Source organism: Pseudorasbora parva, chromosome 8 (genome assembly GCF_024679245.1).
Source record: "Pseudorasbora parva isolate DD20220531a chromosome 8, ASM2467924v1, whole genome shotgun sequence".
NCBI classification, from domain to species: domain Eukaryota; kingdom Metazoa; phylum Chordata; class Actinopteri; order Cypriniformes; family Gobionidae; genus Pseudorasbora; species Pseudorasbora parva.
The window spans coordinates 25,776,264-25,848,352 of record NC_090179.1 but is presented as its reverse complement, the minus strand read 5'-3'; the positions used below and the strand labels follow the sequence as shown (position 1 = coordinate 25,848,352).

General features: G+C 37.1%; 2 protein-coding genes and 1 long non-coding RNA gene across 6 annotated transcripts; 1 reads left to right on the top strand and 2 right to left on the bottom strand.

Annotated features, from left to right (window-relative positions):
* Positions 1 to 1,711: 1,711 nt before the first annotated feature.
* On the bottom strand, positions 1,712 to 24,555 carry gpr4 (G protein-coupled receptor 4). 2 transcript variants are annotated; one of them, XM_067451722.1, is made up of 2 exons: positions 24,422 to 24,555; positions 1,712 to 4,758 (listed from the first exon to the last, which is right to left on the bottom strand). In XM_067451722.1, the coding sequence occupies exon 2, from the start codon at positions 4,335 to 4,337 to the stop codon at positions 3,243 to 3,245; it is 1,095 nt and encodes a 364-aa protein (XP_067307823.1). In that variant the 5' UTR covers positions 4,338 to 4,758; positions 24,422 to 24,555; the 3' UTR covers positions 1,712 to 3,242. The 2 variants fall into 2 exon arrangements, with proteins under 2 accessions (XP_067307823.1, XP_067307822.1); XM_067451721.1 differs by lacking the exon at positions 24,422 to 24,555 and adding an exon at positions 20,936 to 21,194.
* An 8,449-nt stretch (positions 24,556 to 33,004) lies between these two features.
* On the bottom strand, positions 33,005 to 54,554 carry eml2 (EMAP like 2). 3 transcript variants are annotated; one of them, XM_067450529.1, is made up of 23 exons: positions 54,433 to 54,554; positions 53,253 to 53,497; positions 49,347 to 49,532; positions 48,917 to 49,043; positions 47,758 to 47,862; positions 42,970 to 42,998; positions 42,114 to 42,243; positions 41,635 to 41,784; positions 40,832 to 40,901; positions 40,248 to 40,358; positions 40,004 to 40,099; positions 39,118 to 39,252; positions 38,834 to 38,933; positions 38,482 to 38,636; positions 38,056 to 38,181; positions 37,487 to 37,618; positions 37,056 to 37,123; positions 36,736 to 36,824; positions 36,509 to 36,606; positions 34,172 to 34,259; positions 33,985 to 34,080; positions 33,729 to 33,859; positions 33,005 to 33,640 (listed from the first exon to the last, which is right to left on the bottom strand). In XM_067450529.1, the coding sequence occupies exons 2-23, from the start codon at positions 53,320 to 53,322 to the stop codon at positions 33,515 to 33,517; spliced, it is 2,418 nt and encodes an 805-aa protein (XP_067306630.1). In that variant the 5' UTR covers positions 53,323 to 53,497; positions 54,433 to 54,554; the 3' UTR covers positions 33,005 to 33,514. The 3 variants fall into 3 exon arrangements, with proteins under 3 accessions (XP_067306630.1, XP_067306631.1, XP_067306632.1); XM_067450530.1 differs by lacking the exons at positions 53,253 to 53,497; positions 54,433 to 54,554 and adding an exon at positions 50,988 to 51,147; XM_067450531.1 differs by lacking the exons at positions 47,758 to 47,862; positions 48,917 to 49,043; positions 49,347 to 49,532; positions 53,253 to 53,497; positions 54,433 to 54,554 and adding an exon at positions 45,044 to 45,181.
* Positions 54,555 to 54,640: 86 nt separating this feature from the next.
* Positions 54,641 to 63,745, top strand: LOC137084336 (uncharacterized). The gene is made up of 3 exons (XR_010906742.1): positions 54,641 to 54,774; positions 59,199 to 59,258; positions 63,563 to 63,745. It is a non-coding gene; the product is annotated as an uncharacterized lncRNA (long non-coding RNA).
* Positions 63,746 to 72,089: the final 8,344 nt, after the last annotated feature.

The window sequence follows — 72,089 nt, the reverse complement described above, 5'->3', positions numbered from 1 at the left end:
AAACACGACATTGTGTGTGTGTGTGTGTGTGTGTGTGTGTGTGTGTGTGTGTGTGTATGTGCGACCTGGTAATCCCTACGATATGGGGACAAAATGTCCCCACAAAGATAGCAATATCCGAAATCCTTGTCCTTGTGGGGACATTTTTTGGTCCCCATATGGAAAACATCTTATAAATCACACAGAAGGAGTTTTTTTGAGAAAGTAAAAATGCAGAATGTTTCCTGTGATGGGTAGGTTTAGGGGCAGGGGCAGTGTAAGGGGATAGGATGTACAGTTTGTACAGTATGAAATCCATTACGCCTATGGAAAGTCCCCATAAAACATTAAAACACGACATGTGCGTGTGTGTGTGTGTGTGCAAAACTACATGACCACATGTGTGAACTCTTAACATCAACTTTAGGTTATAAAGCTTCAGTGCCCTTGATCACACACACTGTCATCACAACTAACAATTCTGGCAAGGTTTTCTCAAAGTTATGAACATTTCCCGTAACACTTCCCATAACACATTGAATGTTCTGGGGCCTCATTAATAATCATTGCGTACACTCAAAACAGGCCCTGGAAGAGGCGCACGCCACTCCCTACGAATCCTTCCTAATTTTCCTAATGTTTTGTACCATTAAACATATCACGAGAATGAATATGCATATGCAAATTGTATGCAGATGAGGATATGCACAGTAGGCATTGTAAGCTCCATACATGGTTATTTTGAGGAGGAGTTGGAGTGGAGATACATGTACACAGAATCTTCCAATGAGTTTTTATAAAGGATATTTTGCGCAGTGTATGGTGTTTGCATGTGTTACGGAAGGCAGCTAGTAGTTGCTGTGTGAGTAATCCTCACTCCTCTGATCTCAAGAGACGGTCTAGCGACTAATACTAGGTTCTGCCTTGTTAGAGCGTCCACCTCTCATGATGGCAGACCAGCGTTCGAGTCCCGCTTGGAGTGGGCGGTTTGAAAAGGAGGGGTTACATTGGTGCCGTGACCCGGGTGAGAGTGTGGTTTAGGGGGATGAGTGTAACGAAGGCCAGCTAGTAGTTGCTGTGTAAGTAAACCTCACTCCTCTGCTCCCAAGAGGAGCTATAAAGACTAATGCTAGAGGTTGCAGTCTTTAGTCTCCACATCCGACGCTCAACTCCATTACACATATTCCCCGTTTGCAGTGCGCATGGGGTGTTTTTTTTTTCTGTACCCATGTTAAGGGATTACAGTTTTCACACTGCACGCGGATGTCCGCGGACTGGTATGCAGCAGTGCGCCGATCGTTTCAGTACCGAATCTATTTTTTGCTGTGCTACAATTCTGCATTAAAGTGACAGAACATAGGTTACATATGGTTTTATAAATCTGAAAACATTAGTGTGTACACACTTTTAGGATGAAATCTATGGAAAGTTTTTATAAATGAGGCCTCTGGTCTGAATCTATAAACGTCAGCACAACAAAATTATTCATGGGACTTTTTTCTGAAACATTTTTAGTTTGTTTAATGTTTTTTCCCCAGAACATTCAGAGAACATTAAAAAGTAATTACCCCTTAATGTTTGCAAATTTCTAAAATGAAATGGTCCCTTTAATTCGTGTAACCAAGAAAACAACGTTTTTAAAACGTTAAAAAAACCTGGACGTTTTGAATGTTCAGATAACCGAAACCACTTAATGGGAACATTAGCAAAATGTTCTTAGAACATATTTTTGTTAGCTGGGATATAAAACTTTCATTTTTTTATTTACATATCACTCGTATTTTTACAACATCTGTTGCCAAAGAAAGAATTTAACAGAACTATCAAAAGCAAAGAGCTGAGCAATACAGAAGAATGACTGACATGTGTTTTATTTTGGCATAACAGCAAATCCATTACATTGCACTTTCTCACTGCTGACATTCAGGACTTACAGTTTGGTAGGCTGAAACAGGGCACCTGGAGACCTAATGAAGAAAAAAATGTAAACAACAGCAAAGCCCATTGTTTGGAAACTGTTTCCATTTTGGGTATCTGTGGGCCACTGTACACAAAGTACGTCGAACAAGAGATGGCTGAGAGAAACACACTCCTCCAGACTGGGTTTTGTTAAAGAATCTTGTTAAGACTTTATGCAGCATATAAGATATCTCTCCTAAACTTGGCCAGTATTTGAGTTGTCTGTGATTATTTGACTTCTTTAAAATGACCAATAATGTCAAAATAGGAATAGTAGAGTATAGTCCCTGCAAAAACTAAAAGAACAGACAAAAATGGCAGACATGTACATATAAAACATTCGAGAGGAGATGGGATTCTGACATCAACACTTCGCTGACATCAAGTAATCCTCATCAGAGACAGTTTTTCTGGGTAAAGCTTGAGGTACGCATAGGAGTTGGTATAGTTATCTTCAGAAAATTCACCTTCATGTACAGCGGCCCCAAAAAGTATTTACACTTAAAAGGGATAGTTCGCCCAAAAAGGACATTTCTTTGACCATTTAATCACCCACATGTTGTTTCACTTTTCTTTAATGAAACACAAAAGAAGATTTAAGCAATGTGTCAACTGTTTTTGTCCATGAATTTTGTTTTTGTATGGTTTGTATAGAAAGTAAATGGGGTCCAAAACAGCACCATTGGACCATATCGACTTTCATTTTATAGGCAAAAAACAAAACACAGACATTGTACAAAGTACCTTCTTTTATGCTCCATAGAACCTGTTGGTTAAGCCAAAAGTATACTTCGGTTTTTTTAACGTTTACACTAGGGTATGTGTACATTTAATCATCAGCATAGTATGTGCATATACACGTATAATGAGTACTATGTACGTGCAGCTCGAACATTACTTTTTTTGCAGTAATTAGTTTGTCCACAAAGTGACGAAACTGCCCCGGCCCCTTTGTTTCACAGTTGAAAAAGAAACAGACGAGAAAGAACAACAATGTACGACCATGTTGACAAGAGCTTGTGTGAGGGGTTTAAGAGATACATGCAATAAACACATTTTTAAAAGACATTTTTATCAGTCATAACGTCTGGAGAGAAATAGCACATACACTGGACAAAGATGAAACTTTCTAGTGCACATGTGTAGTGTGTTTGTCCATCATCAATTGCGGTACATTTTGAAAGACGTTCAGCTGTACACATACACTGTATTCATGTCAAAACTGAAGTATTCTTTGGGCTTTAAAATTGCACTTGGTTTAATATTTTGCTATTGACATTTACATTTACAATTGACATTTAACTTCACTTTTTAACACTGAGAATGGTCATTTGAAGGCACTCGTCTTTGAGTACTTCAATGTCAGTTTTATAGGCATTGGTTTTGACTTCACTGTAGAAATCGGGCTTCTTCATGGCCAGGGGAGTCTCTACGGTGATGGATGCCCCCATAAGTGCCTCTGGGCTTTGGCCCCGCTGGAAGAGACCCAAGAGGGTGGCCAGGGCCCGGCCCACGTCATGACGGGCCCCTTCATTGACAAAGCAGTAGAGAATTGGGTCCGCCACGCAATTGAGGCTTGTGAGTGCCAGAGTCACGTGATAAGCACCAAACAAGTTCTCCTCTGCGCCACAGTCGCAGGGGTTGCTGAGGAAGAGCACACTGCGCCATAACAAGAGGACGTGGTATGGAGCAAAGCAGAGGAGGACAATGAGGATCAAACTGAGGGCCAGCCTCTTGATTTTGGCCTTCTCCTGTCGCTCAGTGGAGACGTTACCGCGCACAGCTGTCAGGATGCCTCTGTAAGCGGCCAGCATCACACCCCAAGGCGCCAAGAAGCCGAGGAAAATGCGGTAAAGGTTCATCCCGGCCACCCAGTCCTGCATGGGATACTTCTCGAAGCAGAAGGTGTGGTTGAAGCGGTCCTTAAAAAGTTCATCGTGGAAGAGAGGAGCAGAGTTAGCCACTACTTCGGTTATCCATACAACGGCGCTGACCAGTAAGGCTGTTTTCACCCTGCGGACTTTAGCGAATTTCAAGGGATGAGCCACCGCCAAGTAACGATCCACAGATATGCAGCAGAGGAAGGCGATGCTGACGTAGATGTTGGTGTAGAAGATGAATCCGAAGAGCTTGCAGGAAACTTGACCGTGGATCCAGTTGTCATGGTGAACGAAATAGTCGATCCAAAGTGGCAAAGTGGCTATATACAAGAGGTCAGCAACCGAGAGGTTCATCAAGTAGATCCCCAACTCGTTCTTCTGCTTGACCTGCAAGTATGCGGCCCACAGGGCCATGCAGTTGGTGGGGAAGCCAAGGACGATGACGATAATATACAGCGCCGGTTGGAAGAACTGGTCTATGTTCGAGTCAACATTGCACGAGGTTGAGATGTTACACATGGTCTCTTTGCTTCCACAGAGACTTGTATAATCACTGAAATTGACTGAGGTTCCTACGGTCCAAACTCAAGCCATGTTTAAAAAAGAGACTAGAAAGTCAAAAGGTTTCCGTTTTGCTTTCATGTATTCTATTGTGACAGTAACACTGTAGCCCACTCCGCTCTAGCATGGTGGGCTTGACGTGTCACATGTCTCTACCACATTTCATGGCTAGTGTTTTAACCTCTTGAAGGGCTCAGAGGTCAAAGACATAGCCACATGTTATGTGGTTATGAGAGAACATGCCATTAATCCTTGTGAAATGATCACCTTGGAGAGGTCTCTGGTAGTGTCACGTTTTTTTAGCAGTATGAAATGGTCAACTCCATCTCTGAAGGTCGCACAGTGACTAATCTTCTTTGGTCTGTTTAACAACATCCATCTGGAAAAGAGGAAAAAAGAGCAATTATGTGAGGTTTAAAAGTCACATGCTCCATTATTTACGAGCCAGTGATTTTTTTTTTTTTTTTTTTTGTGTGTGCAATCTTTGTTATTGTTGAGAAATGTGTTTTCCAGGGCAGTGCTGTGTATTTGTTGGATTAGATATGCTTTGTGATACAATGAGTGTATGTTTTCCTATTCCTGTATCTAACCTAGGTCATTCTCGCATTAGCATCTGTTTGTTTGGAGTTCAATTGATTTAACATTTACTACAAAGCTCCATCATGGTTTCTAAGGTTTTTATCTGCTGGTACGGAATCTCTTGATGGAAGTTTCTTTCTGAACTGGCATTTGTGCAGGTCTTGGTATGCAGGAGGTATTTCTCTCATTAGATCAAGCAGATTATATGTACCTGCTAGCATGAGGAAATATTATATAAAGTAACCAGAGCAGAACACTATGGCTTGTCAGGTGACCTCCTGTATGATTTGCACACATGCAAACCACTCTTACAAAACCTTTCAGTATTCCTGACACTTTCTACTTTCACTTCTATCATTTTTCAGGTGTAAAGGTCCTGTGTACTAATCATGGATCACAAGCCGCACTTTGTTAAATGGTGTTGTTGTTAAACCATAGTGATGTGGCACAATACAGTGCCTGGAGTGAAACCAAGCTTGCTGTTTGCATCTGATTGTTTAAAGATTCACATAGACACTGTGGCTGTGCATAAGTGGGGCAGCAGTGGCACAGTGTTTCATGTAGGTTGGCTATAAACCGGAAGGTTGGTGGCTTAATCCCTGGTTCCACCTGACCAAGTAATGAGGTGTCCATGAGCAAGACACCTAACTGATGGTGCCGTACATAACTGACACTGCTGTTGGTGTATGAATGAGTGAATCAATGGGTGAATGTGAGGCAATATGTAAAGTGCTTTGGAGGCCATGGGTCTGTTGAAAGCGCTATTTAAATGCAGTCCATTTACCATTTTTTATCATAAGAGATAAATGTGAGATGCTAGTTTGCACACTAACTGGGTATCAATGCATGTGCATCTCTTAGCATCCATCTAACAAAAAAGACCGCACAATTATTTCACAAACACACTGTGAACCAAATATTCCCAGAAAATGCTTCTTGTGTAATTTTTAACTCAATTTTTTATAAAAAGTAAATGTAACTAATTTTATAACTTCAAAGCAAGTCAGTGTTCAGACACAAAGGAAATAGCTGAACAATGTGAAGAAATGACTCAATCTGATTCAGGCTCTAGGGATAACATTCCTAAACCATAAAATAGATCAGTTTATTGTGAACTAAAATCATTTCTCTCTGAAACATCTTATCCAACTGGTTTTCCATTTCAGAATAACTACGATTTTACATTTTCCTTGGAAAGGATATATTTTTAATGCACAAACTGAGCCGTGATGACAAGTTGAACTCACAAATTGAACTAATTGCGTTATTTAGTTACTGTTTATGAAAAAGTAATGCGTTATGTTACTTTTGTGTTACTTTTTCTCACTTGGCTGGGCTTGGGCTTTTTTTACAAAAACAAAACAACATAAAACAAAAAAATGTTTTATGTTGTTTTAAAACAACATAAAACAAAAACTAATAACAGGAGAAGAAAGTTCAACACTCAATAATTATAAAAAACAAAAATGAAACAAAAAAGGTTTGTTTAACTAGTCATTTTGCTTATTGGTATGGTTGAATTGGATCATTGAAGGTCAGCAGCAAAGACATTGGCTCATAAAGTGACATTAAATACATAAAGTATATTTGTGTAATTTAAAGTGTAATTATTGCAGGTTTGTGTAATATTCAAAGTTTGCATTTCACTGTTTTTTGTTTCCGGAAGACCTGAATCTGTTTTTGTGTAAGTGAGATGAGTAAATGCATGCTCACATTTAGTCTGGATGCTCATTATTTAGAACTACAATAAGCATCATGTTTACACAGCGCACACAACGCCTCTGCACCTCACTCCTGATTTCTGTCAACATGGGGACAGGAGAGCTGTCAGGCAATAATGGGGAAAATAAACTTGCTTTTACTTATTAAAAAAATTAATAAAGACATTTTGTTGTAAATTTAAAAGTAGTGCGTTACGTAGTTATACTGAATACGTAACTCGTAATGCATCACCCCAATACTGCTCATGCTTTATAAATATAACATTTCATACTTATAAAATGGATGTTTCAATGTGATTTAAACCTGTTAAAGAGAACCATCTTCTTTTGTGTTAGAAGAAAGTCAAACAGGTTTTGAACAACACGAAGGTGAGGAAATTATGACAGTTAATTAACCCTTTTGGAAGGTAACTTTGCACAATTTCAGTGATATATAAAACAGAAAAAGATAGTTTTTCAGTTGTTCCAGATATGTTAATTAAACAATATTTGCAAACACATAGGATTTCAGCATTTCCCTGCCTTTTCTTGACTGAGAATAGCTGCCTTGGATCATTACAAATAGCAGTGAACTGGTGTACCTTAAAAGGAATTCATTTTTATAGAATCATAATGTTGTTGTGATAAGATTAGCATATTTGTCAATAATGCACTATTTTAGGAAATGAACACAACTTATCTTTACTCTAAACCCAGTGTAAAAAAATAGCCCGAACTTTACATTTTCTGACTCTGAAAGGTTTGAGATTAAATTCAAATCTTGCAATGAAACACCTAATCGTGTCTGTCACCGACAATTACAGCGTCCAGTTAAAAACAGCGAAACAAACAGATCGTGTACCAGAGAGCTTCCCTTGTGTGCCACCAGTCTTGAGATATTGCTTATGAGCCTGGAGCTTTTCAATCAGTAGGAAATATGAGATAACAGCAGAGGTCTGCTGCCCTGATATCTGCCAGAAACGGTGACCGATACGCCAACAGGGGCTTAAAAATTACTGACCTAATCCGATCTGTCATTCTGCTCCAATATCATTATCTCATGGTGGCAGATAACAATGTATCCTTTAATAGAGAAAAAACAGAACGCACTACAGGTTAAGAAAGATTTAAACATGATGGAATGTAAACCACTGGAAAGTTGTCAACCCGACTTCATTTTCATTCAGGTAGGGTGATAAAAAAAACAGGGGGGGACAGAACTGGCAAAGGAAGATCTCTCAGATTAAAATATGCAGTTTGTGTGCATTTACAACCCTTGATAATATCAACGTTTGCATTACACAAAAGGAGAAGATCTTTTAACACAGTGTTAACAAATATATCTGGCCTTTGTCCATGATCGCTGTGGCAACATAAAGCACAGAATAAAGGCCTGTTTCTCTATTTTCCCTCTATAGGCAGGTGGAAATAATGAACAAAGCACAGAGATGTCAGACCCAATCTCCCATAGTCCTGGAAATGAGGCCATGAATAACCAGAGACACCTGCACAACAGTAGTGGTCAGTGATACTATCACGCACGTCTCAGTATTGACGCTTTAGAGTAAAAAATGAGTCTCTATAGTCTCTAATGAGATGAGAAATTGCGTCATGGAGTCATTGAAAATCCATTTCAAAAGAGGACCGCTCAATAGAACTGGAATATCTGGAAAAAACCTCTATGACACAAATACAATATTACAATACAAATAACAGTTGTAGAGCTGCTTAATTAACTGAATACAATTTAGATTACGACTTCCACAATTAAGTAATCGGGAAAAGTATTGATTATAGCATTCTATTTCAGTTTACTACCATTGCATAATGGCCAATCAGAGCTGTTTAAATGAGCTTTGAATTTTTTTTTCACCTAGGCGATTTTTTTAATTTTTATTATATATAACCAAAAAAAAAAGTTATATTTTTGAGCAAATGTAAAGACCCTTTCACATCAAAAATAGATAAGCCTCACGTAACACTTACGTCCCCAATAAAAACAAAAAAAGTATTTTTTGCATATGGTTTAACTGAATCATTACAGGTCAGCAGCAATAAATCCGTCAATAAAGTAAGACTGAATGCATACAAATATTTTATTTATTGGGGGGGAGGGGGCATTCCACCCTGTTGACGTCAAGCGGACCCATACTCGAAAAAAAACTCTCCGAAACTTGTGAGAAACCGGAAATAGCATTTTTGACACAGAAATACTCAATCAAACGTCCAATTATTTTTTGAAACTTTGTCCATGTTTAGGATGGGAATCCAAGTCTTTAAAGCTCCCATTCTTCGCGTGTTTTCGAAGCTTTGATTATGTTTACAGTGTGCAATATAACGAGTTCATGTTTCGCGTGTAAAAAAACAGTATTTTTCAAACAATTTACTTATCTGTACAGCGCTGTTTCCTCTGTCCTAAAAACGGCCTGATGATTTCCTTGTTCTATGAAGTCCCGCCTTCAGAAACGCGTAACGAGTTCTGATTGGGCCAGCGTTTTCTGTGTTGTGATTGGACAGCAGCTTAGCGCACTTTGCCCGGAAAGGTCCCGCCTCTTACCATAACGGGGAGATGCAAGCGCTGCCAACAAACGGTTCTAGTGACGTCATTACATCCCTGCACTTCCTGCTGTAGTCCAAACCGGCCGTTGGCTGTAGGCTTTGAAAGGGAACTTCTGTTAAATAAAATATCTCGCTTGGCATTGAACTTTGAGCTTTATAATTTTACAGGTATTATTTATGCTCTAACAGCAACATTACACACTAACTAAAGTTTGAAAGATGGAATCGCGAAGAACGGGACCTTTAACAGTGTAAAAAGCTCAGTATGCATGAAACAGTATCCCCCCCCCCCCCCCAACAAATTTAATAATTGGAGGTTTGCATAGTATTCTGATTTTGCATTTCACAGAATTGATTAATCTTGAGGAATACTGGATTGTGTTTTTTTGTTTGCAAATGAGATTTAGTAAATACACGTTAGAACTACAATAACCATCATGTTAACACACACCGACTCCACACTAACGATTTCTCTCAACATGGGGACAAGAGAGCTGTCAGTCAATAAATGGGAAAACAAAGTCACTTGCGTTACTTATTTGAAAAAGTAATTCAGATATTTTATTGTAAATTTTAAAAGTAATGCATTACTTTACTAGTTACTTGAAAAAGTAATCTGATTACGTAACTCAAGTTTCTTGTGATGAGTTACCTCCAACACTGCCTATCAGTAATGACAATTGTTCCTAATGTGTTTTTTATACTTCTTTTTGATTTGTGGTGGCACAAAAAACTGAAATGCAGGGCTCAAACATTCATGTGAAACTCTGATAATGACATGGAAGTGCTCTAATACGATTGCGATGTTGGCTTTCTCTAATTTACTCAAAATTTGAGTCACACCATTACCTGAAACCTGTTGCACTATGTGTGTAAAACCACCGGAGTGATTAAGTTTCCATTGTAACAATGGCCATGGCTCACAGCTAAAGCTCACAAACAATTTATGGGTCATTTCTTATACTCATTGTTTAAAGTTCTCAAATTATTGGCTCTCCTTAGGTTACTCATTAGTTTAATGTTTTTTGGCTGTAAGGGTGGGTCTGTGTATAGGGAGGCACAAAGACAAAAATCTTTGTGAAGACATTAGATTAATGCAGACGTTAGATTAAAAAAAGATGTTAGATTAATGCACAAATTCTCCATCTGTTTGACAGAAGTAATCCAGCAGATACATGACACTTCTTTAAAAGAAATGAAAGCTGCATGGATTCAAATATAATGCATGATTAATGTACAAAATAGGGCTGAAACTCTTAAAAAAATGTTTTCTTCTTTTCAGCAAATGATCAGCAAAAGGAGGTGTTTGTGGTATTTTGACGCAATCAACCCAATTTCGAATCATTATTTTTTCCAAACTCATCCTTCTCCATTTTACATTCGCATATCAGATCTGAATAGTGTTTATTTGAAATAAAAATGAATAAATTGTTCAAAAAGTGCAGTATAGCCTAACGGGTATTTAATGAATAAAGTGTATTGTGTAGTAAGGGGTAAGTGTGTCAATAGCCCTCTGCTTTGTTGTCCCAATAAGACAGTTCCTATTTAAGGATTTTATTAAATATAAACATTTATACTCAATATGTTGTTATTCTTGCGTACTGTTTTAATGTACTACAATACAATAAGTGCAAGTAGTATGTGCCAAGTATAAATTGCATCTAATAACTATTTACACTTACAACAAAACTATTATTTACAAAATATTGCTATTTTCAATAGTGTAAATGGCATATCGCTAAGAAAATACTATTTTCACTTAGTGCAAATAGCCGTTGCCTTAATTCAAAATCAAAACTTTGAGATGTGTCTAAAATGTGATTTGTGCAACTGTGGCACACTGAGTGTACGATAGGTTTACCAACTCTTAGCATCAGTAACTATACACTTGCATCATATTTTCACCAGAGATAGAGGACAGTTTCCAAAAATGAAACTTCTGACAGCATTCACCCCCCCCCCCTCATGTCGTTCCCAAACTGCTTGCATTTCTTGTTTTTCCTCATTTCAAAACTATAATTCTAATGTAAATACAATTGACAAATCCAAGGCTTTTGGGTCTTCCAAGGCAAAAATTAAGCAACAATGTCAAAGATACAAAACATACAGAACTTATTTAATGGCAAATGTTTCTGATCTATTTGGAAATACTGGCAAAGGGTACAGCATATTGCATAAGAAGCATTTAGGGTGAGCAGTCAATAGCTATTGCTATTTCAAAAAAAAAAAAATCTATTACAGAAGCTAGGCAGGAAAACATGGTTTTCCAGCATACTTACAAATAAGTGATAATTAATTCTTGCAAAATGTTATCACGTTCTGAGAAAGGTTCAATGTTAACGACACAAATGTCAATTTGGTTATCCGCTCCTATACAGTTTTCGATTTGTTGTATGAAACAACACACACACTTTTTTTGTGTGTGACAGATATGTACAATATGGTACGTGCAGGGAAAATTAATAGTAAAAGGAAGGCTTTGGACACTTGACCCTTGAATGACCCGATCTCCCAAGGCACTGGCTCTGTCATGAAATGACAAATGTTGTTATTGTCCAGTTTGAAGAACAAATTGAAGGTTTCTGTAAAGTAAAATGCGGAAACACCTTCTAAAACAAACCGCTGCATACATAATGATGTAACGATTGCATAACTAAGAGCGACAAACTAGTTTCAGATGCTGCCAGATGGATCGTATCATAGCTATGAACAGTTTTATGTTTTGTGACAGTCGTCCCTGTGGTTCGCCCTGTGAGGTCATGCTAAATAATGAGTGTAAACACCACGACCTTAACAAGGCCCGTCTTGCCTCGAATCTCCCCCTTCCTGGTCTGATGGGAAAGACCCCAACGTTATCACAGCACCCTCACAATAACAAATACAGTTAGTATTTGAAGAGGGGAGCCGGCAGGTTTCCAATCAGGAGGTGTTGAGAGACGGGTCTTTCCGCTATTTCTTAATGAAAGAACTGGAGAAAGATGGGGAGAGAGAGGAAGAGAAAGACAGAGCGAGAGAGAGAGAGAGAGGCATCCATAAAAAAGGCTGAATCCAAAATAGAAGCGACTGATTATTCATTTATTCACTCATTAGTGTGAGATCAGATCAAGGATACAACAGCCAGGGCTGGCACAACTCCTGGACATGCAACAGACACCGGGGTCAAATGAGGTTTATTAAAATGTCCACGGGAAGGACAAAAGGACAGCTAGATCTAAAGCTAGATAAAACCTTGCTAGATATGAGGCACACATCAAAGGTGCCGACAGATGTGCCTAAGTTTATAGATGGACAATGACTCAAATCTAAATATATATTTCTCATAATTTGCAAAATTCCTGTTCTGTAAGTTTTGTGCAACAGCGGTACAAGGAAACACCAAAATTACCTGTATTCCACGAAAGTGGAAAGATCTGCAACAGGCTGACTGATTCAAAAATTTTCCTGAAATCGCCCAGCAGCAATAGTGCTCAGTCAATAGCAGCTCTCAGAAACAATTTCTTTCCAGGAAAAGTCGTCCTATTAAATCTTAAAAGTCCTCTCCAGTTCTCACTCATAACTTACAGGTTGTTTTACCACAGTTATTATTACATGCCACATTATGAGGGTAAAACACACGTGGAAGCAGCTGCAAATTAACCATCATGAATATTGCATTTTCAAAGGAAAATAAATCATTCTGTTCTTTTTTATTTAATTTTGAGTAAGTAGAAACAAATAAGGCCTTATTTGTTGTCATTAGACTGTATATGACATACATCATCTCATATTGGTATTGGCATTGCCAACCATTAAAAAAAATATTTTGGTCAACTATAAAAATATGCATACAAATCAGAAAATAAACACATTTGTCCTGCCCTTTAAGACTACTGCATTCACTGCTGTCATATCAGGTTTATGCCTAGCCCTGGAGAATACAGCAAAAGGGGAGGTCAAGTCCTGTGGTCAACTGCTTTTCCTAGATTGTTGACTGGTGAGATTTGACACCTTTGCCTGCTGGTATCCAACCAATTTCTTCATCCTTTTTAATGTTGATACATTTCAAAGAAATACAAATCTCTACTTGGTAATAAATGCACACACACACACACACTATGCAACTTTTACGCATTTAGTAAACATTATGTCAGTGAAACACCTAGTAGCAAATTATTTATCATAATTTACATACTATACTTATCCTTATACATATATATCATACTTTGTGACGAATTACCATTTTTGTGTGAGATTAATTTAAATTATTTATTTCAGACAATTATTAATTGTTCAAATATGCGTAATTATATTTCACTCTATTTAAAGATGCTATGTTAAAGGCATTTCATTTAGTTCTTTGACATTTGTCACAAAGCAGCTTATATTAAATTAGAATATATTTTTGTAATATATGATAGACATCATACTCAAACCTGACAACTAATCTTTCCCCACAGAATCTTTCAAAATGAAACATTGCATTTTGAACTTATGTAACCCTATGCAGATCTGGTGACGCACCTGCTATGTATTTTCTTAGAAATTAACCATGAAACTACAAAGGCAATAACGTTTGTACATGTTGCAAATTGAAAAAAAAGAACAGGGACAGTCTATACTCTGCCATTACACTTTAAACTAATTTAACACACACATGTCTGGTTCGCTATCTTCGTGTAGACTATCAATAGGCGTAATGGTTTTTAAACTGTACAAACTGTACATTATACCTCCCTACACTGCTCCTGCCCCTAAACCTACCCATCACAGGAAACATTCTGCATTTTTACTTTCTCAAAAAAAACTCATCCTGTATGATTTATAAGCCTTCTGAAAAGTGGGGACTGCTGGCTGGTCCCCACAATGTAATATGAACAAGGACACACACACAAACACACACACACACACAAGAATAATATAAACTATTGCAAAACAAGTCAATGTGTTTTCTTGATGTTATCCAGACATATTCTCCCTCCAGCAGTCTTTCCTGTCCTCAAGTGATGGTTAAATGGAAAAAACAGAATCATTCGAAGATACATGTAATTACAGACTTACAGCATTCTGGTCTTGCGTTCTGCATTAGCCAAAAGTACAAAAGAGCTGATGAAGGTGTCATCACCAGTGATGAATATTATGGTCGTTTTCTTTGAAACCTGGCTCCTTTAAGTGTGACATGGTGACTTCAGTATGATGATAGTGGTGCAAGAAACCCAACTAAACTTTTTTACTGCCAGGACGCACCTGGCTGTTCAAACAGCAGAGGCTTTTAACACGAGAACATTGGGCAACTGAAAGGGAACTAATTCAATTGGGTCTAAAACTGCTCAGCATGATGAATAAGCAGGTAGCTAGGCAGGACACAAACTCATGGTGTCTACCTGAGGGCATAACCAGGTCATTCACCGCACCATGCCGGTGCCCACTGATGCTGCCATCTGACAGTTGGAAAATGCTTTCCAATTCAGCAATGGTGTTTGTTGATCACAGATGGACAACAAGACAGAAAAATCAAGCTGAGCAAATTAAATAGCTCAATGAGCACATTAATAGTTCAGTGAGCACAAGGCAAAGCAGCAAACACTAAACTGCTTATTATTAATATTAACAAAATGCTTAAATATTATACATGATGGCATGACAGTGGCATAATCACTTATTGACCTTGTCAGTGTAGTTACATCAAAAAAATGTTTTACATGCAACACACTCCACCCACTTTATACTCCACCCACATTATGTTAGTAATGCATAATGCACCAAAAAAAGTAGTCCCACATAAAAAAGGATGATTTAGACAACTTTACAGTAAAAACAATAATAACCGGGGCTTTTCTAAATGAATCATTCAAGTGCTTTAACAAAATCAGCGACACTTTTCAACTTTTAAACCCTCTGGAATGTCGGCTTGCTATGCATCCATTGTAAACGCGTTACTGTAACAGTTATTGAAGGAATGGTTTGCCTCCAACAATGAAACAAAAGTGGAATGCACTCAATGACTAGGAACTGTCAAGCTCTGAAAGAGCAGCAAAAAAAGTGGTTTATAGTACTCATGTGCTATTTATGTCTTCTGAAGAGTTTCAATTCAGGTCAGCTTCCTTTCCTCTGTGGCTCTCAAATGTCACTCCTGCTTGCACGCATTATGTACATATAATAAATACATAATACATAAATAGTTCTCATGTGTTTCATCACTGCAGCAATTTTCAAAATGTGCAAATGTATGTCCTTTTTGCTCTTTTGTTGTACACTACAAATCAAATGTTTGGGTTCAGTACTTCATGTTTTGGAGATTTTTTGGAGATAAGTCTTATGCTCACCAAGACTGCATTTATTTGATGGAAAAATATAGCCTAAGCCAGACCCACATTAAGATGTTTGGTCTGGAAACTCACCATTGACAGGGCTCAATCCGAGGGGCGGGATAAACGGTTGTCTTTCAAACTCCCTCTGCACGGCGTGCACGCAATTGGATAGCACTACAACCGCCGTATCCGGTCAGCAAAACTCCGAACACATCTTCCCTTTTTAAGAATGACTTCAGTGCCGTTCTTTGTTCTTTTCTCAGAGAAAAGCTTAACTCCAAGTCTTCCAGAGTCGCGGTCAAAGCTGATTCGAAAGACCGCCGTTCTCAAAACCGACGCAAAGCTGGATTTTCAGAATCATTACTTCATGTAGTCTTTAGTGTCACATGATCCTTCAGAAATAATTTTAATATGCTGATTTGGTGCTCAATAAACATAGCTTATTATTACTATAAATGTTGAAAATAGATGTGCTGCTTAGTATTTTTGTGGGAAAGTATTTTTTGATGAATATAAAGTAATTTTTGTAACATTATAACTCTTTTATAAATGCCTTTATTGTCACTTTTTGTAAATTGAACGGCCCTTTTTTAATTTTTTAAGTTTCTTTAAAGAAAAAATCTGACTTATCCAAAACTATTGAACAGTATAGTGGAATCTGGATATTGTTAATATCTCTTTATGTGGATGAACAATCCCGTTTTACTTATTTAAACCCCCTATAACTTGTAACGTGTAAGTTATACATTACATAAGCAAAGAAAAAAAACCTCAACTGACTTCCTGATATGTCCATTGCTGTGCAGACACGCACACACATAAGCAAATGCAAACATTTAGAGATACACAACATGGAACTTCTTAACCTTTGAATTGCACACAAATGAACCTCTGTGTTTGAGGTCATAATGAAAATGAACATCAACTATGGACTTCATTAGAATACAGTTTTGTGAAAATTTGAGTTTTTTTCCATCCGTATAAATGTAACTAATTAATGGATTCAATTCAGATTTTCGTCAAATCGAGCCATATACTCACTACAAATTAAGTGATACTTAACAAAATCTTCCTTTGTAACCACCAATCACTGGTCCTTTTATTTGTATAAAGTTGTATAATGATTCTAAGAGGGGCAATATGCTTTTTACAAGGAGCGGTCCATTATATCAGTACACAGCTTCCACATAGCAGGCTGACCATGGCAGGTGAGCTGAGTAAGAACCGCCTGTCTCCCTTGGTATTGATTCAGGGCAGGTATTTAATCCTTTCCTAACTGTGTTTTATGCTCCAGTGGAGAGGCGGCCGTGTGTCTCTAGAGAGACCAGGGCAGGCATCCTGCAAGGCGAATTAATGACTTCAATAAAAGTGCCACATTTTCCACTCAAGTCCCCAGTCAAGAGTTTTATTGGTGGGGTTTAATTTGGCTTCAACTGGTCGGCTGCTTTAGGCACGGTCACAAATGCTAATCACCTTTACCCCGAATCGCAATTAGAAGAGGTATCAACATGACGATATGTTTTCTTAAGACAGAAACCATGCAGAAGGGGGAGAGAAAGAGCGAGAAAGAGTTCAAAACTAAGTTCGCTTCAAGCTCATTCGGCCGGCATCATGCTGTTTTTTGATAAAGCTCAAAGGAAACACCTCCACATCTCATCTGGTGCATCTGGTCGACTTCTGCCATTGTTTTATCTGCGATTGTGTTGACAGGCTGTAACTTGGCAGCAATGTAGCACAGACGAGGAAATTGCTGGCACCTGCTTAGCAAAAAAAACCAGAGCGATGTTTAAAAGGAAACTAGATGCAGTGTCATGCTGAGAAAAACTTCAAAGCAGAGAACGACTAGTTTCATTGAAGTGGCCAAATAGTTTAGTAGGGTCAGGATAGGGTAAAGATTTGAAAATCACTACGAACTTCAAGAAAAATCTGCTTCAGGACTCACAACATTCTCTCAAAAATGAAGCCCATAACTGATAGAATGTTTACTGTCATTACGTCCTCAAGCAAAAAGGTCATTTTTACATTTCTGGTAATGTTTGTGATTGCTTGTGTGTGGTGTGGATGTGTGTGTGTGTGTGTGTGTGTATGTGTGTGTGTGTGTGTGTGTGTGTGTGTGTGTGTGTGTGTGTGTGTGTGTACTTTGTCCTCACAATAAAAATAATGTTAGGTTTTCACAGCCAAAATTATGGTTTTCACAGCTGAAACGCCATAGAAGAACCATTTTGCATTCAAGTGTACAGCTTTTAAAAATAAAAAAATGATTATGGTGCAGTCACATTTACAGTTGTTTGGCAAAATGTTGCGTTTGTCATTTCAATAGGAATCCACACGATTCATTTTCACATGAGGGCAAGTTCTCCTCACGGATTTTATTTGCGTTTAAGTTGCTCATTCAAATTTGCGGTGTCGACCAACCGAAAGCTTCTTGGTATGAAAGTAACCCTGCGTGAGCTGTTCTTCATGCATCGCTACACTGTTGACAATGGACCTTTTTGGCAGAGAAATTTCACATTTTGCTAATGCGAGTTTGCCTTTAGTGTGAAGAACATTTTCATAACCTAAAGAACCTTTTTCCAGAACCTTTTATGCAATGGAAAGGTTAAAATAGATGTTTAAAGGTCTTCATTGAACCATAAAACTTTTTTAAGGAGGTTGTATTATGTTAATAGTAGTAGACAGGTTGTAGGTTGAGTCCTCCCAAATGACACACTTCATTTATTATCTTCTAGGTCCTTCAAAAGTCCTTGCTAATATCAATGCTGATAATGAACATTAACTTGACAATAATTAACTGGAACTTTGCCTGTTTGAGGAAAAACTGTCCAAACAAGTTCTTGAGCCCTAACATCCAGACCACAGCATCCTTGTTTCGAAATTGTGAACAACACATATAGTTTTAGAAGCTTATCTTATCAATCACCTGCTGCAGTTTTCAACATTAATTTTTTTCTGCAATCGACGAAAGCCTGATAAAAGCTCTAGTTGTAAGTGCCAAAAGAAAAGTATAAACTGTTTTGTTCTGAGCCATCTAAACTGTCAACGGTGACCTAACCTCCATATTTTATTCTCACACATCAATGCTGCCACAGGTGACTACATCAATAGCTTCACTAAAAGCTTCTACTTTTGTCCAGAGGACCTCAAGGGGCTGAAGATTATAGCCAATACAGAAAGTGCTAAGTTACACCATCTAATGTGCAGAGAGACAAACAACAATGTGCTTCGTCGGAGACCTGGTGGACTGTTAGCGTTTTCACTTTTTACATAACCCACTTGACAGGGTGGGAATGTTTGCACAGGATTCTACTGATCCAGCCATTCAAAAATTCAGCCGTGTTATTCATGATCCAGACCGAGCCTCCGGTTCTGAGAAGTGAGATGGGCATGCAAGATAAGCATATGTCTGATGCCGTAATATGATATAGCTTGACATATGGCATGTTTCTGCTGAAGTCAGTGTCAGGTTGCTAAACAGATCAAACCGCTCAATAGAACTCACTGATACGCTTAGCGTGCGCGATTACATCAGTTCAAGAGGCATTTTCCCATGAAACTGCCTTGCATTTATTGTAGGTGAGGGTAAAAAGACTAATCACAAAAAAGCATATGCATATAGTTTTAGCAGTCAACCTCAACCTTTGCTGTGAGCTGCTGGCGCAATAAAATCTGCCACTGCTGTAGATGTTTCAAACTACAAATTACTCCACGTATTTAATTATACACTTAAATGCTATGAGTTCATTAGTAAGTTTGAAAACAGCCACTTGTGGGGCCACCATGCCACTGGGTTATAGCTTTCCTCACACAATCTGGTGCTCAAACCAGACATTACCCTTACAATACACCCTTATTAGCTCAGGCGGGTGGCACTGGTGCAGACACCTCATTGGTTCACGGGAAGATTACTCTTCTCTTCTAGTCATGCTTTTAATGTTAGTTCTTATCTCGCATCCCGAGAGGGCAATTACTGTTTGCTTAAAAGGACTGATTAAATGTTGCGTTTGTTTCCTAACAAAACCGAGAGGGAGACACCATATAGGCCAAAGCATTCCAGAAAACCACACTGGCCTTTGCCACTACAAGATCAGCCACATGCTAGAGAGGACGAGATGCTGCGAAAAACAAAGTCAGCCACAAATTACAGCAAAGAGGAGAGGAGAATACACACACTGCCGGGCTCACATGCAGAGCCACTGTATTGAATTCATATTGTATTACATATTACAGCAGCTGAGTTGAAATGAAATATGAAACGCAACTGCATGCCGTGGAGTCTTTTTCATTATATTTTGATCATTTGCTGCCAAAAATGGATATGCAATGAGTGTTTAACTGATGCTTTCCTATCACAAATGTGAATTAAAATATATTGCATTGCACACAATACAACTGAGCTGTAAACACTGCCACAGGCCTTTTATAGCTTGTTAAATTGCTTGTTAAATCGTGAGAAATGTAGTGTGTCGTTGCACACACTATAACCCACGTGTGTTCAACAGAGGAATTCAGTGGAAAGAACACCCAAGCATCAAACTAAATGCATTAATACATAAGCTATTATAACTACAGGATGACTGTTGTTATTTACAATTACATGTATGGCTCATGGAAAAGCGGATACATGCGTGTTATTTTAGGCACTTTCCTTAAAAAAATAAACAAATCCATTAAATGAAGATGCCTTTGTGGTCCGTACAAATCTATTCTGTTTTAGCACATGTTGATTAGGTACGTCCTTAAATAACAGAATATGTCATCAATCAACAGAACAAAATGTACAAAAGCTGTCACTGGGACAAAAAGGTACACTGTTGTGCCTAAATTAGTACCTCAAATGTACATATTTGTACCAAAAGTGTAAATATTAGAATCTTTTTAAAGGATCCATACCACTGACAGCTTTTGTGCCCTTTTTTTCTAAGAGAACAGTAAAAATATGTTTATATTTCTAGAAATATCAGCATTAAATTATCTTTTTTAATACTGTAAATACTCTGTCGGTTCATAACCTTCTCTTACAAAGCTTTTATGACTAAATAAACTATAAATCTGTCAACAAGGATGCCATCAACCGTGTTACTACGTTTCATAACTATTTCCCCATTATATTTTGAATTAGCCTTTACAAAATGGAAACACCACCTCGTAGAATGACCCCAATAACTTTTATTATGCTTTATTATGCATTATCAGCCCAATGTCTAATTATAAAGCACACGCCTAAATGACTTAATTTTAGCTCTTTAGGCATTTAGGCAATAAGGGAAAAGTACAATTGTGTTGTACAATTGTTCAGCGGTATTGGAACACAAGTAACTAAAGAAAACATGCAGCATGAATAGGTTCTAGTCTATAAGACTTTATCAACATAAGACTTTGTCATTAGACTTAGCCTACATAACCCAAGAAAAATGTAAAGGATGACACTTACATGAGAGCGTGTCCGTAGGTCACTGACTCATACTGGCAGTGACAGAGGTGATGTTTTCTGTATCTCCAAACAGCACGCGCAGCGAAAAACCAAACACAACTCGCGTTTCCCTAATTGCATTGAACATCCGGACAAACATCGAGTAGCATTTACATTAAAGCATCATCATCATCTTTGGTGGTTCACGTAACACCCGGGGAAAAGGCAGAGACATTCGCGAAGTTGCAAACTGAAAGTGAGCCGCGCGCGGAGGTTGAAGCGAAACCTCCGCGAAAGAGGTTGTGTGTGTGTGTGCGTTATCCAATCCTGACCGTCCCATTGAAACGCTGGCTGGCCATTTGAGATGGGATGCCACTAACACAAAAGACACCCTGATATCATGAAACTATTACTTTTACGTTTATCATTTGATTTATCGATCCATTTCTGTTCATTAATTTCTGGCAAAATATAGAATTGGCAGTTTTGTACTAGCGCAGCAAGGTATATTTACAAATAGCTCAAAAAATAATTTTATCATGTAAAATGTGTCTAAACATTTATATTTATTTACTTAAAAAAAAACTGAATATGAAGTTTGACTTCTGAACAATGAGGTCAACTGTTCTGCTTTAGCCTACCCTTACGAAAAATGCTTTTTACGTACTTTAAATTCTCTCCATTTTTAAAATATGTTAATCTACCTACTTGCATAATTTTTTTATCAACACTTGAATGTGGGTAAGTTTCATAATAAAAACTACAACATTTTAAACAAAAAGCTGAGAAAATAAATATATTTTCTGAATCCGTCCATGATCAAAACTGATCCATCAACACCACGGCATTGTTTCCTCTTCATGGGTTTCACATTTTATTCTGTAAGTAACATTGGTTCATTTATGCTGTTTAAGGTTTGATGATCGTGCTTGATAGCCTATATTTGTATAAGCAATCGCCTATCACTTGTTTCTGCTGCTTCTTTACCTATGGTTTGGTCCGTATATTCTGTAGAAGATGCACAGGCGAAGCACTGCTATTTGGGCGCAGAGATATCACGGCTGTGATATCTCTAGCGGCAACCCTGCCAAACTAAAATCCAGAAACAAAAATGCATTTGCCCACATATCTATATGTAGGAAAGAAATTGAATAAGCCCTATTTATAACAACAGTGGAGTGTTCCTTTAAGTGCAATTTTGAGTATATTTCTGAGAAGTACATACATTGTAGACTGAAAGTATACTTTCCACACTTCTTAATAAAAAACTTATTTTTCGAATAACAGCTTGCTACATAGATCTTATCAGGCCAACGCGACTTGCACAAGCGTGCTTTAGTAGCAGTTTGCTTTGGTTATATGTTAAGAAGTACATAAAACGTAAATGTACTTTTACACAAAATTACAGTAGATGGAAAGTGTTCATTAGTATGTGCTTCATCAATGAGAAAAGTAGGCATACAGTGCATCTGAAAAGTATTCACAGATCTTAACTTTTCCACTTTTTTGTTTTTTGGTAACAGCCTTATTCCAAATGGATTCAATTTATATTTTTTCCCCCTCAATTCTACAAACAATACCCCATAATGACAACATGAAAGAAGTTTGTTTGCACATCTTTGCAAATGTATTAAAAAAAATAATAATAATAATAATAATTACATGTACATAAGTACTCACAGCCTTTGCCAGGACACTCAAAATTGAGCTTGGGTGCATCCTGTTACCACGGATCATCATTAAGATGTTTCTACAGCTTGATTGGAGTCTATTTGTGGTAAATTCAATTGATTGGACATGATTTGGAAAGGCACACACCTGTCTATATAAGGTCCCACAGTTAACAGTGCATGTCAGAACACAAACCCATGGAGTCCAAGGAGCCACCTCAGAGACAGGACTCTATCGAGGCACAGATCTGGGGAAGCGTACAGAAAAATATATGCAGTATTGAAGGTCCCAATGACCACAGTGGCCTCCATCATCCATAAATGGAAGATGTTTGGAACCACCAGGACTTTTCCTTGACCTGGCTGCCCTGCCAAACTAAACCATCGTGGGGAGAAGGGCCTTAGTCAGAAAGGTGATCAAGAACCTGATGGTCACTCTGACAGAGCTCCAGCATGTCTCTGTGGAGAGAGAAGAAGCTTACAGAAGAACAACCATCTCTGCAGCACTCCACCAATCAGGACAGTATAGTAGAGTGGCCAGACAGCACATGATTGCCCGTCTGGAGTTTGCCATAAAGGCACCTGAAGGACTCTCAGACCATAAGAAACAAAATTATCTGGTGAAACAAAGATTGAACTCTTTGGCCTGAAAGGCAAGCGTCATGTCTGGAAGAAACCAGGCCCCACTCATCACCTGGCCAATACCATCCCTACAATAAAGTATGGTGGTGACAGCATCATGCTGTGGAGATGTTTTTCAGCGGCAAGAACTGGGAGACAAGATTGAGGAAAGATGAATGCAGCAATGTACAGAGACATCCTTGATGAAAACCTGCTCCAGAGTGCTTTGGACAGGACAACGGGACAACCTTCCAACAGGACAATGACCCTAAGCACACAGCCAAGATAACAAAGGAGTGGTTACGGGACAACTATGTGAATGTCCTTGACCTTGAATGACCCAGAGCCCAGACTTGAACGCAATTGAACATCTCTGAAGAGATCTGCATTGACGGTCCCCATTCAACCTGATGGAGCTTGAGAGGCCCTGCAAAGAAGAGTGGGAGAAACAGCCCCAAAATAGGTGTGCCAAGCTTGTAGCATCACACTCAAAAAGACGAGGCTATATCTCGTGCCAAATGAGCTTCAACAAAGTATTGAGCAAAGGCAGTGAATACTTATGTACGTGTGATTTTTTTTGCTGTTTTTATTTATAATATATTTGCAAAGATTTCAAACAAATTTCTATCATGTTGTCATTATGTGGTATTGTTTGTAGAATTTATTTAATCAATTATGGAATAAGGCTGTAACATAACAATGTAGAAAAAAAGTGAAGCGCTGTGAAAACTTTCCGGATGCACTGTACATATTGTAACGAGCAAAATATCTGTCTTACATACCGAAAACATCCAACTAACAATAAGACCCTAAATAAATAAATAAAATAAGTCCATTTACATGCAGACCTCAACTATTAATACTTGAAGCACAATAGGACTAACAATCAAATTACCATATCATATTTGCAACATTGCAAAACAACGAAACAAAAAAAATTGTAAATAAAGCCAGCATTTAAAATAATTACCAAAATATTGTAAGAAATTTTTTTTTTTTTACATATAAATTCAATCAAGTAAATCTTTGGTTGCTTTTTATCATTCTGTTTTGTTTCTTTGATTGATTTTTGTCTTGAAATAAGAATATTCTTTTTACCATGCGAAAACATTATGGAATATCCTTAGTAAATGGTTGCAACACAATATTGCTGTAGTAAATAATTTAACTTTAAGTGCTTATATAGCAGCAGAAACTCACTTGAAACCGAACTTACCTCTTAATAGGACTGAATAAACTGTATACTGTACATCACAATGGTTTCTCCAGGGTCAAACAAGCCTATTAGAGTCCATTAACACTCATGCCAAGGCCTCCAATAACTGCACTATCTTGAAAACATGATTAGAGGTAGCGCCAGGTTTAAAAAAAGAAATAATTCATGTGGCTGAGTATAAAAGCAGTTTGATTGTTTGATGAACAAACAAAGAATACACCACTCTCTGGGCGTTCCAGTCAGTCTTGAAAACACTCTTAAAAAAGCACTTATTTGAGAAAACCCACTTTGCTTTGATGACAGTTACTTAGATTGACCATAGCAGAGTTGTTTTTTAACACAAAACCTTTGGGTTACACTCATTAAAGTTAGTAATAATTTGTAAATGATTTAAAGATAAATAATAATGTTTTTACAATTATAAAAGAGCATTAATGAGCACCCTTAGCATTTAAGAATGTTTCAGCTTGACAGTCACTACAGATGGGCTCCATAATCCACAGTCACATAAGGTCACAATAACTCTGTAATGAGGCAGTGCTACATCAAGCCAACCTGCAGCTGTGACAAATGGCGTGTCAAATGCATTGCACAAACAATTCTGATAAACAAAGGCAGTGAAATCTCCAAGGAGATAAGAGCAACAGAATTAGTATTTGACAGCTTGAGAGGAGGAGATGGCTGACCTGGTTTTAATTCAAACATCTGGACTTGCAGTGGACCTTATACGCAATACTTGTAGTGTTCAATATGACTGTATCGAGCTAGAAAGAGCGACTTTCATATGCCGAGTTCTCACTCGCATTGGTGCATTTCTCACATCACTATTTATTTTGCACAACAGTAAGTTCAACCTCCACAACATTTAGTCATTTGTGCACATCATAGTAGCTGTTTCTCATTCCTTCCAACAAATTGCACATGCTTTTGGACATGCATCAGGTGCTTTCATACAACTCTGCTGTTTTAGAACATTATCATTTGCTAATGTCATGTCAGTCAAAATGAACTATACTTGTGAACGTTGAATGGTCATTCCATATAAAACTAACAGTCCTCATTTCATTGCTTGAGTCATTACATACAAAAATGTTGAACTAGTTGTCAAAATCTAAAATGCAGAGTCCTGCAGCAACACAGTCGGTGGATTCGCCACTCGAGGAGATACTTGCCCTGCTGCATTGCAAGAGATGATATTCGCTGTGATGTAGATGAAATGATGTGGTCAGACAGAGAGAAAGTCTGGATGTGCATGAATGATTACAGGATATGTCGTATGTTCAGTTCCAATATGTACTGCAATATTGTTCACAGTTATGCAGAGCTCTACCCAAAGGGAGTTTATGTTTGTTGTAAATAAGGGTGTATTTTTTCTTTTGCACAATGCTGTGAACAAATTAGATTTACAAAGAGCATATGCAGTAAAAATGTGAAACACATATTCAGTGTCTTCTAACTAAATGCAGTAATGTGTAACTTTACTGTATTTTTCAAATGGCTGTGCAAATAGTATATAGTGCTGTCTTGAGCATTTTCAGGGGTGTCACCAAGATCTGACTTTTTTGCATTGGAAAACATTTACAGAGTAAACTGTCATAATGAAAACATGACACAGCCATTTTACAAACATGTCAAATGACAACATGACAAAGCCATCCTGTTCATAATGGTATCAGGACTTTTCATCTTGATGACACTGTGACATGATTATCTTTTGAGGAAAGAGCTATGCATTTTGAGCAAGTGACATGCTTTTGCAGGTTATCAGCTAGGTTTTGCCGTTTGTTCTAATTGTTTTGAGAACTGCGTTAACTACCTATAGCATTAAGGAACTGTAATAAAAATGCAAGCCAGTTCTTTGAAATGCTCTATATGTTAATTCTCTTCATTGCCTGAGGACAACTAATTGTATGGCTATCTTGATCACACACACACCAACACTGATTCTAACTTTACCTCATGACCTATCTATCTATCTATCTATCTATCTATCTATCTATCTATCTATCTATCTATCTATCTATCTATCTATCTATCTATCTATCTATCTATCTATCTATCTATCTATCTATCTATCTATCTATCTATCTATCTATCTGTCTGTCTGTCTGTCTGTCTGTCTGTCTGTCTGTCTGTCTGTCTGTCTGTCTGTCTGTCTGTCTGTCTGTCTGTCTGTCTGTCTATCTATCTATCTATCTATCTCTGTCTGTCTGTCTGTCTGTCTGTCTGTCTGTCTGTCTGTCTGTCTGTCTGTCTGTCTGTCTGTCTGTCTATCTATCTATCTATCTATCTATCTATCTATCTATCTATCTATCTATCTATCTATCTATCTATCTATCTATCTATCTATCTATCTATCTATCTATCTATCTATCTACGCATTGTACTATTTTATCGGGTTGGGAATTCAGGAACCTAATTGGTAATGATAAGGCATTCTCAATTCAGTTCTTACAGTTTTTTCTTTACAGTCACTTTATATCTTGAATCATCCTCGACATTTGCAAAACATTATAAGTGCATTTCTCAAAACAGATTGTGCAAATAGCAGAACACCATGGATTACCTGCAAAAGCCATTTCTTACTCAAAATCCTCAGTTCATCTCTAAAGTAAATACCTGTGTCAATCAACAAGTCAGTGCCATCAGAATCTCAAGTCCTTGTGTCATTGTGTATGGAGTGTAAGGATAATTGCTTAGTCATTTTGTGAGTGGAGGGATGTTCTGATGTAAACTAGAACATCCCTCTGTTCTGATCCCTCTGTTCTGGATGTTCTGATGTAAATGCAGTCCATCCAACTATGGCTAAAGTTTTAATGACAGATATTGTTAATTGTAGGTTACACCTTATTAGTGTATGTGGGAGTCTGATTGCAGACTGGACAAGATTCACATTTACGCTTTTACTGTTTGTACTGTCATTTGTTGACAGACCATGTCATTGCGATACAGAAAGTAAAATATAGCACTGCACAGCACAAAGAAAAACAAGAACAACAAAAAAACTAAACAAAAGTAGAAATGGAAACGTCTAGAGGAAATATATAGAAATATGCTTGACATATTATGACAACTTGTTCAACCATTTTGAATGTAAAGACTTGCTATGAACTAATGTCTAAATGTTGTGGTGGGGTGAGACTATTCCACAGAGACCCTTTATAATACATTTTGATCAACATGACATAAGCAACTGATAATGTAGGAAACAGCCGAGAATTGCACACAATCATTTGCAACTTGTTCAAAGAAATGAGAAACTGCTTTTTGATGTGCACAAGTGACACAATGATGTGAAGATTGAACAGGTAGTTTCGAGAACTTCAATTCTGATTGGAAAAATATACCAATTGACTGAGGAAAAACTGTAATGTCGCACAACCATGTGATCTGGTGTATAAAATCTAAATAACACATACTCTATTGTAAGCCATTGTATTGGTTTCACATATTTTCACCCATTCCATCAATATTTCTGAAACTATCAGTGACAGTTTTACCTCTCTGACTTGAATCTAGTGTAACATCAATCAGCGCTGATGTGCTGAAGACATGCTGTGAAGAAATCCAATTACACTATTATCAACCCTCAGTGTCACATCCATAAAGTATCTGCAGTGTGTTCTCGCAAAAAGTGAGAACAAACGAATGGTGGTCAAAACCAGCACGGGATTGATTTGCATTTTCAGATATGAGTTGATGAAATCAGGGAGAAAATAACTGCAGTGTCAGCATATCTTTCACAGCACACATAAATCAGCTTCCCTGTGCTTTGGGAATATCCAGTGGGGAAGGGGAATTTATATCTGTGAAGTGGTCAGAATCCATTACACACTTGCATTAGGACGCTGTTCTGCAGCATGTTTAGGGACATCTTGAATTCCCTTCCTTCCTGACGCTGACATGCAATCCCAGATGACAGCATTGCTTATTTTCTGTTCTGTCACCTCGTCTCCAAGGAGCAGACTGAAAACTGTGGGTTCAGGATGAGACAAGGCTGGAATGTCAGGTCACAAACTGGAGTCTGGGTGGCTGCAACGTCTGGAAGTCCATACCAAGTCCATAACAGAGGCCAGTTTTCTAGAACGGACTACTAAAAATATAAAATTATATCTGTTATATCTAAACACAAGATAACAAAGTAATCCAAATGTTTCTAATATATTAAGAAAGCAGTGCTGATACAAAAGGTTATAAGAAAATGCCAAGAAAATGACTTCCTTCACCCCTTGCCCTCCTGTTGATAATCAAAGACTGAACGCTGCTTTGTTCTGCCTCAGTAATGTAAGCAGCATGACCAAGCGAGGCACAAAGCTGGCATGGAATATTTTATATTTTTAACCCAATTGTCATAAAAATTGTAATGGACATCATCACTGCTCTTAATGGTAATATAAAGAAAGAGTGTCAAGTTACTGTGGGTTCAGAATGCAGGGAGTCCATTACCATATTACTGTATTAGATTGATTTACACAGAAGGCATTTTTGCATTCCACAGCTTTAATAAGTTTATTAAAATAAGAATCACTATCCAGCTTTCTGTTTAAAGTCACCATGAAATCAATATATTATTTTTATGGAATATTGCAGTATTTATTCTAAATAATTTATCCATGTAGATCGTTATTTAAAAAAAAAAATAATATATATATATATATATATATATATATATATATATATATATATATATATATATATATATATATATATATATATATATATATATATATATATATATATATATTAATAATATAAATTCATTACAGTGGACATACGACTTTGAAAAAAAAAAATATATATATATATATAAAATATATATATATATATATATATTTTTTTTTTTTTTTTTTGACAAAGGGCTCCTAATTTTAAAAAGTAAAACTAAAAAAAAACTGCTGCCCTCTACTGGTTATAGTATGGCTTATATCTATGGTAATTTCATTTTTTATTTCAAATTTTTTATAACAGTGTTTTTACATGAAATGTTGGATTTATTATTAATTTAGAATATGTGTATTTTGTCCAGCCTTTTTTACACACAACATTGATATTTTGGTTTAGTGTTGACGAAGGAGTAAGGTAGACCATGTACAGTTGGAACAGAGGAGCATTTGAAATGCCTTAAATAACTTTTGTGAGCATTGCTATGTTTTTTTGCTCCACAGCATCCTCTTTTATTGTGGAAAATTATTACGCATATGTGGAGCAAATATCATGGCTAAGGAGTTATTTAAGGTGTTTCAACTGTCCCTCTGTTCCAACCATGGTCATGGTCTATCCCAGGGGTTTTCAAACTGTGGTCCAGGGACCTCCAGTGGTCCTACAGAAGGTCTTAAGGGGTCCCCAGATAATTTCAGAGAATTAAAATACAATGAAAAAATGTATCAAGTCTACTGAACATTCAAACTGTTTAATTTATAAATGTTTTCTTTTCATACATATTTTCCTGAATTGTATGTGTATGAGTTTTTCTCACTATAGTCCCCTCTATCTCGAAGTATACTTAACGCAATAAGCTGCTTACGTACATTTATTGTGAAAGTTGCTTACACAAATATTTTTAATTGAAAATGTTCTTCCTCGTGTTTATATATCCAACATTAATTATAGCCCATTTAAGTTTGGAAACAATATGTTGTATTTATAATTTACATTTACATTTAATCATTTAGCAGACACTTTTATCCAAAGTGAATTACAAAAAGGGCAGAGCAATAGAAGCAACGAAACAAATAAGGGCAACAACCTGCAAGTGCTGTAAGAAGTCTCAGTTAATCAAGCACAGCACACAAAAAAAATTCCCTTACCCCCCAAACAAACAAACAGAACATTTAATCGGGTAGTTGAGTGCTAGTCTTTATTGTTCAGGTGCAGTTGGAAAAGTTGCGTCTTCAGATGCTTTTTGAAAATGGCTACAGACTCGGCAGCACGAATTGAGCTCGGCAGGTCATTCCACCAGGTGGGAACGGTCCAGGAAAATGTCTGTGAGAGTGATTTCATGCCTCTTTGGGATGGAACCACAAGGCATCATTCACTTGCAGAATGCAAGCTTCTGGAGGGTAAGTCTGAACAAGCGAGTCTAGGTATATTGGTGCAGAGCCAGTGGTTGCTTTATAGGCGAGCACCAGTGCCTTGAATTTGATGCGAGCAGCCATTGGCAACCAGTGCAGTCTGATGAAGAGAGGCGTGACGTGCGCTCTCTTCGGCTCGTTAAAGACCGCTCTCCCTGCTGGATTTTAGATTAGTTGCAAGTGTTTGATAGTGCATGATGGAAAGACAGCTAGAAGAGCATAACAATAGTCCAGTCTGGAGAGAACAAGAGCTTGGACCAGGAGTTGTGCAGCCTGTTCTGATAGAAAGGGTCTAATCTTTCTAATGTTGTAAGGCAAATCTTCAGGACCTTGTTGCAGTAATGTGGTCAATGAAGTTTAACTGGTCATTAATCACAACTACAAGGTTCCTGGCTGTCCTGGAAGGAGTTATGGTTGATGAACCAAGCTAAATGGAGAAATTTTGATGAAGTGCTGGGTTGGTTGAGACAACAAGTAATTCTGTCTTTGCAAGATTAAGTTGAAGGTGATGCTCCTTCATCCAGTCAGAAATGTCTGTCAGACAGGCAGCGATACGAACACTGACTGTAGGATCATCTGGTTGAAATGAGAAGTAGAGTTGAGTGTCATCAGCATAGATAGGAGAAGCCATGTTTCTGAATGACAGAGCCTAATGAGGACATGTAGATGGAGAAGAGAAATGGTCCAAGCACTGAGCCCTGGGGAACCCCAGTAGCCAGATGATGTGACTTAGACACTTCACCTCTCCATGTGACCCTATAGGATCTACCAGAGAGGTAAGACTTGAACCACTGGAGAGCAGTTTCTGAGATAACCATCTTCTTAAGGTGCCGAGGGTCCCTTATAAAAGGTTCATTATATTTGGTGGTCCTTGTTATCATAAAGTTTGAAAAGCCCTGGTCTACCATACCTGAGCATTATTGATGGGTTGTGGGGGTACTTATGGTTAAAAAGTTTAGCCGTTAGTAGTGGCCTAATAAAAAAATCCAAAAAGATTTGATTCTACTGATTAATGTTTGACATCTTGAGACAAAATAAATTTCTTTCAATATAGAAAGCAAAGGGGTTAGAACTAGGCACAACACATTTATTAGAAAGATGCCTCCATTTTTTATGACTTAAAAGCAGGTCTATTTTGAGCTTCCATTGACTTTAATCTTGGGCTGAAAACACTTTGCTACTCATCATCACAGCAGTAGAGCAAGTTCCATCCGGCTAATTCTTCTCAAGAAGTGTTTGTCTAAAAAGAAGAGAGAACAGCTTTTCATTCCACTAAGAAGCAGATATTATTTCCCCCTCTATTCAGGAGCTGGAGAGCAGTAGATTAGCGCTCCCACACATGAGGTTTTTAAAAGCCAATATCTACTGTGTCGTTGCTGAGCAACCAATTATCCAAGATTTGCACTTCCTCTTTGAATGTTGTTTGCTATTAATGCTAGGAATATGTTTTGTTTATTCTAGGACACTGACTGTAATGTGTAAAGTAGGCTATGTCAAGATGAAGGTATGGCAGTGTGTTGCATAGCGGACATCAGAAATTTTGATTGCTGCAATGCTCAATTATTTATTAATCGTGAGATGAAATCAGAAATGAAAAGACATAGGCATTTTCTCAGTGTAAACTAATGCCAGAACTCACTCTGCCTCAGAGATGTGCTGAGCTCTAACGTAGAAAAGGGTGGATGAGTGTATGGAAAGCTATTGCTGACACTTTCCCCCATTCAATTCCAAAGACACTTAAAGTTTAAATAGAGAGAAGGAAGGAAGAAATTAAAGGGCAGATGTTCTGCAATTTCATCCTTTGCCATTGAAGAAAGCAATTCATGCCTCAAGGAATTACTAGGACAGTCTATTCATGTACCCACACACATGCTGAATAAGACTCTGCATGAATAAAATACTAAACATTTTAATTAACACCAAATAAGTATTATCTGTTCAAAATATGGCCAGACATACACATCGCAGAACTTATGTTCTGGCCTGGATGTCAGCACTTATAAATAGTAGATGGTGCAGGTGGATGTTTATGTTGTTAAAAGTTTTAACAGATGACCTTTCTGACAGCCTCCATGTAAATGTTGGCTGTAAATACAGAACATATTGGCATGGCAAGGCCATGACTAAAGAAACAGCAACAGAGCATTACTCTTGTCATTCTGTTAATAGGTCATAGCAGATCTAACATCTATTATGGCATGGCATTTTTTTTTTTTTAAATACTGTAATACTAATTTGCACATTTTATTTTATGACATTTTAATTATACATATTCATAATACTATCATCTATTTTATTGTACTTTTTCTTTTGTAGACATGTGTTCACACACACAGACATATACACACACACACACACACACACACACACACACACACACACACACACACACACACACACACACACACACACACACACACATATATATATATATATATATATATATATATTTTTTTTTTACAATTATTTTTCTAGATTTTGTTCTTGATTCAAGACACATTTTGAGAGTGAATTCATTGCTATATGACAAACTTTATTAACAAATAAAAGGCAAAGCACAGCTTAAGTTCTCCCCTAGATATGCATCAAAAGCCAAGTGCCACGGCATTATTATGTACTTCCAATATTAAAATACAACCTTCACTAAGTGACAGCATTATATATTTCTATAGACTTCAGCAACACATACAGCTCTTTAAATAGGCTTAAATAGTGTCAACAGTAGACTACATGCTTCTGCACAGTTTTCTGCACCAGAGCTCCTTCTAGTGGCCATTCAGCAAAGCAAGAGTTCGCCAATTATCATCAATTTAAGCTCAGCCTTAACCCCTCAAACAATCACGGTCATTACACCTGGACAAGAGTCAAAATTAACTCTATACCAGCACTTAATGTAAAACCTAAGAAAATGGTACACAGTACAAGCAAACAGGACAGCAGAAAATGGAATTAGGCACAGCAGTGCTGCCCTCTAGTGGGCAGGAGTCTACAGTGAGGTTGTAACAGGTTGGCTCAGATGTGACTAAGCGAGCACCCATTGAAGAATGCTGGTGTCTTTCCCACCAGTAGAAATAAGACAACTGTCGTCATGCAGAAAGGCAACATTGGTCACATGGCTGCTATGTCCACCATAGACATGGCTGGGAGCCTGTGGATAAAGGGAAAATGTTTTACAGAGTATGATTTGCTTGAATGATCAAATAAAAGAAATAAAAAATATAGATAGAAAAACTCACCCTTGGCTGGCAACAGGGGTTAGAAAACAAGTGCACTTTGCCAAAATCATCAGCCGAGGCAAGGAGTTTGTTGTCATGTGATCTGCATACAGCATTAATGTCTGTTCCATCAGCACCCTCAGGCCAGATCCCTTGAAATAAAATGAAGCAACAAAATACCATAAAATAAAAAGGAAAGGGATAAGAAGAAAATAATATTTCATAAAAAATTAAATGGATGATAATAATTAGTTTTAATGTGTAAGGTGTGACTTACCAAACACACTGAAACCCAGCACACAGGTGGAGGTGGCCCACTCTAGATTACGCACTGCATCTGCACTAGTTACATGCTTTCCACTGGATGCCTCCCCTTTTGAACAGAAAACATGACATTAGCCATTAAAACAGTGACATCTGAGCTCCATGTATCGTCAAAGCTGTTAGCTGAGAAAACAACTCACAGAATAAGATCTCATAGTCGCCTGAGTTGGTTACAATAAACTGGCTGTTGGCAGACCAGTCGAGATGAGTGACAAAGCTGGAGTGTCCCTACAGATGCAAGACACAGTATTAAATGAGTGCTTATGGTCCCTAATTACAGTTTTTTTTTTCCCGATTGTTAAACAACAGTGGAACACAACTGGAGCTACATGTTCAAAACTCTAACTACAGTCTGAACTACCAACAGTCACCTGAGCTAAACAGTTCACATCACCTGCAAAACTCAATCCAAGCAACACAACTCTTACAGGGTATATACAGCAATCCTTAAGTTAAATTTACTACTTTTTAATACCTTTTTTACTACCTTCAGAATATTTTTTAAAACCATCACGACACTGAATTGCAAGTGTTAATCAGCGACCTATTATTTACACAGATTTTGACATATATAACATACAAAAAAGAATAGATTTAGAATCGACACCAGGAGGAAATCTGTATTAAGTTATCATTCAGACAGTAAAATAGATCTCAACATTCACAAAGGTCGGTTAAGGAGAAGCATTACTGCATACACATTTGATTTCAATTAATAATTGGTAATTCAGCAATTAAATGATTTAGTGTTTTTTTCCAGCAACAAAACCGGAGCCAAATATTACATTTCTATAACTGTGATAAGTTGTTGAATTAAACAAAATACTAAAAACTAGTGCTGTCAATCGATTAAAAACTTTAACTAGATTAATCACACATTTTTTCTGTGATTAATCGCAATAAAAAAAAAAGTTTTTGTACGTTTTTAATAAACATTTTAATATAATAATTTCACAGTTAATCAAATTAATGTAGAAACAACATAAAGACAGTATATTTTAAATACTTGTTTAAATGGCATCTTTTTCTGAATGAAGGCCAGTATTACTGATATTAATACAGCTACTGTTTTTTTTTTTTTTTACATTCATTATTAGGCTTCAAAAATATGACAGTTTTTAATTTAAGTAAACTTAAAACAATGCTAACATAAACCCATAATAAATGTCATGTTTATTCCTGCCCTTCCTGTCTTAACAGTTAGGAAATATACAGAAATGTAATACAGTTATCAAAGTTATATGCAGTCTGCACTGCATAAACTATAAATTAAATAGTTAATCCTTATTAAAGCTACAAAAGTTATTTAGTCAAGAGCAGCAAGTCATTTTATCTGTTCCCTGACAGGAAGCTTTATTGGCTGCTGTCCCTTTAAGAGCAGACAGACACGCGGATCTCACTGTTTATATACGGTCTATGGATCGCGCCTCATTCTCTCACAACTCTTTTTGTTCATTTTAGACTTTATATAAATCGTTTAAGATTGCTCTTATGGGGACAGTCGTTGAAGATATGCCTTGAAGCAAGTTTAAAATAAAACGTAAGCCGGTCACTTCTGTTGAGCGCGCAATGTTCTGAGATGATGCCGAACGACCACTGAATATGACGTCGGCATCAAACATACGTTGAGACGGAGACGAAAGATCTTTGATTATGTGCCCAGATATGCTAAAGCCCATATCTAAACAAACTAACGCGAACGCAGATAGAATTTCAATCAGAATAGGACACCTGATAGTCTGAAAAAATAATACCTAATTTGGAAAAAAATAATACCTCTGAGACCACATTTAACACTTTTAATGGCCTTAAATTTGACAATTTTGATTTATCACTTTTTAATACTTTTTAAAACCCCGCGGACACCCTGTCTTAACACATGGCTCAAAAAAGGCTCAGTGCAGAAAAACACTATGCACAACCCTCACCGAGATAACACACGCAGCCACTCAGAACACACTGAGAGTAAAAACACTAGCATCAAACACCAATAAAGAAAATACAAACTTTTCATCTTTACAGTTAAGTAATTTACTGTAGTAATTTACGGAATTACAATAATGAGAAAAAAAAGTAGAAACTTAAAGTACAGTACATACTGTTATTCGAAAAAATAATTGAGGGGCCTTTCAGCTGAAATTGCAATCAGCAGTGTTTAAAAGGCACAAGGCTGAACTCTATTCATCTTTAAAACTATGTTTTAAATGTGTGGTTCATGGTATTGACAGCAGTGTGTTAGCATTTGAACAAAGTGCTGTAAATCGACAGTGTTGTGCAGGTTGTGGTTAAAGTCATGGGATAAGCGTGTAGAGTTTTGAAAAGTGTGTTCAAGCAATGAAAAATGAACTAGAGTTTGGTCAACATAAACTGCTACTGTGCAGACTGTAGTTAGAGTTTTGCACGTGAGGCCAGTTGCCCCCCCCCCCCCCCCAATATTTGTGTAAGGGATGCTGAAGTAATTTCTCTGTAAAACCCACAGTGCATTTGCCAACACGGCTGTATTTCCTGCCATTCTCAGTAATGGAGTAGATGTAAACAAAGTTGTCATGGGAACCCACGGCAAGGTACGCCCCATCTGTGAGACAGAGATGATGTGAGAGGTGATTTAGACACATACACAGCCGTGTAAAAAGATGATTTGCTATCACAGGAAAAAATGCATATTAGAATATATTAAAAATAGAGAAACCAAAAAATATCACACCTGGAGAATATTTAATAACTGAGATGATTTCATTGCCGTCTGTATGCATAGAGACGAGATCATGGGTGTCAGTGTCCAGCACCAACCACCTGTAATATTGAACAGAAGAAAAAAAGAAAAAAACAAGTATATCGATGCATTAGTTAAGTCAGATTTACAAATATTTTACATAAAATATACAGTTAATAAAAGAACATTCTAATTTTAATCCAGAGTTGTTCAATAGGTGTCTGCATTATATTTTTTGTTGTTGAAACCCAGCCGATTGACATGTAAAGTCAGTCAAAAAGTTATTTTAGAGTTGCCGTGTGGAACCATACCTTCCAGTCATGGTGCCCACGGCAAGCACAGTGCCACTGGGATGAAATCCAATGGAACGTCCAGGGTCCTTAAATAAAATAAAATAAATCATTTTTAACATTTTAAATAATGTAAATAAAAACACACAAATTATTACTATTTATATTTTAATCATTTAATACATTAATATCAGTATTAAACAATAAAAAGAAATATTAAAAAGAAATGTAATCTAATGTAAACAAATAAAATTACATGTTGTATTTTTTATATTGTTTTTTACATATTGTGATGCATATTAAACTAAATAAAATTGTATTAAATATTTTTAAGATGTAAAATGTATTAAATTTTATATCATATGCAGTACTGCAATAATATTTATATTAAAATATTACAAATTCTATTCTATTATTATTATTACATATTAGTGGAATGAGTTCATTCAAACCTCGATGGCCTTGCTCCACAGAGGCAGATGGGAAGAGGTGTCCCAGAGATAGACCTGCTTGTCTTGACCACATGTCACAAACTGCTCAGTACTAGGATGCACATCCAAGCCCCACAACTCATCAGTGTGACCCTTTCACAGATGGAAAACATAGATGGAGACCAGGGTAAGAAAAGCAACAATGCCCTGCACTTATTACTTTTGGACCAATAGAATTGATTTCAGAGAAGAAGAAAAAAATTGGTATGTAAACACCAATAAATGTAATTGGTTGTTTTACATCCTGTCTATTCCTGTCTGTGTTTTGGCCAGAATAAACTGCAATATGGTCCATACTCATCCTTAGGGTGATGCGACTGCACCAGGCCCAGAGCTATATAGGGCCTTGGCAAACCTAACAAGGGGAAATTCCACTAACTCACACAAGGCCCCGCCCCATGCTTGGGACAGCCATGTTTATAATCTGAGGTCTGGCTACTGAAGGAAAATGTTGTGATCTTGTTGACTTTTGGTAAAGACATAAGGCCAAAAGTCATCTAAACAAGGAAATATCATCTGAAAACCTATACCTGAACAATAGGAGTGAGGGAACCAGAAAAAGAGCCCCGTAGAACAGCGTTTCGGGTTGTTCCCACAAACAGCTCGTCCTGTTTTCCTTCAGCTAGAGTGCGGACAGGGCCAAAGGCCTCAGGAACCTGATTACAGAGAAAATATGTTAAGGAACGTGTAATCTGTACATCTCAGCTAAAACATGATTTGTACAAATTGTTCTACATTGAGTGAATTCGGTACTTATGTAGCTGGATCAAATAAATAAGATGCCTGGATTACATTTCAGTACTAGGAATATGATAACATCAAAACAATAAAAGGCGTACTGGAGGATATATGGTGATCCTTAAAAATAAGTATCTATTTGGGTGTTTCTCTCTGCATTTCATAATGAAAGTCAATTTTCATTCCACTCAAAGGAAAGAACAAGGCATAAACTTCACCTCAATCTCGTTTTTTTTGCGGTAATCATGGTCCCACTGCAGCACCCTGCGGTCTTTCCCTCCTCCTGACACCAGCGTTCCATCCTTCAGCACACACAGAGAGAAGATCCCACCCTCATGGGCTCCCGAAACCACCTGGCTGATCTTGTTTCCACCTTTAAATCAGAGTTCATCATCAAATCATAGGCTGCACTAAGGGAATATCTCCACTAATAACGGTCATACAGATGAAGGTGCTGTTTTTATAACTGCAGTAATGTGAATAGAAGGATAAAATACAGTTTATTACTTAAAATGTGGCAATTGGATAAGTATTTTGGCAGAGCGAATAATGGCATAATTATTTGCTGACCTTTAGCCCAGATGTAGATGTTTCCACTAGAATCTCCTGTGATTGCATCTCCATTCTCAGCAAAAGCGATGCAGAGTACATACTTGGGTTTTTCATGTTTCTGAAAGCATACCAAAAATATAAAACAATAATAATACACAATAATATAATACCTATATTATACATGAAATAAAATCATCATAAGCGTTCCTAGATCGTTGTGCTGTGGGGATTTTTTGGAGGGAATACACTCAAAGATATCACAATGCGGACTTTGTATAAAAGTAAAAGTAAATGCTGCAAACCTCAAACAGTCCCTGGCGCTTTGTAAGAGTATTCCCTTCCATTGTCCAAAAGTTAATGTGAGACTTCCCGCAGGTGACAATAAGGTTGGCCTCCATAGGGTGGAAGACAGCACCCAGCACTGAGTCATTGGAACACTGCAAAATTGTAAGCGGATATTTGACACAAAACAAGATGTATTCTTCCTTCGTCTAATACAAAGTTGCACACTTCAGCACACTTTAGATTAGGATCCAATACTCACTATTAACTACGACTTCTGCCTCAATAAACCCCCAATTGTTAGGTTTAGGTATTGAGTAGGACTAAGGAATGCTTTATAAGTACTAAAACAGCCAATATCCTAGTAATATGAATGCTAATAAGTAACTAGTTATTAGTGAGAACTAGAGCTAAAGTGTTACACTTTAAGTGTTGTTAAAGTGTTAGTAGAAATGGTGTTGCCATTTCTACTAGTTCCCAGTAAACACATATACTGCATGTCACCTATTACCAACTATTAAATGTTATATTTGTGTGCAAACATGATAATTTTACTTTCAAATCTACCTGAAACAGCTTGAAACGGAATATTCCAAGAGGAAAAACACTTGATTTAATCCATAGAGAATTTATTCAATTGTGGAAAGTGGGTGTTACATAATAGAACAGAGCCCGGTGGTTGTTGATGTCAGGAAAGTAATGTTATAGTCCACGCAAGTAATTACATTACAAGATTAAGAAGACAAACATGACATCTTCCAGATGAAAACGCACACGTCAAAAAGACGTCATGGTGGCGTACGTGCGTGGTCAGGATTTTAAACCACTTGATCTTTGAACACTCAGGTTTCTCACTATGCAAGAAATTGTACAGTATTGCAGCTTTTAAAAAGCATACCACCTCACCTTAACCTCAGCCAGCTGCTTTTCTTTCTGCCAGTCCCAAACAGACAAAATGTGCTCATTTGCATCGTCAACCGCACACAAATGAGCACCACCATTCTGTGAAGAGGAGAGGAATTATATTTATGTAAAATGCCATTGTTCATTCAGCCATTCATCAAATGTTCATTGTCTATACCCCATAGTGCACGATTCAGATATATCGTATGGCATCAAAGCACACAGATTACTTATCAAGTTCCCTTACCGACTTGGAGAAGGCAACACAGGTGACAGCTCTGTCGAACACACCTGCTCCGATCACATGAAGAGTGTTCAGACTGACCGAGTCCCAGACACGGACATGAGGTTGCAAAGGCTGATGGAAAAACAAAGATTCACTTATTATATGCATATGAATAGAGCCTTTCTAAATCAGAATAGTTCATATTAAAAGGAATGTACTGTTTTTGTCATTTACAATATTTAATATAGTTTGTGTTCGGTAATATGTTTTCTTCTGCTCACCAAGTCTGCATTTATTTGATCAAAAATACGGTAAAACGGTAATATTGTGAAATGATCCTACAATTTAAAATAACCGTTTTCTCTTTAAATATATTTTTTTCCTGTGATGGAAACCAAGCATTTATTTGAAACAGAAATCCTTCGTAACATTATAAACATCTTTACTGTTACTTTTGCTCATCCTTGCTTAATAAAAGTACATATTTTAAGGTTAATATACAATGCTAATATAGATGAGCACAGTAGCTTCGTTGGGCATAGGCTCGATTAAGCTGCAAGATCAATAAATCATAATGCTGCTACAGAATTTAGATATGAACTAACTTTGCCTTCTTTGGATGTTCCTGCAACTTGTCCGGTTGCTATGGTGACCATGTCTGGATGGATGGCCAAACTGCAAAGAGAACATTGTCAGGATCAGTGCTTGTCAGAAAAGATTTCCCATCTATCCTTCTCTCCCTTTATCTCCAGGGAACAGTAAATGAATGCAGTCTGATCCCAGAAAAAGCGGTAAACAGTTTTGCAAACCAGCAGGGATTTTGACAGTCACAGTGAAAGCATTCCAGTGTTGTTCTCATAAGCAACAAATGTTAAAGAACTCAAAAAACAAATAGCATGTTAATGCTCTGTTACTACAGAAGAGATCTACATAAAAATAATCTCTGAATGGTGAACAGTACAAGCATTGCTGGCAGCCAAATATTAGAAAAAACAAGGCAGAAGCCTAATCTAGTTTGATTGCAGATATATTTGACTATACTGTGGGATTCGCTTATCTTGAAGATAAGAGCAAGAAAGATCCGGCCCTGAAAATGCAAATTTGCTCAGAAATCAGCAACACTTCCTTACATAACACGAGTACATTGGCTCTTTTTGTTGAATGGTGGCGATAGAGTGGTACAATATTTGTTCATGAAGATGATAAGCACAATGATAACATCTTTTGGACCTTTGAACAATGACCTAGTTTGAGAATGATCTGCATTTGAAATCGGAAATGCTTTTCCGCCTGTATCCATATCGGACTGTTTTCTCTCCCGCAGTAGTTCTACCAGTGCTGTTCATCTTCATTAAGTATGTGGAAACCCTCTTAAAAATAAAAGCACATCAAATTAATATATATTTACCACTTGACATCATCATTATGGCCCAGATAGTGTCTTTGTTGCTGCTCTTCAACATTGTATAGCACGACCACAGAAGCATTGAAGTACACAATCTCTCCCGTCGGCAAAAGATAGAGGTTGGAACGGCAGTCTCTTCCCCTATAGCCATAACTAATGAAGTGTGTTAAGAAACAACAAGCTTTTCCATTGATGCATGCTTTTAAATGAACTCTTTTTGTGTCACATTTCAAATGGGTTAATTTGCCTTTATTTTCAACCTATTTAGAAAATAATCTCAAAATCAATTGAAAATAACTGAAGCAGTTCAATTATTAATTGTACTTTACAGCCAGTCATTAAATTCATATTTTTATTGGATAAATTATAAAATAAGAATTAAATTTACTTCAACTTTAAAAATGATCTATCAAATCATCATTCACTAGAATATCAGAACAATTCCCTTAATAAACACATTTGAAGCTAAATCAAAAGGATACACCCACTGAAGTTTTAGCTTGCGCTCTGGCTGCGCCACCTTGTGGTCAAGGCTGTAGGCTTCCTTCTGCTGGTCTGGAATATGCATGGTGACTGGACGTCCACGTATGAACATCCTAACATAACCATCATCTGTTCAAGAAGGACAGAAATGTAAGCGGCCAAACAGAAACATGCAAACATGGTTTGTTAAGGATGATTTGTCAAATTATCCCTGCTCTACTGACATAACCATGTTCACTTAGAAACCAAGGTGCCCATTACAAAAGTAATTTGATCCATAATAGTTTTATCTGTAATGCATGGGATTGAGTCAGGCTAATTGATAATTTTCCATAACACAGGCCTCAGTCTCTCCTTGCACTGTTGGTTAAACATAGTTAAATCAATTTTACATGCATTTACATAAAAACATGCTTATTCCTTCACTGAAAAATTTAACACTGTAATGATTTAAAAGTGTGTTGTACGTTAAAACTAGCCGTTTATATTTGGAGGCAAAACTCACTGCCATGGCTCGTGTTATTATGCGTTATATTTATTAATATTTTTAATTGGGCTTCATTTTTATACTTTTTATCTTAAAGGCAGTTTACGTTTTTTTTAATGTTAGGTGCTTTTGTCCTTTTATATATATTTTTTGTAGCTTCAAATAATTTTTCAGTTTTAGTAATTATTAGTACTTAAGCTTAATTTTCAACTTCTATTTATATTTTATTTTAGCTTTATTTCAATGAACAGTTGACACAAAGCACTAAAGGTAAAAGCATACACACTACCAAACATATATTGATTTCGCAGTATAAATAGGACTTGTTTTTACTGATTAAAAATAATTGAAAATAGATGATAACTTACCAGCATTGAAGGTGCACTCTTTGGTTTTGCTAAAAGATCAAAAGAGAAAGTAGTCATTTATTCATTCATTCCTTTACAAACAACTAGCCAGACAAAAACTGCACTGCAAGTTAAACAAAAACTTTCTGAAAACATTTCTGAACAGTTTTGTTTGCGTTCTTTGACTTGTGTTCTGTATGAGGATGACTAATTCATTGAGCTCATCTATTAATCCTGACCCAGCTTTCATGTGGCCTCTCATAGATCTGTGCAATGGAGAGAACGCTAAGCTAAAGTGACAGGAGGAGAAGGGCACCCAAAACTGCTTTCCACTAAATATGGCCAGTTTCAGAGCTTGTTTACATGACTAAACAGATTTGGTGGGGTGCCAGCACTGGTTTCACTTCGAAAACAAACATGGACAAAATTGCTTTAAACGTAGAGACCTTAATAAAAAGATTAAATGTTTAGTGCGTGTCTGTGCGTGCATTTTGAAGCTGCTTTTCCTAACCACACTGTTTCCCACTTCCTTTGTGCTGATGCAAGACTTTCATGATTGACAGCCTGTCTTAGACAGCTGGAAGTAATAAATTAGACCCATCAATCCAGCATTATTTGCTGGAATACATTTGCGGAACTCAGAATGTGTAGCAAACAGTGTCTCTGGCTGGAAATCTAGACCTTTCTATAGTAAGAGGGCAAAGTGAAATGTTGTTATGTAAAGGGGAGACAGAAGGATCGTGGGTGCAGTTGAAAAGAAACACTCCCACAATTATCTGTTTGTGTCCATGGGAAAACCATCCAAACACTTCATCAAAGCAAAGCTTGAAACAAAGCGGGCCACACCAAAGCAATCCTCTTCTCTAATAACACAGTTTTAGTGGTGTAGGGCTGTAGGCTAAAATCACACAACATTTTTATTTAACTTTCATTTAATTTCATTTTAATAACAAAAGCTGCAGTTATTTAGCCATCTAATTTTTTTTTTAGATGTCTAAATGTATGGAATAGTTCATATATGCCTCATTTGGATCCACATATGCAGTGTTCTTTATTTCCCTCAGTAAGGACACTGTTAATTGTAAGCACTTCATTTTAGGGAACATTTTAGGGCTCCACACACCTGATTTTAAGTTATGGCACACAAAATGGCAGCTGCCCTCGCAACATTTTCTCACAAGCAAGCACATCCCGGAAAAATCTATTTACCCAGTAATCACCCTAGGCTGTGTAGCAAACAAACTCAATATAATGCAGCGAGTATGCACCACTAATGTACGTGACCTCAAAAGAGACTTATACTAATGCACTGACTATGCACACACCCATCCATACCACACACAGTGTTGGTGACGACAAATAGTGGATTTTATACACTAAACTAGATTTGCATGCACGGTATCTTTAAAGATCTTTAAAAACAAGTGATTCACTAAAAGCTTCCGTTGAAGTTCTTTGGACATGATATCCTTCAAACCATTTTCTTTCCTGATGCACTCACTCTAATTTGCCTTCAAAGCGCTGTGTGTGTGTGTGTGTGGCAGTGGGTGGGTTTCATGTTTAATACATACAGCTGAGAAGCAGTAACAATCAATATCTAACTCAGCAATACACTAAAGCAATTAGTTCAATTTATGCATTAGATCTATTACATTACATTAACTTGTATGGAAGTTGAATGGATAACAATCTTTCAGTCTGACAATACCAAAAGCAATCAAATCCAGATGTACATTTTTGCTAAATGACTCACAAAATTATGTAAAAACGAAAACATGCCCTATGACAAACAAAACTAAAGCCCCACAACAGCAAAGTAAAATGCGTACGAAAAAGGTTGTCGAATTACATCTATGCTTTTAAAGTTTGCGCAGTCTTTTGTTCTCATTAGGGAATTTGCGACACATACTTAGCCCAGGTGCGTTCCCTTTGTTTATCTACAGAAGCCATGATGCTGTAAATATTCTTGTTTGCCTATCTATGTTTGCTTTGTTGCAGGAAGCTGAAAGCAATTCTGTTATCAACCTCACCCTATAACTACCAAAAGTTTTTCTTTTGAAGACCTGAAAGAGCTTAACAAGAACTTGAGCTTTACCTGGTTGATTTCTTCATGTTGTTTTTCCCGTTATTCTGTTTAAGCGCTAGCTGGAATTTGCAGAAGCGTCAGGCAAAAGACTGAGTTCCTTGTTTGAGTTAACTTCAGCTCTGCAGGAACATGGACCTTGCTAACCAATGGGAGGACACTTCCTCAGTTTGCATGACAGCCCTTTTCTGGGTGACCACACCCTCCATTGCTTCAATGCAGTAACATGAAGCACTCTCACTCTGTGGTCAAGAGACTGTTTTAGTGGTGAGTGTCAACCAAGTGAGTGCACAAAGCTGCCATGTGCCACACAAAGTTTCATCTCAATCATTGTGCCATAAAAATAAGTACAAACATCCTGCAGGAGCTCGGTGTGAAACCTGCTGGAACTGATAATTAACCCTTTAGGGGATTTAATCTCTCATTACGTAGTAGTTTTTGATAGGAACAAAGGCTTTATGGTCTCATATAATGACAAGCTTAAATTGTTCTCTATTGGAATGTAATTTTTACCCCCCCTTTCCTCTATAAAATAGTAAAACAATTACAATTGAATTGAATTAAATGTAACACTATATTAAGTGCTAACCTGGCTAATGGATTCTTTTTATGAAAGTTTAATGAGTTTTCCAGTGGTTGCTATACAGCTCTGATAGGATCTCAGTCAATAACCCTTTTATTGACAAATGTCTAGCTTGAACATCTGTGTTTACCTTCTTTCCTGGAACTCCATGCACACACACCATAAATTATTTATGACTATTTGATCACATTGTTCCTAAGCCTTCTTGGTGTGTGCACAACAAACACACTTAGTAGTTATATCTCACTTAATAAGAAAAATGAGAAATAATAAAACAGCATACAATAACACCTTTCAAACGTTTGGGGTTGTATGATTTGTTTAATGTTTTTGAAAGAAGTATTTTATGCTCACCAAAGCTGCAATTATTTGAGCAATCTGTAAAAAAATATAGTGAAATATATTTTCAATTTAAAATAACAGTTTTCTATTTTAATTTATTTTAAAGTTTAATATATTAAATGTTATTTTTCACATGCAGCCATTACTCAAATCTTCAGTGTCACATGACCTTTCAGAAATAACTTTAATATGCTGATTTAAAAAACAATCTTGCTTATTGTCAGTTGACAGTTTTAATGTTGAAACTGGTTATGCTGCTTAAAGGGATAGTTCATCAAAAAATAAAAATCACCCCATAAATGACTCCCCCTCAAGCCATATGTATGACATTCTTCTTTCAGACGAATACAATCAGAGTTCTGGCGACTCTGAATGGGAGCGGTGAATGGAAGCCCAAAATTTTAAGCCCAAAAAAGTACATCCATCCATTATAAAAGTAATCCACACTGCTCAGTGGGTTAATAAATGCCTTCTGAAGCGAAGCGATGCATTTTTGTAAGAAAAATATCCATATTTAACATGTTTTAAAGGAAACGTAACTGCCTCGATGATGGTATCGGACATAGTGCAAGCTTTCCAAACTGCTAGAGGTGTTACACGTTCTTCATAAGTTGAATATGGAAGGTTGTCTAGTGGAAGCCAGAAATTTTACTTAATAAAGTTTTATATATGGATATTTTTCTGACACAAACCCATAGATTAACTTCAAAAGGGCTTTATTAACCCCTCCGAAGCTGTATGGATTACTTTTATAATGGATGGATGGATGGACTTTTTGGTCTTTACATTTTGGGCTTCCATAAACTGCCATTATAAAGCTTGGATTCGCCAGGACATAATATTTTAATATAACTCTGATAGTATTCGTCTGAAATTCCACCCCATTCTTTTGAACAGAAATTATTATTGTCTATGTACCAACCTTCAGGTAAGAAGTTTATATGAACCAGAATGTTGACTCTACACCGTGTAACTTTTTTAGTTTATTCTTAGCTAAAAACACTTAGTTCTTTCAAAAATACATGTGCTCATTAATGTATATTTACTTGTTTCAAGTAATAAATTATTCTCGTAAGTTTATAATATGCCATTGAAAATGCATACGGGTGAGGGGTTCGAATGCCGGTCGCCATGTTGCCCCTCCATCTTGAAAGTACATTAGCCAAAGAGGGACATACCCGCAAATTCAAGCTTCGCCTTTCGCGTTTTAACACTCGATGGCACCGTGTGGAATGTGAAGAGGGGGACTGCCATGTTAATCTTGGACTAAATCGGTCACCGTAACTAGGTAACTTTTCAAGCTTCATAATATATTTTTATATTGTACGGGTTATGAGACGACCTGCTCATCACTAGTTCAGGGCTATCATGGTTGTCATGTCAACAAATGCACGCGTACATCCCCTGATGTAGGATGACAATTTACGACAGTAGTAGAGGACAATATTTTTTCCCAACTGTAGGGGGACCCCGAGAGCAAAAGTTACCAAGTGCTGCTTTAACAATTGCAGTACCATTCTACTTAAACAAAAGAAGGCCTAAATTGGCAAAACTATACATCTGATTCAGCTCAAATCATGGTCTAAATGTTATTTTATATAATGCTTTCTATAGATATTCTTTCTCTTCACCTACTGTCTCTGGTGTCTTGCTGACCAAAGGTCTGGCTTTGTCATCTAATTAGATACTGAAGTAGCATCTATTTTTGGCTGTGTTGACATCTTGTGGAGAGAAAGAGTTTTCATCTCTGTGTACAGAAAAATCATTGAGTTTAATGCACTTTATTTAAATGAAAAGGTACCTGTCTCTCTTTCCACATGTTGAGCTGCCGGATGAGGTGGTTCTGCTGCGGGAGTCGGACATCTCCTTTTTCACCGTGGACAGGCGTTCTGTGGACATGCTTTTCCTGACACACAGAGACAAGAGCATGAGGTGGAGAAGAATAAGTGAGGCACAATGCACAGGCCAGGAAAGAAAGACATCAAAGAAATAGGAGACTAGGAGAGAACAAAGCAGGTCTTGGGCTTGGCTGAAAACATGATAGAATCATGTTTGTAGTAGAAAACACACTGTGACATGGGCTGACCGGCAGTAAAGTTTTAGGCTTATAAAGTTTTAGTTGCCCTTTATGCCCAAATATTGCCATAAGCCTTTGCAGCCCACTTCCGAGCCAAACACATTATACCCTTTGTCTTATGAACATCACAAACATGCATCATGTGACACTAAAGACTGGAGTAATGATGAAAATTCAGTTTTGCCACAAGAATAAATTACATTTTAAAATATATTTAAACAAAAAACAGTACTTTTAAATGGCATAATTTCAAATTACTCTTTTTATTCTATTTGTAATCAAATAAATGCAGCCTTGGTGAGCAGAAGAGAGACTTCTTAAAGATTTACTGCGAACTGTGTATTTCAATATTCAGCATTAGTTGAATTCTGAGTGCTGAACTGTATACCATTTCACAAAATAGTATGCAGTATATACTTATATTATAATAAATATGGAATATGATAGGATGTTATTTTGAAGACAGTGATTATGTCAGTCTGGAAGTAAACAACACAGCAGACTCGTTGTGGTGTTATGACGGGTCAAAAAGCAGTTTCTAAAGTTCACATTAATAAAAATCATTAATATTGATTATGAATGATTATATCAACTATTAATAAATCATAAGAAACCTGAAACCATTACAGCTCTTTTCTGTAGAGTTACTTGGGACCTATCATGCTAAATGTTTCAAATGGTTTATTACTCAATACTGCCATCTTTAGGTCGAGAAGCAATACTGACATTATTGAGCAACAAAACTCTTGGTGTAGAATAAATGCAAATGTTTCCACTACATAATGCTTTAATGTGTGGTACCAGCATATTTTCCAATAAAATGCCATTTGAAAATGTGTAGAGATAATGTGCAATAGAAAATGACATATCTAATAACTCTCACCTTTTGATAGACATCAGTACCTCCTTTTTCGGAGAGGAGGGAGAGGAAGGGTAGCCAGTCAAACGTTTTGTTTGCACATAGCCATTTGTCAGAGGCTTGGATGGCAGAGCTTGCAGTATCTGCCGAACTAAATCAGGAAGGAAGAAACAGAGGAACACAATGAGATGACATGCAAATTATCTTCACCTCCCACGTGGAAACTTTTTATGTAACCACATATATGTATTACAATACATCCCTGGTTGAAATATCCTATAACAGTTAAGAACCTTGCCTGCTAACACAAATGTTACATCTCAGAATTTTCCTACGGCAAAGTTACCCTTAGATTATCTGTTGCTTTAGATGGAAAAAATATCTTCCAATAGGCAGTTTTCTAGGCTCTAAACACGTAATGACAATAAGCAGAGGGCCATGATGAAGCTCTGACCTTTAGTAGGTCCACCTTTCTTGCTGCTGGTCTGTGTGATCTCCTCGCAGCAGCCCAGCCTTCTCAAAGCATCCGCCAGCGCCGCTTTCAGCAGCTGAATCTCATCCTCCTGCAGCTGCACCCTCTGCTCCAGGTGAGAAAGACGGTCATCCATCTCCATCCCACTCCCAGCTGACACATTATCATCTGAAAGAGACAAACAGAATGTTATAGCATTAGAATGTGTACTGATTGGAATTTGTACAGTACAATTGGTCCAAAACTGTTTAACTTTCTTCTGCCAAAGATATTTTTGTGCTCAAATAATAAAGTCATACAGGTTTGAGATAACATGAGTGAGTAAATGATCATTATATATATTTATTTTTTCTTTCATTTTTGAGTGAACTATCCCTTTTAACCAGTAGTTCTCATTTCAAGTCTTTCCATAAGATATTTCCTCTGGTATTTCTGATGTAATTAGGACAAAGCTACTTACACTATTTACACTGCATCAACAGCGGTGACACAGGATCATAAAATTTTTGAATAAAGTTGTTATTTTTGTTTATTTTTTGCACACAAAAAGGATCCTCGCCGCTTCATAACATTAAGGTTGAACCATTGTCTTTAATGCCTTTCTGGACCTTGAAAGTGGTAATTATATTGCTGTCTATGGAGGGGTCAGAGAGCTCTCAGATTTCATCAAAAATATCTTAATTTGTGTTCCGAAGATGAACGGAGGTCTTACAGGTTTGGAACGACATGAGGGCGAGTAAATTATTTCATAACAGAAACTAGGATTGTTGATATATTAATTTCTCAAAATTAATTTTGTGATTCTAGAAATTTCTGTTTTAAAAAAAATATAGTATTATACAAAATTAATATAAAAAGTATTTGTACACGTGTGGTTTCCTTTCTAGCACACCTGTCACTTCATACATTGACCTGAATGTCCTGTTGGTTAAAAGTAATTAAAACTAATGGCTCAGAAAAGGGATTGTGAAAAGCTTGAGCATCATTTGTTTGCACTGTTTTTTTTTTTATAGATTTTTTTTGTTGCAATTTTAAATGTTGGAAAACTTTCAATATGTGAACCATCTGTGATTAAAAAGAGAGATTGCATGGGCACTTTGATGAATTTTTAACCATCATGAAAGCATTAGTAAACAATTGAGCACGTTTCAAATGCTGATTCACTGTGTCGGCCATCGGGTACATTTCATTTAAATATACCATTTATAAATAAACAAATAAACAAACACAATAGTCAAAACCAGACGAAAAAGTTCATTAAAAAATCCTGTCACATTTACATTTTTCCAAATGTAGCTCCTCAATATCATATTTCACATAAAACAGCGGCTCCTTGTCTCTTTTTCAAGGGCAATGCAACGGGCTGCACACTAAATGTGCATATAATAAACCTGTTAGTGCCTGCACACACTAACAAATAAAGCAGCAATCAGCAGGTGGTGAGCATGCCAGCTGAAATAATAAAAGTGAAAGAAAATGGGAGGCAAAAGTGGAGTTGAGGAGAAGGCAGGATGAAGCTATAGTGATGCTGGAAGACAAAAGCACTCTGGAGGAAACCGGATGCTCAGTAACCAAACACACTTAAAAATTCATCATCCCGCTCTGCTTGTATTACCCTCCTACCTGCCATTCCAGTCAGTGCTATGTCCGCCTGTCAGTCACCCGCTCAGACAGCCTGATCCGCTGAAGCTCTCCAGGGGTTTCCTAAAGGTGCCAAATGCCTGCCTGGCCAAAGATTCTTTCTCCCACCTTCCCCTTGGCTTGCTGGATGGCTGATCCCGTGTCTGGACCTCCCTTCCTCACCCTCCCCCACCCTCTGTGCTGTGTGTAAAGAGGAGAAGGGTGATGTTTGTAACAGGATGCTGCTCCCCGTCTCCTATGCGGTAGAAAACTGCTGGTGGTGCTGTTGGCAGAGAGAGAGCTTTGGCTCAACTCCAGACCTGTCAGCCAGGCACTACCAGGAAGTGCACTGACCAGCCTCCACCAATAGCACACTAAAGTGTATATGTCAGTTTGACAATTTATGACTTCTTGTTTTACACCCCTGGTTCGCATGCTCATTTTCTTATCATTTGAAGCAGTATGATTCCCATCAGGGACTTGCATTCAGTTTCTTAATATCATAGTCTAATCTTAAGATCTTCATTACAACATTTATAATCGGTCTAAACCATCCAACTGTACAACATGGACAGACACCCTTTCTGACCCAGTCTCATCGTACACTGACCGTCTAGTGTCTACCCATCCATCTGTTGTTCAGCCAAACCATCTGTCACAGAAACTGACCTGAAAACACAAACAATGACCACAATGTACACTGATACCTATCCTTGAGAGAGCCTGTTATTCATAAGAACTGATGAAACAGACGTTCCTAAGTGACAACAGCAACAAGCTGTGCACAATGGTTATTAGAATAAAGACACAATAGTGATCATATCGAATTCCCAACAAGACCTTCAGTGATTGACTGAAATGAATTATGTAACTGTAAATTTTACTCAAGCATTTTAATTGTGATTTCTTATTGTGTTCGTTTTTTATTATAAGATTAAATTAATACTTTATAATTATTAAATAAATATAATAATGTTTTGTTATTGTACTTTATTGCTTTGAAATATTTGCATTTGCTGTACACACAAAAATGTTTTTCCTTTTTTGAAGATTTATGCAATTTAATTAATAGTAAAATTCCATCAAATTGAACTGAATAATCCTTACGTATTTTAATTAAATAATTAAACAATTCTTAATCAATTATTCAATTAAAATATGTAAGGATTATTCAAATAAAATGTTATGGGATTTTACTAATAATTAAATTGCATAAATCTTTAAAAAATGCTTAACTCTTGTGTGTGTGTGTGTGTGTGTGTGTGTGTGTGTGTGTGTGTGTGTGTGTGTGTGTGTGTGTGTGTGTGTGTGTGTGTATAGAACTGTCTGTGGTTTTGAAATGCATTTTACCCTAAAATAAGTTGCAGGTCTATTCAGCAATATGGGGAAAAATGGAAATAATAAATTGCAATTATCCATATAATAATTCAGCTAAGATTGCAGATTCAATAGGCTTATCATTCTTGATAGGCAGGAGAAACAGCTTATCTTCAGCTTGTCTTTTGTCGTCTGACACACATTCATCTGTTGGTAAAATAGATAATACCAATGCAATATTTAGACCAGTGTTTTAGACAGTTAAATCACATTTCTGCTGTTGTTCACAGTATGTATTGTCAGACATTTGTTTAGATAAGATCCCTGTATTAACAGTCACGATAATGCTGAAAACAGACATGATGTTAACAAGTAGCCAAAGCTTCAAGGTATTGTTATCGCTAACAGTAACCCTGGTAAATCCATCTTAATAGGTGGGTAATGTTATACATTACTAGACGGCTCACAATAAATAAGCAACTTAGTACATTCTTTCCACTAAAACCTTGTATAGTTGAAACCAAACAACAAAGTCCCAGAAAGCTAGCTGAATCAGGTTTGCTGAGAATGAGGGGCTTCAAGCATATCTAAAAAGGGGATGAATATATATAAATTTAAGCACATCTCAGATAGTAATTCTCAAATAGCCGAATCTGAATAGATGTTCATTCTTGTACCATGACACTGATCTCAAACGCACTTGTCCTATGCTGTTCAAAAAATGTTTTAGGAGAGAATGAAATTTGCATGTATAAGAAACATAAAGACAGTGTCGTTTGTTGTGCAGTGACGCACTGAAACGTCAATAACATTACATTGCTGGAATGTTGAAAACTGACTGATATCAAAGACAATACGTTTTGAAATGTGTGACGAAAACACACCATCTCGTGTGGCTCTCTCGCGCATTCATTATGAATGCTCAGTCAGTCAGGTCGCTGCCAAACTTACCGTTGCAGTACCGAAGCAGAAGGCTGTTCGTGTCATAGAGGTTCCCACATGAGGCTACTCGCTCAGACATGTCCTTCTTCTGACCAAGTCCTTTAATATTTCTTTCTTAATCGCCGGTCTTCAGATCCGCCTGCCTTCTTTCCTGACATATGAGTGCGCCTTCAACACCTTTCCACCGAACAGCCGACGACAACCTGTGCTGCCTGCGTTTCTATAGCAACAGCCTCACCGCTGATCTGCTACTGCTACCCAGAGGAAACAAGAGAGCGTGTTTACTCTTGGAGTCTCATAATATGCAGTCACTACCACTATTAGCTTGATTTAAATATATTCCGATATGAGAGACAGGTTAGTCAAATTAGCAGGCCCTGAGGACAAAGACCACATCGAGATATTGAATTATTTTGCACAGGTAGGCTATACAAGAGATTAGTATAATTTCCTTATTGCCTTAAACCGTTCTAGAGATATTATCTTGGAAATTTACTTGATTGATTTACTGATGATGCTGGTGTCATAAAATGTCATTGACAGTCCAAGCAACTGTTATTTCTCCTCTCTAACAGTAGATGGCAGTGTAGGCCTGATTAAAACGTATGATTAAAACCAAAGTCCCTTTATTCTTAAAACATTAACGTTAGATGTCAAGCTCCAAAATGGTATCACGCTATATAGTGTCCCATGACGGTTTTCAAGCACCTGAGACACAAAATCCCATGGTTCTGTTGCGAGACATTTTTTGATTAACTAGCTAACACACACACAACAACAACAACAAAAAAATATAGGCTATTTGACTTTTAAGTAGCACAAAAATGACATCTATAGGCTATTGATGAAACAATCATCACCCAAGTTAACAAAGAAACATAGTTTGCTAGCAAAACTTTGCCTTCACTTTTTCGTTTTTCAATTTCTCGAGATAATAAGTTCTTAGTTGATCGAGGCACATTTACGGGAGAACGCGCATCGCAAATATTTTTTATCTAGTCTCATTTTATCTATCACCATCCTTTCGGGGCTCTGTAGATTTTCTTGAGGTAAGCCAGTTTACCAATGGTAGTCAATGAACAAAATGTGACACTGGTCTTGGTTTGTACAATCTTGTACAAAGATAAATATAGGCTACTTGGCTGACGAGTGGCTTTTAGCGTAGCCTATGCCGACACGAGAAGCTTACATTTTTAAGCAAACATGTCGTGTGTCCGGTGTTTTCTTTCGGCTGTAACAGTGATGCCCGACACACGAACGAGTAGGCTAACTATTTTGAGTAGTTTCAATGAATTTGAAATAGGCTGAAATCAAATCTGCATAGGCCTACTGACATGGAAAGATGTGGTAATGCGGTTTACTTTTTTTGGGTTTGATTCGATTCGCGATGCTGAATCATTTGGACAGGTCAACTCATGCAATCGCTGCATCGTTTGAAGCTTTTCTCGCTCCACAAAAACGGCTCACTCTAGAACACAGAGAACAAAAACCCCATTTAACACAAAATAGGGTATCAAGGGAAAATTCTCTGGTATGTATATAATTTTCATAATTAAATATCTAACTTTTTATTGCTTACATTGCTTATTTGTGCAGTTTTGGGGGTGCATGCATGTAGGCTACTTCATGGTTTAATTTGCCAACTTCACTTTTTACATGAGTTGACGTGATTGCAAACATCGGAGAGCAGTTTGGATCTCTATAGCCTATGATTTTATAGGTACTTGTATTTGCAGAAAATAAACAATCGGACTATTGTTGCTGATATGTTGTGATTAGGGTTGATGATTGATATCGTATATGGGCAATTGATATTATCGACCACTTTGTTACCTTCATGTACGATTAATTTAGTTGTCACTGCCATATTTTGCCTGGTCACTGAAAACATTTATTATTGCATCAGTGAGAGGTGAATTCAGCTGACATTGAGGCCACAACAGCCATCTTTGTGTTTGCTTATAATTTTCCCTTTCATTGGGCCAAAACAGAGGCAACTCTTCAGAGAGAAATGCTCACATGTTCATTTTACCATTTAAACAGTAAGTGACTTAAATCGAACCATTTTTTTGAGGAGCTCTATCAAACCCCTCATTCATGAATCAAAAGTGGTTATTGTTAACATTGGCTTAATTGCTTCTTGGGTCATGCTTATGCAAGATCATTAAGTTTGGCAAATTGGTAACTGGTGTGTTGACTTGATGTGTGGAGTTTATTTGCATATGCACCATTACTCAGTTCAGTTCTTATCTCATCCCTCAATGGTAACATGCCAGCAGGGAGATGAAACAGCTCTCATTTGGATGTCAGATGGCAAATGCACAATATGTGCCACTGTGTAAGGTCAATGTTTTTCTGACAAGAACTAGTGAATGGCTGAATAAAGCAGAAAGAGTTTTAATTGGGTTGTGAACAAAATGAGTGCTAGGATTTTTTTTATTTTAAATAAGGGACTTAAATCTCAGAGTACAAATTTTATTGACAGAGTAAAATAAAAAGCTCAAATTGCAATTTTGAGATGCTTCATAATTTGAAGTGCACTTTAAAGGCGTGAGGGACTTGTTTGTAACTAAATTTAAAAATGTCTAATTTCCTTAAACTACACAACACTCGAGTGCTTATTTTTCCCCCCCAAGATGTGAGGATATGACTCAGCAGCTGTAAGAAAGAAACTAGCTTTCTCCTAATTTTTTTCATGCCATTTAAATCTGGGGCTATATTCAAAAAAAAAAAAAAAATGTCTTACTACTAAGAGTTCTCCTTTATGGCACTAAAAGTTCTTAGTTCTTAGTTTTCTCTTAAAACATATTCACAAAGCTGCTGAGAGCAACTTTTATTAAGGAATAAAGAAAAAAATTAAGCTAAGAGAAAGGGTGGGGTTGACCTCTTTGTTATGGATGATTTCTGCAGGCTTACTAACTGACCACAGTGATTGGCTGATGGGGGGGGGGGGTGGAGGGGGGTCTGTCAGTGATTTAATTATAGAAATATTTTTTTGAATGATCATGTTGCTATATTCAAATAATGTTTAAAATAAGAAAGATTTTAAAATAAAAATGTTGCCATGTTCAAATAAACACTTTAAAAAGTAGACTAATATCACTAATTAAACTAGTATACATTCAGCTAATTGTCAGACTCTAACCTGTCTGTCTTGAGAGATTGCAGAGAGATTTTCTGCATCCCTCCGCCACCCCTTTCCTCACTCTTGATCGGCGATATGGGACAGAACTCTGGGTTTCGCAGCCTTTTGCTGCGCTTCGGACAGCACCTCAAATATGCTTATATTGTTTTACTTTAGTCAATCATTTGTAAGTGTGAATTTGTAAAAACAACTACCACAGGTAATCTGACATTATTTTAGTTTTTATTAAAGATCACCATTGCCTTAATGTTGTATAGTGTCTTTGGGTGGATTGCAGCAACCGTCATTATAGTTGTTTAGTGATTTGGTCTTAGTGGCTTAAGAGCCCTCTTGACTCTTGACTCCTAGCGTTTCATGGATTTGGGAGCTAAAATTTAGGAGTCCTAAAATTAGGACTGACACGCACTATTTTTAAGAGCTTCTCCTAAATCGGCAAGTTAGGAGCTATACTTTTAGCCTCAAGATGTTTTGTGAATACGGCCCCTGATCTTCGTGAGCAGCCATTTGATTATTTTTGATAATGTATTTAAACATTTCTGTAAGCATTTCAGAAAGCATCTTAATGACAGTTGTACCTTCATAAGTGGTTTAAGGAGCAGTGTGGAACAGCCATATTATGAGTAGTGAATTTTCAAGTGCAGTAGTTTTACATTAAGCCTGCATGTCTAAAACTCCAATTTATGTTTATGATTTTCTAATGAATTGATTGCACTTTCAATAGAAGTGGTTAGGTTTGTTTGACATTGTCACACTAGACTAAAGGATGCATTGTATTCTGCAGTGAATCATCCAGGAACTAATGTACATGAGGTGTGTCAGTGAGTCAGCAGTTCTGAGTGTTTGTGTAAACTACTTCTAGCACACTACTATATTTACGCGTAGCAAAGCTCACAAGACGGATGACTTTAATGTTACCGGTTAGATTACCTTCCCCCCCAAAAAAAAGGCAATGTTAATTGAGGGTTTAGGGGCGATTTCAGATTCAGCCCTGATTGACATTTTATTCCGCGGTAACAATATATACTGTCATACCATACAACCCTATATCACGGCTTCATGCTTTAATTTTGAATCACACATTAATTCAATGATTTGGAGGGGTGTCTTAATACTAATAATACCTAATAATAGAGTTGCTTCGACCCAATTCACCTACTTATACTACGTCCTAAAATTATGTACTCTTTTTGTGAACAAAAAGTATTGAGTGTGTAGCAGAAGAATATGCAAGCTTTGGGACATACTACTTCGTCATCTCTAACGGACTCTGTCGCTTAGTTACGGGCATCTCATCATTGTTTAAACTGCCGTCAATCATCGTCACAGTTCAAATCCTCCACTTTCAGTTTAATTTCCTACCATATTGGAGAGAAATGTAGCCACACGCTGATCTGCCATTAGTGGTTCTTTAATGCAGATACTCTCCTTATGTGTTTGCAATTTAAATATAATGATGCTTTAAAAAATTAATGGCCAAACATGTCATTACAAAAGATCACAATGCTGCTGCAGGTGAAATATAATGTGGATAGCACTGAATAAATATCTTTTTGTCAGGCTAAATACTGATAATGGATCCCCTTTTATCTAAACCTCTCTACTTAACTGTAGGACTCGCACATCCATCATGTTTGTAGTTTTTTAACACTTTTTTTAAAAATTCGTGTTTGTAGTTCTGATCGAAATCACGTCAAACTCGCAATTGGTTGTGGGCAATATCAGCCGTTAGTGTGCGTTGATCTGTACTTCGAATTCTGACCGGAAATAGTAGACCATCCAGGTATCTTTGGCATACTCTTTTCAACATACTATGAATTGGCACATGCTAATTCTTATTTCAAATACTATTTAGTATGGATAGTACGCAAAGTGGGACACAGGGCATGTATCTTAAAATATGCCAGTGCCATTGTTTTGTCTCAAGATGCACACTAGTAATGTTTTTGTCAAAGACACATTTATAAAAAGCTACTTAAATATCCAAATTGAACTAAGGTCTAAGCTGGCTTAATCTTCTAAGCCCTGTCTGGCCATAGTCTAACATGTGCCAAGTTTCATAGTTATTGCCTACAATGCCTTGCAGTACAGGAGTAGACATAATTTCAGTGATCAACTGTTGACTATTATTGTAAATGCCATTTGTGATGCAACACAGACCAGTTTGGACAATATGCCTACATACTGACCATTTTTACTGTGTTTTGTCATGTCAAAGACACTGCCCACAAATATACTCTTAATGAATCTAACTCTTAGCTGCTAATGAAAAAAAAAAACAGTTGAAAAAGGATGGCATCGTTTATTCTTTCTTATTTCTTCTACCACACATCTGCTAGGATTAGTTCTTTGAGCACATTGCACTGTTGCCATGGAAATGGTAAACAAACAGACATGTCAAGTGCCAAACAAATATATACCTGAACACATTTGTGTCTTAATTCCCAATCTTAACTCTACATTTTGGCAGGATCACATTCCATTAGTAAGTAGGACACATGAATTATCATGCCTGGAAGTCAAGCCTGTTTTCATCTGATGCAAATTTGGTTACTTCACATTGAGGTCCTGGCTGCAGTAGGCCTAAAGGATCAGCAGACCCACTCTCATAAAGCAATGCTAAAATATTTTTTATCTTAACTTGCCACTGTTTTTTCTTATGACTAGCAATGTGTTGCATGAAAACCACACAGCTGTTTCTGCCTGGAGCTGCTCTACTCATGCTGTGGGTGGCAGTTTGCAGAAGAAGACTGTTGAGTGTCCCACTGATTTTTTTAATGTATTATTTTTTTCTCCTTTAACACAATCTGGAGTTCCTGAACTTCCTGCCTGCATTGGCAAACCCACTAAGCATCAAAGTTTCCATCCATGAGGTAATTTCACAAATAATTTTTAATCTGCCATGGTGTTTTCACAACGATAACCCTTTGAAAATCAACACAAAAATCAGTGTTTGAATTTTCTGTGTTGAAGTTTCTTCAGTGTTTGGCTTGAAGCTACTTTTTTGTAAAACGAATGAAAAAGTAATGGATATCTGTTGGAAGTTGTGTTGCTTAAATACAATTCATTGTGCTTCTCCTTTATACATTTAGATTTAGAACATATTGACATTTTGTATTCCTTAATTTTAAAAAAGGTCTTTAATAGCTCCAAAAACTTGCAAAACCCCAGATTAAAAATCGACAATTAAATTATTAAAATGATTGAGAAATGTTCTTTATCCTTGCTGCCATTTTCCAACAGATGTTACCCATTGTCATAAAAACAATTGGTTTTGAGCTAAATGTTAATAAAGCAGTTGCCCTGATCACTTACAACAATGCTGCCAAAGACTCTGACTGAAATTCCGTTTTACATTTTTTATTCAGGTTATTTATATATTTAAGTCCATTTCTGTCAGTTCTGGTGTTTCGTGTGGATTCTAGTAAAGCCAGATATGAGGTAATGGGTATTAAGAATTTCTGCTGGCAAACTGGACTCCTCAGATCAGCTCACTGACATTTTTTTTGACATTTTTTTTTTTCTGACCCAGATTTTTGGGCTTTGCATCAGTTCAGAATTCCTTAGGGTCCTTATTTTCTGTTCTCGTACCAGCATATTTGGATTGATTATTATTATGTTTTTGTGGTATGATGTAAATTTGAAATAAATTATTAGGTGGCTGTTATTGTGTATAAAAAAAATGCATTTGGCTTTGTGCTAAAAAGTTCAGAATCAATAATTGTAAAAATAATTTTTGCTTCCAGTATAATTCATATTCACTGTAAACCATAATGCTCTAAATAGATCTTTAGATCTTTAAATTAGATTTTTAGAAATTAGATTTTTGTTTTCAGTTTTATGAAATCGTTTCTTTTGCATGCTTTTGTTCAAGATTAATGTTAAGTGTGAGATTTAGTGTTTAATGCTTTCTATGCTATTTATAAGAGTTCTGCTTATTTAAACTTTGAATTTCTTAACTTAAAATTTAGAGAATTATTTATACATCAAAATGTTTTGCCAACTTATTCAGGTTGCAGTGTATATAATAATTTTTTTTTTTATTCACCAATTGTATCTTCTAAACATTTCTTTCTATTAAAAGGCATTATTATATTTTTAACATTTATGACATACAACAATGTCTCTTTGGCCAGCATGCTTGCTTTGAGCAATCCCAGATGGAGAGTATACTAATCTTGTTGATCCAAGACCCCTTGATATTTCATTTGCCAATTTCATTAGCCGTCTTCACACACAGAGCCTTGTTATTTTTTACAATTATTTCAGATAAAGCTTGATTATTTCTATCCCATTACATCATGTCTTTAAAAATCAAGCCGAGCCAAGATCACATGCTTATCAAATACTCTGACACTTGTTGGTGTTTTTCAGTGCTGTTAGCTGAACATCTGATGCCTTACGAGAGCTAAGAGACTGGACAGAATGACTGGAGAATTTAGTCAGTAAACGTTTGTACCCCTGAATTTAAAAGATTCTCTTGAGGCTGATTTGGCATGTGAATATTGTGAAATACAAGGAATCACAAATGTTTTAATTTGGTTTAATTTGATTAGGTTACTTGATTATCAATGTTTGCTTGAGGAAGTGTCCTCTTATGATGATTGTCTAAAATTAAATTTTCCTCATAATCAAAACAGCAGATACACCCATAACTTGTCTAGTTTACTGCTTAAGAATATTGTAAAACTAGGAAATATTTAGTCAGGGTTTGTTTCCCAAACAAATGAAAGTCCTTTTTTATATTTTATTCCTTTCTTATTTCATTTAATTGCACACATTTGCAGTTTAATAAGTCATATTGTGATCTAAGCTGTTCTTGAAGAACTGACAACAATCTCTTAGCCCACACCTTCTGTAAAACATAATCCGAGCCTCCTGGTGTGATGGCAGCTCTAACTTAATGCTAATAAATCTAAATTCTGCTTGGAATACAACACCAGCTACGTCAACACTGTCAAGATTTTATTTGGGGGAAATAGCTTTTTTTTCATGCTTTATAGATCACCTATCTAGCACATTCATAAGTAATTCTTACCGTATTAATAAAAAATAGGTGTGTGCACAACTGACTCGTCATTTAGAAAACTGTAAATATATTTTAGCTCTGCTTTTAATGCAAACTTTAAAATATATCATTTTTAATTGTTCTCCTTAGGTGTGCAGACCGCAACTTTATGCTTGAATAGTATTCACTGTGTTCAAAATCTCTCATTTCGTCCCTAAACCAATCATGTCATGTGAGCAGTTCTAAACACTCATTTCATTTTAATCCAGCGGTAATGCAATAAAGAGGTAAAGTGTGGTATAAACAAACACTATTACAGGTTGACCTGGCGACCTCAGACTGGGGGGAATTAAACTGTTGTGAAATTTCTCACTAGAAGGCAAGACATTCATTAGCTTCCTATGTTCATCTGACTAACATATAAACGGATAAACATAATGAAAATGCTTAAACTTACTCCTGCAAATATTTAGCTTTTATCAGCAGGACATCAACAAATCTATGATTCATTGTTCTCTTTGGTTGTAACTTCAGAGGGAAATGCTGCGGATAAGTGGAAGGTATTATAGCAATTCAAAATTACAGAGACTAAAGATAGGAATGTTGAGTATTTGTAAAGATTTACTTATATTAAGCAGGCTTAAAGCTTAACTGCTGAAATAATACCACTCTAGACATGCTGATTATGCAATATACTGAAGGTTAAATAGTCTTTTTATTCTATCTATCTATCTATCTATCTATCTATCTATCTATCTATCTATCTATCTATCTATCTATCTATCTATCTATCTGTCTGTCTGTCTGTCTGTCTGTCTGTCTGTCTGTCTGTCTGTCTGTCTGTCTGTCTGTCTGTCTGTCTGTCTGTCTGTCTGTCTGTCTGTGTGTGTGTGTTTGTGTGTACATACATGTACGCTCACCTACTAAAGGATTATTAGGAACACCTGTTCAATTTCTCATTAATACAATTATCTAATCATCCAATCACATGGCAGTTGCTTCAATGCATTTAGGGGTGTGGTCCTGGTCAATACAATCTCCTGAACTCCAAACTCAATGTCAGAATGAGAAAGAAAGGTGATTTATAGGGATAATTCACTTTGAAATTAAGTTTTGATATGTTTTAGCTTACCTCATGGGCATCCGAGATGTAGGAGTATTTGTTTCCCCAGCCAGTAGTTTCAATTTTGATCATTTTAGGTCAAACCGTTCTTGTCTGTGCCTCACATAATGCAGGTCTATGGTCACCACCACAAAGAGCATACACAGATAAGTCCAAATTAAACAATCCCCTATCGTAAGTACACACTGATGGCCTAAGACACGAAACGAGCGGTTTGTGCGAAAAAACGAACCGTATTTATATCGTTTTTACCTCTTGTTCACCACTACGTCCAACTGATCCGAGGGCGTGCGTGCGTGTTAACTGTTGTGACATTCGCACATTCTGTATATTTAGACGTACAGGACATCGCAATGGAAGAAGATTTCGATATATTAACAGACAACGTTGAATTTTTTTCACAACCTTTATTTGATCCAGAATACACTGATCAAGAATGCGATACCACTTCCGGTGCTTTCCGCGCTTGCGCAGACTAAAGCCAGAACGCTTAAATGTCACAACAGGAAACACGCACGCACGCCCTCGGATCAGTCGGACGTAGTGGTGTACAAGAGGTAAAAACGATATAAATACTGTTCGTTTTTTCACACAAACCGCTCATTTCATGTCTTAGGCCATCAGTGTGTACTTACGATAGGGGATTGTTTAATTTGGACTTCTCTGTGTATGCTCTTTGAGGTTGTGACCATAGACCTGAGGCACAGACAAGAACGGTTTGACCTAAAATTATCAAAATTGAAACTACTGGGGAAACAAATACTCCTACATCTCGGATGCCCATGAGGTAAGCTAAAACATATCAAAATTTAATTTCAAAGTGAACTATCCCTTTAAGCAATTTTGAGTGTGGCGTTGTTATTGGTGCCAAACAGGCCGGTCTGAGTATTTCACAATCTGCTCAGTTACTGGGATTTTCATGCACAACCATTTCTAGGTGTTGCGAGGTGACCGTGGTTTGGCGAGGTCTGTGACGGGAGAGTCGGAGGACGAGCGGCATGTAAGTGAATTGGGTGCAAACGATGAACACCTGTCTCTTGTTTCAGTAATTGCCGTGGAGAGACGGGTTATAAGCCGGCAGGAGATGAGGACCGGAGAGAAAGAAGCTGGAGACACACCACACTGGGAATCGAGCTGGAGGAATGCAGAGAGGAACTGCTTAAAGAAACCGGAGAACTATTTGAGAGACTGAGTTATATGAGCTGTGTGAAGTGCACATTTTTTGACTACCTGAGTTATTGGGAAATAAACAGCCTCGAGTTCCAGCCAGCCAACCCATTTTGTCTTCTTCCTCGCACACACGAACTGTACTACACTAGGGTTTACAAAGAATGGTGTGAAAAGGGAAAAACATCCAGTATGCGGCAGTCCTGTGGGCTAAAATGCCTTGTTGATGCTAGAGGTCAGAGGAGAATGGGCTGGCTGATTCAAGCTGATAGAAGAGCAACTTTGACTGAAATAACCACTCGTTACAACTGAGGGATGCAGCAAAGCATTTCTGAAGCCACAACACACACATCCTTGAGACAAATGGCCTACAACGGCAGAAGACCCCACCGGGTACCACTCATCTCCACTACAAATAGGAATATGAGGCTACAATTTTCACAAGCTCATCAAAATTGGGCAGTTGAAGACTAGAAAAATGGTCTGATGAGTCTCGATTTCTGATGAGACATTCAGATGGTAAAGTCAGAATTTGGCGTAAACAGAATGAGAACATGGATCCATCATGTTTTGTTACCACTGTGCAGGCTGGTGGTGGTGGTGTAATGGTGTGGGGGATGTTTTCTTGGCACACTTTAAGGCCCCTTAGTGCCAATTGGGCATTGTTTAAATGCCACAGCCTACCTGAGCATTGCTTCTGACCATGTCCATCCCTTTATGACCCCCATTGTACCCATCCTCTGATGGCTACTTCTAGCAGGATAATGCACCATTTCACAAAGCTTAAATTATTCTAAATTGGTTTCTTGAACATGACAATGAGTTTACTGTACTAAAATGCCCCCCACAGTCACCAGATCTCAACCCAATAGAGCATCTTTGGGAAGTGGTGGATGTGCATCCCACAAACAAATCTCCATCAACTGCAAGATGTTATCCTATCAATATGGGCCAACATTTCTAAAGAATGCTTTCAGCACCTTGTTGAATCAATGCCACATAGAATTAAGGCACTTCTGAAGGCGAAAGGGGGCCACACACAGTATTAGTATGGTGTTCCTAATAATCCTTTAGGTGTGCGTGTGTGTGTGTGTGTGTCTAAAAAAACTGAATATCTAAAAGTCTCTAGACCCCAGTACACCATTTTTTTAGTATCTAATTTATATATTTTTTTAAATTCTGTATTTACAAATTAGTTACCATGTATTATTATATATACAATACATAAATAATTTTAGTTATAAAAGAAGAGGAATACAATTCTTTACTATCGCTAACCCCACCCCGCATCCCTTTCATTTTGCATTATTCTGCATTATCATTATTCTGAAAGAAGTCTTGGGTAGAGATCACTGAGGACAATTTCATGGTTTGTATACTCATAGCTCATCATCTGACATTTTGCTTAAGGTGAACAAATGGCGAAGTGGTCATTTCAGAACAGAGATTTCTCCGTGTAACACTGCTAAATAATTTGCAAATGCCTTTCACAATAGATTATTTTTCATCTTAAGATAACAGTAAATTGTCATATTCTAGATGGTGCACTTTAAAATGTATTGTTTTTATACTTCTAACTAATCAGTAGTTTTATAGCATTGTGTTTGGTTTACCGGTATGTTGTTTGTAGTGCATTCTCTAAGTAGATGTTAAATGCACAATCTTTTTTGCTTCTTATTTTCTTTACTTCAAATGATGGTTTTTCTAATTTATCAAGGAGGGGATTTGTTTAGTTCATGGCTGAGAACGCTTTACTGAAGACTATTTTGAAAACCCAATGAAGAAAATGAATAGGAAAATACTTCTGCAACCAATATCACTAAAAAGGCAATTACACTCTAGTGTGTGCAAATTTAGCAGAACTGTAACTCTAGTATGATAAATTAATTATGTATCAACCAACCTTATGAGTTTAGCTTTGTTTAATGCTTCTCTTTTATTGAACCAACAGGATATGTGTTTGTGTTTGTATCTGCCCAAACTCCTCCTGATTATGAGGAGCCCACAAGTGATGCATTGTCCATTTCTTTGTCTTTAAGACTGCAGATTTATGGTATTTTTCCCTCAGCACTCAAGGTTCTTCTCTGTTGCACCTATAAAACAGAATATGCTTAAGTAGTGGATAATGCCTTTCATCTTCATTTACACCTCTTAAAGGGATTGTTCACCCAAAAATGAAAACTCTGTCATCATTTACACACATTTAATTTGTTCCAAACCTGTATGAGTTTTTTTGTTCTGCTGAACACAAAAGAAGATATTTTGAAGAATGTTTGTAACCAAGCAGAGAAAGCAACGATGTGAAGAGTTTCAACCAGTATAACATAAAGTGTTTGTGAAAAACATTGCCTACCCTTCCTTTAACAGAACTTCAGTACCATAGATCTTGATGTGAACAGGCCGATACACTGAATAAGAAATTGGTCCACTTCTATCCCAGGCTATTCAATCTCTTTGCCCTGCAATTTTAGATTTGCTGCTTCTGACATTTCTAGGACACTATTAACTGTTAATTGTTCACTCAATAATGAACATTCGGTCATTCACCCAGCCTCTTGCCACTTTAAAGTTGCCTGACCTTCTTTTGGTGTATTTTTGTATTCTAAGGCATTGTAGTCAAGCCCAGCCCATTCGTGTCTGAGTCGGGACCAAGTTCAGAGGGGGTGAGTCCGAGTCGAGAACGAGACCAGAGAGAGCTGGCGTGATCATAGATGCGACCATTCGACCAATCCACACAGGCACTAATGAGGAATATATATACAGTGCCTTGTGAAAATATCCGGCCCCCTTAAACTTTGCGACCTTTTGCCACATTTCAGGCTTCAAACATAATGATATGAAACTGTCATTTTTTGTGAAGAATCAACAAGTGGGACACAATCATGAAGTGGAACGAAATTTATTGGATATTTCAAACTTTTTTAACAAATCAAAAACTGAAAAATTGGGCGTGCAAAATTATTCGGCCCCTTTACTTTCAGTGCAGCAAACTCTCCAGAAGTTCAGTGAGGATCTCTGAATGATCCAATGTTGACCTAAATGACTAATGATGATAAATAGAATCCACCAGTGTGTAATCAAGTCTCCGTATAAATGCACCTGCACTGTGATAGTCTCAGAGGTCCATTTAAAGCGCAGAGAGCATCATGAAGAACAAGGAACACACCAGGCAGGTCCGAGATACTGTTGTGGGGAAATTTAAAGCCGGATTTGGATACGAAAAGATTTCCCAAGCGTTAAATATCCCAAGGAGCACTGTGCAAGCGATAATATTGAAATGGAAGGAGTATCAGACCACTGCAAATCTAACAAGACGTGGCCGTCCCTCTAAACTTTCAGCTCATACAAGGAGAAGGCTGATCAGAGATGCAGCCAAGAGGCCCATGATCACTCTGGATGAACTGCAGAGATCTACAGCTGAGGTGGGAGACGCTGTCCATAGGACAACAATCAGTCGTATACTGCACAAATCTGGCCTTTATGGAAGAGTGGCAAGAAGAAAAAAGTGTTGTTTAAAGTTTGCCACAAGCCACCTGGGAGACACACCAAACATGTGGAAGAAGGTACTCTGGTCAGATGAAACCAAAATTGAAATTTTTGGCAACAATGCAAAACGTTATGTTTGGCGTAAAAGCAACACAGCTCATCACCCTGAACACACCATCCCCACTGTCAAACATGGTGGTGGCAGCATCATGGTTTGGGCCTGCTTTTCTTCAGCAGGGACAGGGAAGATGGTTAAAATTGATGGGAAGATGGATGGAGCCAAATACAGGACCATTCTGGAAGAAATCCTGATGGAGTCTGCAAAAGACCTGAGACTGGGACGGAGATTTGTCTTCCAACAAGACAATGATCCAAAACATAAAGCAAAATCTACAATGGAATGGTTCCAAAATAAACACATCCAGGTGTTAGAATGGCCAAGTCAAAGTAAAGACCTTAATCCAATCGAGAATCTGTGAAAAGAACTGAAAACTGCAGTTCACAAATGCTCTCCATCCAACCTCAGTGAGCTCGAGCTGTTCTGCAAGGAGGAATGGGCAAAAATTTCAGTCTCTCGATGTGCAATACTGATAGAGACATACCTCAAGTGATTTACAGCTGTAATCGCAGCAAAAGGTGGCGCTACAAAATATTAACTTAAGGGGGCCAAATAATTTTGCACGCCCAATTTTTCAGTTTTTGATTTGTTAAAAAACTTTGAAATATCCAATAAATTTTGGTACACTTCATGATTGTGTCCCACTTGTTGTTGATTCTTCACAAAAAATGACAGTTTCATATCATTATGTTTGAAGCCTGAAATGTGGCAAAAGGTCGCAAAGTTCAAGGGGGCCGGATATTTTCGCAAGGCACTGTATATATATATATATATATATATATATATACTCACGTAAAGGATTATTAGGAGCACCTGTTCAATTTCTCATTAATGCAATTATCTAACCAACCAGTCACATGGCAGTTGCTTCAATGCATTTAGGGGTGTGGTCCTGCAGAAGACCCCACCGGGTACCACTCATCTCCACTACAAATAGGAAAAAGAGGCTACAATTTGCACAAGCTCACAAAATTTAGACAGTTGAAGACTGGTCTGATGAGTCTCGTTTTCTGTCAGAATTTGGCGTAAACAAAAAGAGAACATGGATCCATCATGCCTTGTTACCATTGTGCAGGCTGGTGGTGATGGTGTAATGGTGTGGGGGATGTTTTCTTGGCACACTTGGCCCCTTAGTTCCAATTGGGCATTGTTTAAATGCCACGGCCTACCTGAGCATTGTTTCTGACCATGTCCATCCCTTTATGACCACCATGTACCATCGTCTGATGGCTACTTCCAGCAGGATAATGCACCATGTCAGAAAAGCTTGAATCATTTCAAATTGGTTTCTTAAACACGACAATGAGTTCACTGTACTAAATTTTTCCTAATAATCCTTTAGGTGATATATATGTGTATATATATGATCGCGCCGCGATTTATGCCTCCTTCGACCAAAGTAATGATGCTGGAGAATACTAGATGAGATTCGTCTGATATGAGGTCAAAATTAACAAATACTGTTGGGTTTCTCGCAGAAATTGATCGGTTTGTGTCTTCAGACATCAATGTGACGCCACGAGCCACAGGGTTTAATACGGATTTGTATGTCTATGGGTTTGAGAAGTGTGCCGGAGGAAGAGCAGGCAGGCGGGCGGCCTTCTGTTAGACATTTTTGGGGGAGATGGTCATTTTATTATTAATTAAACAAGGTTTGGATTTCTCTGTGACACTTTTGTCCTACTTTGTAAACAGTAAATATATTAAAATAATAGTTGAGACACATGTAGCAGCAATGTGACATTCTGGAAAGCGCGACCACTAGACGGATACCTGGTAGACAGTGGACACAGTGTAAAATAGAAGCGAGAGCATGAGAGCGGGCCAAAAAAGTCACTTGCAGACTTCTACAACAAAGGAACTACTAAGTATTAGCTGTCAAAATGCTGAGATTTTATGCATATACAGAAATTTTAGTTCTTATCTTTGTGCTTTCTCTCAAAATGTCGATGAAAATTGGAAGTTGTTCTCTTTGATTCGGTAATTGATGTACCGCAGAATTTACACATCGCAGAATGTTTTCTTTTTTTTAGAGTCTTCTTACATATGAACTCTTTGTGGCTCTTATTTGCAAAATGAATAACAGATGATGTAGCAGACATTTTCACACATATTTAATATAGCTAGAGTGAGCTAGAGGCTCACTCCACATGACATCCTTCCTGCTACCTTAGCACTAACGTTAGTCATGCGCAGTTGTGCTTAAGAAAATCACACATCATTGGACGTGTCAAACATCAATTTAAAGAAGTATTAACATAGAGTAATAATCATTAATATTTTGAATGGGACTCGAGTGGACTCGGAAATAAGTCCCAGTCCTAATATGTTCCAGTACGAGTCAATTCCGAGTCCAAATGCACACGAGTCCATGACGAGACCGAGACCATTAAAATATGAGACCGAGACCTAGTCCGAGTCTCGAGTACAAATCACTGGATGTCAGAGCAGATGTTTTAAGAAATTTACAGTATAGTTATCCAGAATTGTAAACTATTTGGCCTCTTAATCTACATTTTATGAATGGTCCGATCTAATCTGACTTCTGACCTGTAATGCTTGCCTGAATCATAATCATACACTGTTTGTTCGTCGGCCAGAGGAACTGGCACCCTGACTGAGCCTGGTCTCCCAAGGTTTTCTCCATTCTGTCACCTGGTGGAGTTTTGGTTCCTTGCTACTGTCACCTCTTTTGCCTTTGGCTTTTGGCTTGCTTAGTTAGGGACACTAAATATTCAACTATATTTCTGATCCGCCCACATTGACACTAATATCTGAACTGAGCTGGATGAAGACATTACTGTTTTTTTCCAGAGCGACTGTACAGCCGAATCAAATTCTGTTGCATTATTTTTCCTGTTAACACTGTGAAGCTGCTTTGAAACGATCTGCATTGTAAAAAGCGCTATATAAATAAAGGGGACTTGACTTTAATTTTACATGTAGATTAACCTTAAACAAAGTAAATGATTTGAAGATCCTGAGATCCTGAATTACTCATTAACCACTGTGCTTGTGAATTTTTGTCATTGATTTAGTCATTCTTGTAACTTATGTTCTAACTTAACTTACTGTAGAAAGTCAACCGTTTGTCCCCCTAGAGTCTTATATACAAGAAAATGTATGCAAAATGAATATACACTGCTCTGAATGTTGCTGTAAAGCTTTTCACTGCACATACTGTATAGTGTTCTGCAGATCATGTCCCTATCACACATTGTTTTAAAAATCTATCCCCTTCAACTGAAATGTTGAGATCATTGTCTAACTCAGTTTGATGACTCGGCTTATTGTGAGGCCAGATCATTAAATGAAATCTATTTATCTTCATATTGAGTGGCCACTGAAGCAGAAGAAGTATTGGCATGCATGAAACATACTGATAATGGTAGAAGAGTCTTGAAATGATTTGTCTGGGTCTGGTGCTGTCATTTTTTATTAAAGATCCAATCCTCAATGAAGTCTACTGTATTTGAAATCTTCTAAATGCAATTTCATGGAATTAATTACAGTTTATGCATGTCAAACTCAAAAAAGATACCTCTTGCTTTACTCAAAATACATTTTATCTTACATTTTACTGTAATTGGCTGTTTTCAAAGGCCAAATATAAGTAGATTAAACCAATGTTATGTGGTGGACAGTCTCTCCATCAAACATTCTTCTTTGGAATAGTTGAAACAAAGATAACTGAGCAGGTGAATTATATTTGAATAGTTTTGGATTTAAAAATCAATTAATTATTGAGGCTAAACCTGTTGACAGTGTTTTTTGCTGTTTAGCTTCAGCCTTGAAGTTTGTAAAGTATCTGCTGTACTAATGACTACGTCTTTGTGTTGCATTTGCAATAGTTAAGCCAATAATGGTGTATTCTACCCTATTGAATAGATTCTAGTGCATAGGTTTATTCTACATTTTAATTTAACTACAATGGTATATAATCTACAGCCCTTTTGTAGATTACGTAATATTTTGGATGAAACTGATTGTACTGGCAGTTATATTTGTGAGACATTAATTAGACTTAAGTGTAAAATCTTTTTCTAAGTGCAAAATAATGAAAATATTTTCAGAGTCAAATTTCATAAATTGAACTAATCATTGAATTATTTTCTGGAGCTTGACCTTTTGCATTATACTGTGATTTCATTATACATTATGTGCATTATGTGTCATCTTAAAGGCTAATACATTTTATTAGGAACTATATTAATACAGATGCACATTCCATCTTGGCAATATTTATTTGAGTCATACTGGGTTTGGTTCATATCACCCTTCTTAGTAATGTGTTTTAATCTACCATCTTTACTGGTGCCATTATACTTTGGGTGTGAAAAAACAGACAAAATTCCTAATGTTTAAGTCAGGGTTACAGGTAAGAATGACAAACCTTCTATATCAATAGTGACTAAACTGATACTGTTTAAAATTAGAAAGTATAATTAAGATGACACATTTGTCCCAAATTCACCAGCAATTGCGATGTGGATTAAAATGAAAGTAATTTTCAGTTGCTAATGTAAATATAACAAAAACATTTAGCCTGCATGGTGGAAAGTGGGTAATCTGTGATTTACATGAATACACCAATTAAATATGAACACTGGTGTAACTTTTGTTAATGTTCTGCATTTTAGACCTGCATTTATGCCTACTCTATTACAAGACTTGTGATCAGTTTCTGAGAAACTAAATATAAGGTACATTTGTTTACTTGCTGTATTTTCTTATATATTTTCTTTCAATGCATCATTATTACAGTTGTACTTTAAACATATTTTTTTTTATTGTTGATTTTG

Coding starts and splice junctions, on each gene's coding strand:
- gpr4 (XM_067451722.1), bottom strand. CDS start 4,337: ATGTGTAACATCTCAACCTCGTGCAATGTTGACTCGAACATAGACCAG.
- eml2 (XM_067450529.1), bottom strand. CDS start 53,322: ATGTCTGAGCGAGTAGCCTCATGTGGGAACCTCTATGACACGAACAGC. Junction 49,044..49,346: donor GAAAGGTGGACCTACTAAAG/GTCAGAGCTTCA, acceptor TTCCTGATTTAG/TTCGGCAGATACTGCAAGCT. Junction 42,244..42,969: donor AGAGTGCACCTTCAATGCTG/GTAAGTTATCAT, acceptor CTTCTTGAACAG/ATGATGGTTATGTTAGGATG.